Here is a 72,089-nt window from a genome sequence, read left to right as displayed (position 1 = left end):
ATGATTTGATCATTTGGCCACCCTTTTAAATGCCACATTTAAGTTGCGTAGCATTATATGAATATGAAGGTTCATTTTTCGATTTCTTGAATTTATTGATTAAGAATTGGTGATATTTAATAACTATTTTGATCATCAGACTTGGTTTATCTAAAATAATCCTTCAAGTATTTGGTTTTTTTTTTTTTAAAAGGAAACTTCTTTTTTCCATATAAAAATTACAAATTCTACAGTAAATGAATTACTACATCTAAATCTCTATATTTCGAAATCTACTTGCTTAAAAACTAGTAATTCTATTTTTTTCACTTTAACGGAGGACATATGCATATATTTTTTAACTTATTCCAAGATTATTTTAACATTTATTATTATTTCAAACGTTTAAATATATCAAATTCTAGATTTTTTTTATCAAGTTAGTAGAAAATTTTATGTGAAAACATAATATTTTAATACGCATGCATTGCATTGTTAGGTTATAAAAAATTTATATGAACATAGAAAATTTAGTAAACTATTCTCTCTGCAATATCCGAAGAAGCAGGAACAAATTGGCTCTGCTTTATTTCCTTCCTGCCGATCAAAGCTTGAGGTGCCGGTGCAAAATGTCCATCAGCACACTGAAATCTGAATTCCAGTACTTCGTAATGGACTAAGCAACAACCGCCATTAAAGAACCTTCAATTACCAGCTTTCTATCCCCAAGTTCCTTTCGTCACTCGCAGTAAAATACCGCTTGTTTCAACATTCATTTAGCTGTTTTGGAAACTATTCGTAGACTATATACACAGGCTCCGACAAATCTTTAGTAGAATACAGGGGATGGTGACGCCTTGATTCAGAATTCAAGGTGGTGGCAAGCTGAGTTTCATCACTAACAGACGGAATTCACCGCGACGACGCGTGTTTGGGAGGATTGGGCTAAAAATTCAGTGGGTTTTCTTGGTTTATAATGGTGTCCTCGGAGGTCTCCCAGCTCCATAATTTCTACATGGCCAAGTATAATGCTCGGAGCAGGGCCGTTTCGTTTCTTTCCGATACCTTTCTCATGGTTGGCGCTTCTATGGTGGCTTTCTTGACCATCTGGGCATTGTGGTCTTTCTTCAGCCCGAATGCGAAGCAGACTCCGGCTTTCTCTGCTGAGTTAGACGGTTCACACACCTCCACCACTGCCCCTTCAGTGAGCTGCGTCGATTATGTTTCGGGGCCTAACCTCCGCCATGATCCGCCGGATCAGAACTTCTACGATGATTCTACACTAAGCTATACGATAGACTCGCCGCCGGTGAAGAACTGGGACAAGAAGAGAATAGAGTGGCTGAAGCAGCATCCGACGTTTGCCGCCGGAGTGGAGAACCGGATTCTGATGGTGACCGGGTCACAAGCGACTCCGTGTAAGAATCCTATCGGCGATTATTTACTCCTGAAATTCTTCAAGAACAAGGTGGATTACTGCAGGCGCCACGGCATCGACATTTTCTATAACAACGTGCTGCTCCAGCAGAAAATGTTCTCTTTCTGGGCCAAAACCCCCACCATCAAAGCAGTAATGCTCGCCCATCCCCAAGCCGAATGGATCTGGTGGGTCGATTCCGATGCCGCCATAACAGACATGGACTTCAAACTCCCATTAGAAAGATACAAGAACCATAACTTCGTCCTCCACGGCTGGCTCAGTTTAATCTACGAGACGAAGAGCTGGACAAGCATCAACGCTGGCGTGTTCCTCATCAGAAATTGCCAATGGTCGATGGATTTCATGGATGTCTGGGCCAGCATGGGACCACAATCACCTGAATACGATAAATGGGGCGAAACCCTGAGCACCCTTTTCAAAGACAAGATTTTTCGAGAATCCGATGATCAATCCGGCTTAGTTTACTTACTCTTGAAAGAAAAAGAGAAATGGGGTGACAAAATCTACGTCGAGGATGAATATTACTTCGAAGGGTATTGGATGGAGATTATGGGCACATTTGAGAACATCACAGAAAAGTATAAACAAATTGAGAAGGAGACGCCATTGTTGAGGAGGAGACACGCAGAGAGTTAGCAAAAATAAAAGAGACGGTGAAAGAAAGAAAAGCTCAGTATAATTATATTCCAATCTCCCCATTTACAATGACTCAATACAAAAGAATTTATACTTACAATCATTAAGGATAAAAAGGTAAAATAAGAATATAGTTTGTTATATTGTTACAACAGCAAGAAGAAGAATCCAGTGCCTTCTAGATGGTGAGTATGTGATCTACTGCATATGTAACACGTAGCTTATTGTGCACTTGAGTTTGATGACTTCACTTAACATCCCCCCGCAAGGTCAGCATCGATTTTTCCATAATGCTGAGCTTGGATCGAAACCTTTGAAAGTTTGGAGAAGATAACGGTTTTGTGAAGACATCTGCAATTTGATCAGAGGAGGGAACAAATTGAACATCGAGTTTCTTAGCCAGAACTTTCTCTCGAACAAAAAAGAGATCTAACTCAAAGTGCTTAGATTTAGAATGTAAGACAGGATTGGCACTCAACGAGATTGTACTGATATTGTCACACCATAGTATAGGTGAAGTACGGCTGTTAACATGAAGTTCGGTGAGCAGAGACTGAAGCCAAAGTAATTCTGAAGTTGCATTAGCGAGACTACGATATTCTGCTTCAGTACTCGATCGAGAAACAACTGGTTGTTTCTTGGAACACCAAGTGATGGGGGAGTTTCCTAAAAACCAGCAGAATCCAGAGGTGGAACGTCTGTCATCTGGATCATTGGCCCAATCCGCATCACAAAAGCCATGGAGAGAAAGCCGAGAAGCAGCTGTAAGATGAATCCCATGGTTTGAGGTTCCATTGAGATATCGAAGAATTCGTTTATCAGCCTTCCAGTGAGAGAGACAAGGACTTTGCATGAACTGACAAGCTTTATTCACACTATATGCAATATCTGGTCTTGTGATGGTGAGATACTGGAGGGCACCCATGGTGCTACGATACAAGGTTGCATCAGAGAAACATTCTGTATCTTTAGATGAAAGCTTTAACCCAGAAACCATTGGAGTGGGTAGTGGATTTGCTTTGTCCATATTTGTTCGTTTCAGCAGATCATGTATGTATTTGGATTGAGATAGGAATAAACCAGTTGGAGAGGACCTTGATACTTCAATACCGAGAAAGAATGAGAGATTGCCCAAATGTTTCAAGGAGAACTTCGAATGTAGTTGATGGATGAGGTCCTTGACTTGAGCAGCATTATTACCTGTGATAATTATGTCATCGACATAAACTAAGATATAGATAATCAAATGCTTATCATGTTTAACAAATAGAGAAGCATCAGCCTTGGATTGATGGAAGCCGAGATGTATAAGAGCAAATTTCAGCTTATCAAACCAAGCACGGGGTGCTTGTTTGAGCCCGTAGATTGCTTTGTGTAGTTGACACACAAGTTGTTTGCCATGGCATTGTTGTTCGAATCCAGGGGGCTGCTGCATAAAGATAAGCTCGTTAAGAGTACCATTAAGGAAAGCATTGTTGACGTCAAGTTGTTGAATAGACCAGCCATAAGAGAGAGCAATGGTAAGAACAACTCGAATTGTGGTAGGCTTTATAACTGGACTGAATGTCTCGGTGTAATCCAGCCCTGCAGTTTGAGAATACCCTTTTGCAACAAGACGAGCTTTGTATCGAGCCACAGTCCCATCTGGATGTGTTTTGATTTTGAAAACCCACTTGCAGCCAATGATTGGTGTATCAGTTGGTGCTGGAACTAGAACCCAAGTCTTATTTTGGATCAGGGCAGTATATTCAGCCTTCATAGCATCACACCAAGCTGGATGTGCTAGGGCATCATGAGCAGTGGCTGGTTCATGAATGGTCGCAAGTTGAGAAGCAAACACCCTTGGTTTGTAAGTACCTGCTTTGGATCGAGTGACCATAGAGTGAACATTCGTAGGGGGTGGAACAAGCTGCTCATCAGTGGAAGGGATAGAAATATTGGAAGTGTTGCTGGGAGGCACAAGAGTTGGAGAGGGTGAGTGGGACAGTGGTTGGGATGAAGAAGGGACATGAAGGATTGGGAGGAAAAAATTAGAGGACTTTGGGGATGCATGTTGTGAAGTTTCAGAATGAGTATTGGATAAAGGAAATGAACACTCATCAAACTTTACATGCCGAGAAACGTAAATACGACCATCGTGACTTAAGCATTTATACCCTTTGTGTTTGTTGCTGTAGCCAAGAAAAACACATGGTTTAGATCTAAACTCAAGTTTATGTGTATTGTAAACCCGAAGATAGGGAAAGCATAAGCACCCAAAGACACGAAGAAGAGAATAATTGGGATCAAGGTTAGATAATTTTTTGAGGGGAGCAGTACCTTGAATGGCAGAGTTAGGGAGACGATTAATGAGAAAAACGGCAGTGGAAAAGGCATCGTCCCAAAATTTTATTGGCATGTGAGCGTGAGCTAGTAGAGAAAGGCCAACGTCAACGATATGTCGATGCTTCCTTTCTACCACACCATTTTGTTGTGACGTGTGTGGACAAGAGAGACGATGATGAATGCCATATTTTTGAAAGAAAGGAGTCAGTGGTCGATACTCTCCACCCCAGTCAGTTTGAAGAATTTTTGTTTTGGTATCATGTTGTAGTTCGACATGCGTCTTAAATTGATGAAAAATCTGAAACACCTCAGATTTTGCTTTGAGAAAATATATCCAGGTGTATCGACTGTAGGCATCCACAAAACTGAGATAATATTTGAAACCATTAGTTGAAATGGTGTGGGCAGGGCCCCATATATCAGAATATATTAACTGAAGTGGTTTATCATAATATGTTAAGGAGGAAGGAGATGGGAGACGGTGACTCTTGCCTAGTTCACAAGATGAGCAGAAACTAACATTATCATTCTTGGAAAAAGAGATATTACAACCAGATAAAACATGTTTTACAGTGGAAATCATAGGATGGCCTAATCTATAATGCCACTGGTTGAGTGTTGAAGATGCTACGGCAGTTAAGTTGTGACACTGGTTCACTTGATTGAAGGGAGAAACAGCTGGGAGAGTTTGAGTATGCAAGCATGTGGCAGAGTGTGTAGATGAAGGTGCTGGTTTGCCCAAGGAAAATTTATACAGACCTTCATGTAAGGTTCCTTTGAGGAGGGTGTTTCTCGTCGCTAGGTCCTTCACAACACAAAAAGATGGATGAAACTCAAAATAGACATGATTGTCTTGAGCAAACTTGCTAACGCTAAGCAAATTTTTAGAAATATGAGGGACTCGAAGAATATGATTTAGAGATAACGTGCAGTTCGAATCATGAGATAAAAAAGATGAAGAGCCAATATGAGTGATCGGCAAACCTGTTCCATTCCCCATAAGAACATTACCTCCACCGGTATATTCAGTTCCAAGAGTGAGATTAGCAAGATCATTAGTAACATGATGAGAAGCGCCGGAATCTGGGAACCACCAGTCATCATTTAAGCTCTCTGAATTTGCCACAGCGACTGCAGCAGATGGAGGTGCTTCAGGCCGATTCCGATAATTGTTTGAGGAGTGATTGCCTGGAGTTCGTTGGTGTGAAACGAATTCCTTGTCAAAGCGATAATAGCATTTCTCTGCAATGTGGCCAGAGTACCCACAAATCTGGCAAATAGGACGATTGTTGGTGTTTGACCAACTTCGTCGACCACCCCTAGCAAATCGGCCACGACCTCTGCCACGGGATGAAGAGCTCGGAGATGACGATGATGGATAACTTTTGACTGAAGAAAAAGTGGAGATGTTGGCTGTAGGTATAGTGCCGTCCACATTGACAGTATATGATTCGATGCGGCCTTCGTGTGACAGAAGTAGAGCACCAACTTCCGAAGGCGAAATTGATTCAATTCGAGAGGTCACATGGACAACAACCGAGTCGTACTCCATTCCAACGCCACCCAGAATATAGAGGACTTGATCATCATCGGATATATAATGCCCACAAGCAGCAAGAGAATCAACATAGCTCTTCATTTTACCCAGATAATCCTTCATGCTGAGACCACCTTTCTTGAGTGTCTGCAGTTGAAGGCGGTACTGCATCATTCTCGCCTTTGAGCGATTAGCAAATAAAGTGGAAACGCGGATCCAAATTTGAGCAGACGTGGAACACCCAATCATCTGACTTTGAATTCCTTCGGTCATGGAGGCCAGGAGGAACGAAAAAAGGAGTTGATCTTGCCTAGACCAAGCGATGTATAGAGGATTAGGTATATCAGTACCATTTTCATCGGGTATGGAGCTGGGTGGGATGATTGACTGAGGATCAATATAGATGTCAAGACCCAAGCCTCGAATTCCAGCCAATACTTGAAGCTGCCAGAGAAGAAAATTCTCATCGGTAAGTTTGGTTGTGTTGATTTGGTTGGAGGGATTTAGGATCATGAGGTTGGGGGCTGAGATTGGACATTGTGGGTGAGCTTGATTCTCCAGGAGATCTGGCTTCCGCCATACGAGCTCTGATACCAGTTAGCAAAATAAAAGAGACGGTGAAAGAAAGAAAAGCTCAGTATAATTATATTCCAATCTCCCCCATTTACAATGACTCAATACAAAAGAATTTATACTACAATCATTAGGATAAAAAGGTAAAATAAGAATATAGTTTGTTATATTGTTACAACAGCAAGAAGAAGAATCCAGTGCCTTCTAGATGGTGAGTATGTGATCTACTGCATATGTAACACGTAGCTTATTGTGCACTTGAGTTTGATGACTTCACTTAACACAGAGAAAGTGGGCGAAGCCTATGCTACTGTGTGGGAGGAGCATCTAAAGGGAGCTGGATATGGGAGAGGAAGCTGGAGAAGGCCGTTTATCACTCATTTCACAGGGTGTCAGCCGTGCAGTGGGAATCTCAACCAGATGTATTCTGCGCAGACTTGCGTGGATGCAATGCAGAAAGCTATGTTGTTTGCAGATAATCAGGTGCTCAGGAATTATGGGTTCGTGCATGTGGATTTATTGGATCCCTCGGCGGTGAATCCTCTGCCATTTGATTACCCTGCTTGAGCTAGTGTTAATCTGGCTGGAAAATCTACCAGTTCAGAGTGAACTACCGCAAACCTCGCTATGTCCTCTTTATTTAATTTTTTTTCCATACTAAACCTTTCATGATCGGAACCTTTGGTGCTCTACTGTATTAAGTATTGCATGATTGGAAGATACACAAAGTTGAGATGCACCTTTTCATCAGAGTTCCCAACCAAACGTTTGACGGTTTGAGTCAGTGATGGTGTTCCCTATTGTGAATGTTGGGGGTGGGCCACCCGTGGGCCTGGGGGAATAAAAAACTTAAAATATCATCGTCGTTCACGTGAATATCACATTCATATTATCCACTCGCACTTCCGCAGACAAGTTCTATGCTAGCATGGCGCCTTCCAAATCCTTTAAAAGGCCCTTTATTTTGAAACAAAACCCGAATATAAGCGGGAGCAGAATCCACGATCTTTAAACTTTTCTTTCATTGCCTTTCGCTGTGAGCTCAAAACCAAGAATCTCAAGGATACATACAATTTGATACAGTAGAAACAATCACAAAAACCAGAAAATTCAAGAAAAAATCTAGGGACAAGTGGACAACTATCCTGGCACCGAAGTATTCAAATCTTTGAGAACGTTAATTTACAAAACTCAATCACAATGCTTTAATTCAAACTACATTATCATTTCAGAATGGCGACGTGAATGTCCTGAGCCAAATTACGATGTCGGGTTAGAATATACAAGCAATTGTCAGTTCCGCGCCTATTACAGTTACTATGAAATCATAGCATTGGCTTCATTGTCATCTCCCTCTGCTGCTGGCACCTCACTGAACATGTATTGACTTTGATATTCCATTAAGTATTGTGTCGACCTCTTTACATCAAAAAATAGCTCATAAACTCTGCTAATGTCTTCAATATCCACAAGCTTTCCCTTCCGTTTTTGGCAGGCCAAAGCCGCAGACGTGATCAGGTTTATGGCATATCTCAAAGAAGTATTCTCTCCAATTTTCGTCAACAATACCATAGCATCTTCAGACATTTCTACATCTTCCTCTTGGCATCGGATGTCCAAGATTTTTCGAATATCATCTGGTGTATACGGTTGTGTAGAGATGATTAACAGACGATCAAGAAAATCAATTGGAATACCATGTGGGGATCTGTATTTTGTTCCTCGAATAGAAGTAATTCCTCTGTTGGTGGCAACCACTACTATAGGTGCCATATCATTCTCCAATGCACGGTTCAAGAAAGAAAAGCACTCAATGTCAAGCATGTGAACTTCGTCGATAAAAAGTACACCTGGTATGATTTCCGCTTTTCCTTCCTCCCTCCACTCAGCAACCTTTGTATCAATTTGTTCCCTAACTTCAGCACGAATTTCACCGGTATCACCAGTGAACAAAGCTAAAAATCCCTGTGTTCTGAATTACGAGAGGACTGTCAGTACAGATGCAGAGCAAGAGAGGACCATTATTTTTAAAACTAGACAACAAACTTAATTCTAGCAGAAAGTTTTTGAAAATGTATCACTCATAGACTTCACTATGCATACAGATGCCAAAACGTAGATTAATGAAGACTTCACAATCGCAAACGATGTATTCTGCTCGTCCATACGCATATGCCATAAAATAGCACACGAATTGAGCAAAACCAAGCGCAAATTTCTGACCCGATACAGCTTGAATTTCCACTAAATACTAGTAATGATATATTTATTATCTGCTAAAAAGCCATGTATTTTCTATTTGTTCTACTCCATCACATTTGTGCAAAGGATATGGCTAATCTAGTTTGGTGAGTGTACCAAGTAATTTCATACAATTTATTTAACTTAAATTCAGCATTTAGCTCAGATATGAAGTTAGAACACTTGCACTAAGATATTTCTCAGGGTCCAGTGTATTCATTTTACGGCCATACTTTGGTGGCTCGAACACAAAGCCAATTTACACACTAAAACTAGGGCTCTAAACGATTCGAAGCGGTTCACAAGCTTTTCGATCTAGTTTGGTGAGTGTACCAAGTAATTTCATACAATTTATTTAACTTAAATTCAGCATTTAGCTCAGACATGAAGTTAGAACACTTGCACTAAGATATTTCTCAGGGTCCAGTGTATTCATTTTACGGCCATACTTTGGTGGCTCGAACACAAAGCCAATTTACACACTAAAACTAGGGCTCTAAACGATTCGAAGCGGTTCACAAGCTTTTCGATTTGGCTCGATAAATATTTGATTTATATTTGAAATTATCAAACTCCAACCAAAATTATTTTGTTCGACAGTGAACTTGATATTTTATTACATAATGTATAATATATTTACATATTAAATATATATACATTTCGAGTTTTCAAACGTTCATTCTCAGAGTCAATGTTCGAACAATAATTTGAATAGCTAGCGAATAAGTTCGAATATTTTGAACTGGTCTTGAGCAAACAAACTTGATCACGAAAATACTTAATTCGAACGATTAGAGCCTTAGTAAATTTGACTTCTTTTCAGTAAACACCTTAGTAAATTTGACTTCATTCAGTTTGTTTACTCAACTAGAAACAATTTATATAGAGGGAAAACATATAAACCAAGCAAGGCAATTAGCCAGTAACTTCACTAAATTAAACACAAATATTTGTTTTTCAGTACCTGCTGTTGATAACATCTATCTCGTGAAGGGTAACGCAATGCACGACCTCCTTCCTCTTTTGCAGCTCTCCGTCAGGGCACTGCAAGAACTTGGTCTGCGCCCCCATGGCATCATAATCCCGAGACCTCGAGAAAGATCTACCCAGCTTCGTTATTTTCCCAGATGCCTTGTCAATGGCAATCACGTCCCCACTCTGCACTTTCTCCTTCCCCAACGCCTCAATCATCTTCACCCCCAAATCATACACCGTCTCCATCTCTGTGGTCTTTAGAGTCAGCTTCCCGGTCTTCGAAGCGGCCCCCGCCACCGCAGGCCGGTCAATCTGTACCTCCACCACTTCACCTTCAATCACCTCAGTTTCCTCCTTAATTCTAACCCCGATAGCCTTCCTGAAGGCCTGCATCAACGCCTCAGTTTTCGACATCTCGAGGGAAAACAACTCACTTCCAGCAAGCATAGCAAAAGGGGTTTCTTGGCCGAGGGATTTGGCCATGCCCATAGCGATAGCAGTCTTTCCGGTGCCGGGATGACCAGCTAGGAGCACCGCTCGTCCGGCAATTTTTCCTTCTTGCACCATCTTAACGATTACTCCGGCTGCTTTCCGGGCGGAGGTCTGGCCGACTATACCCTCGGAGGAATAGCGTGGTTCAAGGGCGGAGTCGAGGCCCAGGCCCCGGATATGGGAATGAGCTCCGATTCTTTCAATTCGGGTCAAATCTCGCATCTCGGAAAGCTTGATTTCCGCCATGTCGAAAAACCCGAACGTAAATGAGGACAATATACGAACTGGAGGAGCAGAAGATATGAGACTGGGGTTTAGGGTTTTGGGCTTCCACACACCAATATGTAGAAGCCCAACTGGCGCACTACAAAGACCATTAAAAATCTAGTCCAAACCAAACAAGTTAGGATCCACCAAATATAGAAACCTAAATGGCTTATTCAAAGCCCATTAATAATCTGATCCCAAACAGCTTTCGACACACCACGATCTAAGAGCCCAACTGGCCCATTATTTAAAATGTCTGGTTAATTATATTATTATTATTATTATTATTTGTTTAATTCAGATTGTGATGTTTATTTTATAATCCCAAAATAAAAGTAATCATATGCCACATTCTCATATACAATCTCTTCACTTTCATTTCCTTTCAATTTTATATATTTCATCTTTTTAGATTCAACTTTTTTTTTAAATCTATTTTGTTTTAAAAGTTTTGATTTAATTATGATGTCTAAAAAATTAAATACAAAATGAGATTTAATAAATGATTTTTTCAAAGTCTGAAATATAATCATAATATATTATACTAAATTCGAAATTTATTTTGAAAACCCATTCTCGAGTTCTCAAAAACCGCAAGGATTTCTAGGTATTATTAAATAATTACGATTCCCTGTATGTTTTGCTTGCATAATAAGTAGTGAGTATATTTAAACTTACGCACTTTTCATATTTCATAATTTCATTCAACCATTGATTAAAATAAAATAAAAAAAGATACGTACCCTCCTGAATCTGCATGTCAACTTTCAATTGATTCTTGAAATTTATATTGCAATTTTATTTTTGAGTCAAACAACTCTGAATTCTCCGGTTCAGTTCATCCTGTCATGATCTTAGGTTCTAGGTAGTTGTAATAACCCATTATTGTTTCAAATATGTCAAACACGAACCTCACATATTTAGACCGATAATCGTATGATCTCGTTAATACAACTCGAGTTTTCTTTCCATAAGGAGATCTCTCCCAAATATTTGCATACTATAAACCAAAATTCTTAAATAAACCGCAAACGTTTCCATTCTTATTTCATTCATTCATATAATATTGCTGATTAAGCATGCACAGAAAATAACACATTACGCCTCCAGAATGGATCAAAGTCGTCTGTATTTAACATCCATCTCAAAATCATGATCACCACTCGCAATCTTACTTCTTCTAGGAGCCGCACAGCTTCTACTCCTCGAGTACGCCCCCTTCGGTTGCACATCTGTGGCGCCGAATTCACAGCACTTGTTTTCATCAATCCGACTTATCGTGACCGACTGACTGCGAGGCACAGGCGCTCTGCCCCTTGGACTAGGCCTTGTCGAGCACTCGTCTGAACTAGTACTGTAACTCGAATTCGAGGAGGCGAGGCTTACGCTTCTGGGCAAGCTCCCGAGTTGAGGTGTGGGGCAGCTCATGCCGCTGCCATAGAACACATGCATGCCGCTGGTGGACATGTTTTGGACGTACAAATCACGGGCTTTGGCCAGAATCTTGATTGGCCCTTTAATGAATCGAACCAATAAGTTTTGTTTACGAACCTTTACGCCCATAATTCTTTCTTCCTTTGGATTAAGTACTGAGATTAGTTTGAAGTGAATGATCGAAACCAGAGGAGAGGAGATGGTGTTTATATGTGTTATGGGAATTTGTTCGTTGGATTATAATATCCATATTATATTATATAATCAAGTCGCAAATGATATGGAATTAATTTAATCTAAAAAAGGGGCAAAGGGGGGTGTTTTCTTTGGTGGGTGAACCCATTGCATGTGCATATGTTTAGGTACCAGCCAGAGATATATTTGTTTGAACAAAGGAGCAACCCATCGCTAAACGCATGATAGTTGTTGACATTTGAAAATATTGTTTTCTTAAAAACGATATTTGACTTCTTTTTTTAAAAAAAAAATTATATTGAGTTATAAGTCACAGCCATCAATATTGGATATATCCACCTTATGCTATAATTCGAGAGTAAAAATAAATACACACATAACATATGGATGCGTTATTCGTTGTATTTTCCTAAATTTAAATATAGCTTTGATTTCATATATTTTTTCTTACATTTGAAAACGCTGAATTTTGATTTTTTAAAAAATATGATGTTAATATTTCAAATTGTAATGATATATATAATAATAAAGGATTCGATTAATCATATTTATTGTTTCATAGTCAACCCTATTAACTACCCGATTGACTCAACCATCCACTCACATGCATACATATATTTAATAATTATCGATTTCAGAAACTAACCACTGTATGGGGTTCAATACAATAGCACGATGTATTGCTTAAATTGGCTATTAATTGCGATTGTCATTCTTAGAATAGTATATGATAATTAACTATGGTTAATTATATGAGGGATTGTGATTTGCATAAATTGCACGGGATATTTTGTTAATGACACTTAAAATTATGGAGAGTCTCATTAGCAAAGATTTAAGAGAGATCTCATTAAGGGGCATTTAGTTATCTGACTTGGTCAACTTTTTATTTCGGAAAATAAATATCAAAATTGAACCGATCTAATTGATTTTTAAAAAAATTAAAATCAAATTTCTGAATTAACCTAACCGAATTTTCGAATTAGTTCGTTTGGTCAGTTTCGGTTTAAGAGAATTATTGTCCACCCTTAGGTGCAATAATTATCTCTGTTTGATATGTGGTATTTGAGTTTTGGTACGGTTAAAAGATTAGAGTTGCGTTATTACCACCAGATATAACTTTTGGTAAACGTCAATCACTCAATGTTAACAATTGGTACCAGAGCGAGAACATGAGTTCGAATCCTTCAAAACATATTTACATACCTCTCGGAGAGGGATTGTTGGGTTAAGTGTGTAAGGATAAGAGAAATACTCTCATAGGTGATCTCCTAGGAAATGCTCATGTACGACATGCTACTGACGTTGTTTTGTTTGATTTGATTGGTTAAGTGAATCGTAAAAAAAAGGACGCCAAATCTTAAGGGTAAACAATATTTGTCGTGGACATCAATAGAGGCATGGGAGGATAATATCGATATCGAAGGACTAAGATAGTACCAGCAGCGAAGCACGACCCCAATGTCCATCTCGCATTTACGGGCCTAACAACTCAACCCATTGCCACCCATATCAGTGCAGTCTTTTATGTCCAACCGTAATTTAGCATGGAGCTCTATACTATCACAACTATAAGGAAATAATTACGTCTTGACCAACATTTGTAGCTTTTGTCTTATTGATAAGCCATTGATACCAACAAATTTGAATATATTTTATTTAGTTGCCAAAAAACTTACGTGTTGTTTATTCAAACATGTTAAAAACATAATTTAATTAAAAATATAAAATTTAGAAAAACGTAATTATAATGTTTTAATTATAATATAAGATAAATCTATCTTTTTATTTTATGTAAGATTAACAAAATTTTGTGCATCCCAATACTTATATTTTGTAGAGTAGGTATCTTGTTAGATGGTCTCACGAATCTTTATCTCTGAGACGAATCAACTTACCGATATTCACAATAAAAATAATAATCATAACATAAAAAGTAATACTTTTTATTGGATTACCCAAATAAGATATTTCGTCTCACAAAATATTACAAGTTTTTGCTTATTTTATAAAAAAAAATTAACGAAATTTTATGTTCTTTTACTAAACTTTGAGATAATTTTTTTGTTATTTTATATAATAAAAACTATTGAAAATATTAAATCCTATGGTGTGTTATTTATCTGAGCTGTCCTGGAAGTATTCAAATTTTTTGTCCTTTATATATATATATATGTTAATATTTTTTTTTATCAAAATATAAATATTCATATTTTGGATATTAATATTTAGATGATCATATATATGATAATACAATATTAGGTTTGAAATTTGTTTTAAAATTTAAATTAGATTAGAGTTGAAACTAATGATTTATGATTTAATTATATATACATTTATGATTGAGATTTTAATATATGATTTGAAAAATCTAAATTATTTTGTGAGCCGCCCATATATAAGAACATAGCTCCCAATTTACAATCTACGCATTTTGAGATGTGCAAAAACTTGTGTGAGACGGTATCACGGATCATATTTTGTGAGACGTATCTCTTATTTGGGTCATCCATGAAAAAGTATGAGTTTTTATGCTAAAATTATTATTTTTTATTGTGAATATCGATAAGATTGACGCGTCTAACGTATAAAAATTTGTGAGATCATCACACAAAAGACCTACTCTTTGAGATTATTATTGAAAACTTAGATTTGAAAGCACCTCAATTTTCAGAATCTTAAAAGTTAAAATTCATCGTGTCGGCTTCCAAATATAAAATAATCATATTGATTAAAATAATGATTTAAAATATCAAATCCAATTCATGAAACCAAGAATGATAAAGATTAGGTTTCTTGTGAGACGGTTTCAAAATTTTTTATCTGTGAGACGAGTCAACCTTATCAATATTCACAATAAAAGTAATACTCTTAGTATAAAAAATAATATTTTTTATGGATGACCCAAATAAGATATCTGTCTCACAAAATACGACAAATGAGACCGTCTCACACAAATTTTTGTCAAATTTATATTACCTTAATAAACACAATGAACTTGATCTTAGGTTGTGCTTGATCTTGATTTGAAATGATGGATTTTTTTTTAAACCTAATATATAATTTTTTTTAAAAGAAATAAATGGAAAATTGGGAATCTTTTATGTATTACAGTTGCTAGTGTTAACGAAAAACTAAAAAGTATTTAAATATCTTCAAAATTTTATGGCTCTGAAAATGCTTACATTTTCAATGTAAAAAATAATTTGAACTCATTCTTTGGGCCCCTGTACTACTTATAATATAATTCACACTGACGCTACGTTTTTATTTTAAAAAATTTAGCCGTGGAGATTGAATCAAGTTTTCCGTAGGCAATTTTCATGCTTCATTCATTCCAATAAAAAATTATAAAACACAATAAATATAAATATTTCAAAACAGAAAAATATATTTGGGTTGCTTCTATTTATTATTTTTATCTGATAAAATATTGCATTTACCCTCTAATTAAAATTTCCTATATTTCACCATTTCACGTCCTGTATTGATCATTTTAGACATTTTTTTTTGTCTTTTAATGTATGCAAATATACATTCATCAAATGTTTTCATAACAGACCAGTTATCGAACTGGTTTACCTTGAAAAAAGATTCAATCGTTCAGATCGGTTGAACTGACGAACTAAAAACCATTATATTATATAAGATAATAATTTCGGGTTACTTCCATTCCATAGACTTGACCAAGTTGGAACAATGTCTGAACTTGGTCTGTGGTGATGTCTTTGTCATCATATCCGTTGAGATATCTTCGGTAGGAATATTTTGGCCCAGCACTTTCCCCTTGGAGGAACATGGTTCTTGTAGCTCCACATGCTCTACTAGAGTTTTATAATCCTCGTTTCCAGTCTCTAGCAAGTTTGTATGATCTAGGGCCATGATCTACGTACTTGAACTTGATCCTCATAATATGCCTCATATGGTTGGTCTTGACCTCTAACTTCCTGAGAGTCATTGTCTGCAAATTGCTCCACCTCAACTCGCGAGTTAGACTTAAGAGAATCATGATCATTTATGCTAGCTGTTAATTCTCTGTGTGTAGCCCATCTTTGTTTCATCAAAGATGACACCTTGTTACAAAACACCTTGGACATGTTTCTAAATTCCATGCTTAATTTGTAATCCTTTGACACAATTTACACTAACAGGACCAAGCCTTAGGTGCCATAATTTTGATTTATCTATGTTTCCTTGGGCCATGACAGAGCCACCAACTATAGTCGTCCCTGAACGTATATCCATTCAAATCAATAGTGCCAAAATGATATCAAATTCCTATTGAATTCCGGGACATGCATGACAGTGTGTAAAGTTCTTTCCAGACCATCATGCATCTTTAATGTGATGGTTCTAATGCCATTTACCCTACATGATTTATTGTTTCAAAGGAGAACAAGTTCTTGATCAAGTTCTGTGAAAGTTTCGAACCAAGACCTTAGAGAGCACTTGTGGAGTGAACAACCGGAGTAAAAAATCCACTCATTAATCTTCTAGTCTTGATATGATACAACAAGAGCTTCCGCTGAATCATATTCATCGGAATCTACGACAGCCTCACCATAATCCTTTGGTTTTTCACAGGTTTTCTTTTTTTTTTTTTTTATCTGGCGGTCGCGTTTGAAATGCCCTTCCTCATGGCAGTGGAAGCACTTATATCTCGATTGACGTCTTGATCCAGATTTATTATTTTGCCCTTTTTGTGATTTTTTCTCCTCTCCTTCGAACTTTGAGGCTCTCACCGTGAGTTTCACCATTTTGTTGAGATTTCCTTTGAATTTCTTCTGTTATAATAGCTAATTCTACTTCTTCCAATGAAATCATTTGTTCTTTCCGGCCCATATAGCACCGCATCTCTAAAATTTTCGTGCGATATTGGGAGGGCATTTAATAGAATCAATTATTTATCTTCTTCATCGAGTTTTACATTGATGTTCTCTAAATCATCCAGGATTTTCACAAACTCTTCCATTTGATATGTGAGTTTCTTCTCCACGACAATTTTTAATGAATACAATCTATGCCTCATATATAGCTTCTTAGCGGGAGACTTTGTCGTAGAGATGTTCGAGTTTTATCCATATTGCTGTTATCGATTTCTCCATTGAAACTTAAAGGAGGGGCTTGCCTCCAAGGCAAAGAATGATGACACTTGGTGCCTTCTAATGGATGTCTGTTTGAATATTTACGTGGTTCGGCTATAAACCACCATATGTTAACAGCCACTTTTTTTTTTCTATCATTCACTCTATAAAAAGTTTACAGTACAAGCTCTCTGTAACAAGAACAGATCATAATCAAGACTAAATCCCTTGACCTCACAATTTCTCTCTTGTTTCCTTTGTATCCCTTTCTTTCTTCTTTTTATAGTGAATTTTTCTGATGTTAATTGTATATGAATGCCTCGTCTCTTCTCTGATCTATTCCGCATATATATGTGTTATCAAAGTAACAGATCACTCTCTAATCCAGTTAGCTAGTAACTGTCCACTTTTCAGTTCCAATTCAAGTCTTCTTCTATCACTTCATTTGATTCCACAGTAATTAACTAATTTTAACATATCTCGATTATTACCATTAATCGGGAGATCCAATTACTTGCGGCAATCAACATGATAGGTCAACTTTCGAGACATCTTACCAACATGTTGTTTATACGTATAAGGTTACATAAACACTATTAATACAAATGATTAAAATTACCAAATATTAACATATACATGACCAAAACTCACTTTTCATAATACAGAGAACCAAAATTACAAAGAGATCGACAAATATATCGAACGAGAATTGCGATTTTTCCCAACAATATATATCGTGTTACACCAGAGAAAATGCTCGCCATCACGGCAGTAGCGGAACATTGCTATCGCCTATCGATATGGTTTGACTGGCAACAAAAAAGTTGAAACAGTACCCCTTCATCATATCTTTTTGTATTCAACATTCATCGTAAAATCATCGTCAACACTCGCAATCTTTCTTCTTCTCGTTGCCGCGGAGCGTATACCCTTTGGATGAACCACCTCCGGCACGTGGTCTACTCTGAATTCACAGCACTTATATTCGTCAATCCGACCAATCGGATCCGACAGCCTGAGAAGCGCCGGCTTTGCCACGTCTTGTCTACTCATGGGTCGTGACCTTCTGAAGTACACGTCTGAACTCGCGATCGTACTGTAACCCGAATTGCTCGAGCTCACGCCGATGTTTCTTGGTAGGCTTCCAAGCTGAGGAGTCGGGCAGCTTATGGCACTGCCGTAGTACACATGCGCGCCGCTGCTGGACATGTTTCGGACGTACGAATCAAGGGCTCGTGCCAGAATCTTGATTGGCCCCTCCACGAATCGAAGCACTTTGCTTTTTTTGTTGAAGCCCATAATTCTTTTTCTGGATTAAGTTATTGGAATTTAATGAGTGGATTGTGTTTATGATGTGCATGAGAGAAACCGGAGGAGGAGACGCTATTTATATGTGTTGTTGTATGCGTTGGTGCTATGTATTAAAATAATAGTAATATTATCATATATAATTAATATGGTCTTATTTATAATTATATATATAATCATTGTCAAGTGGCAAGTCAGAGTATGAGCCAAAGGGGTGTGTGTTCTTTGGCGGTGTGGACCATTAATTATTTTCTAGTGATATATTTATTGAAAAAGGAGCAAGAACAACCCATCTATAAAGGCATTACAGTTGAGTCGGTCCACCTCTTGGGAGTTGGGAATATTATAGTTGAGTGGTTGACTCTCTTTTTCATATTAATTTAATTTATGGCCTGGATCATGTGGTCAGAGTAAGGAACACATCAATAGTAGATTTTACTCTAATTTTTTATATTAGAAAAGATAAAAAAAAAAAAAAAACACTTGTTATGTATGTGTGTGTTACTACAGCATGCTATTCAGACAACAGCTATAGATATTAATGAAAAAATCAGAATTGTTGAATTTAATGAGCGGAAAGGAAAATGTCAACTTTAGTTTGGGATGGCTTATTTATTGTAAAAATAATTATCAAGCCGCCTCTACTGTGACACCAGCATACATAAATGAATTCATAACTATGAATCATGTGTAAGAAGACTAAGCAAATTGGGTATATATCGAATTAATGCTGACTCTTTAATTTAATTTGGACATATAATCGTCACTGCTTTGATAACTATCGAAGTGACTCATAGCAAACGTAATTAGAGATTTAATGTTATTTATGATTATAATTATAGAAAGACGTATGCGAACTCCAAAACATCAAACTCACGCTTTACTCTGATTTTAATATTTGCTGATCAAACTTTTTAAAAAATCGCACTAACCGACCCAACTTCATCACATCACATCACTATATTTTATTTTAAAAAAGCCAAAAAAAAAACCGTATATAGAATATTAGTTTGAATTTTAGCCAAAAAAAAAAGAAGCCAAACACACCGTGATCATCTCTAGTCATGGCTAGGGTGAACAAAATTTCGGTTAAACTCCCGATGCGATTATGATTTCTAAAATCATCAATGGTTTGGTTTTAGTTATCAAATAATGAACCGATTTATTTCTAAAATTAAATTTATTTTATTGACAGGGTCCTATTTGAATAGTGTTGGGTTGGGCGTTGGGTTTCGTTGTCGGCCCATGTTTTTTTTTTCAAAAAACTTTTACCCAATTTAAGCATACTTCTTTCTCATGAAATGAATAAATTTAGTTCCTTATTTTTTTTTTTTTGAAAAATTGCTTGATTCAAATAGTGACCGAAATAATTGATTTTAAATAGGTTCAAAAAGTTCAGTCGGTTCGATTCAATCGGGAAAATAATTCCATTTATTTAATTTTAGCGGTTCGGTTGATTACTGAACCGATCAGTTGTCGCCGTCGATATTCTTAGTATTGAAATCGTACGTGCAGCTCTTCAGAAAAAATTCTCATGTTCACATAAAATTTAACGTGCGCGTGTAATAATTTTTGGAATATGCTGTTCCAATTCCAATTGCGAATTAAACTATATATTTTGCAACACAAATGAATTCGTGCCATATTTACGAACAAGACTCGTACGTATCACATTAACTCACTGTCACTCAGCACAACTACACAAGAATGCGGTGTGATTCGGAATCGAAACTTCAGGCTAATCGATTCCAGCCTAGATTCATCTTCTTGCTGTGTATTAGTGTATAGATACAATCTTTTGGCAAAATCTTAGAACTTGTTCAAAGTCTCATTTCTGAGTCAACTTTTTTGCGCAATTCATGCAGGTTCATAAGACGGCATATAACTGGGAGTTTTATATTATTACATGAATCATCACTGCACAAATTTTGAACTAAAGTAAGCACAACATGAAAGATTTCAAGGAACTCACACCTTTATGCTATGGGATATCTATAGGTCCAACATGTATTTCTATCAACAAATTCTAATTAACCGGTAGTTGCGCAACTTCTACTTTTCGGATAAACCACCACCGGCTCGTCGTCTACTCCGAAATCACAACTCTTGTCTTCGTCAATCCGACCAATCGGAACCGACTGGCTGCGAGGCATAGGCGCTGCCGTGGCTCGTCTGCTCATCGGACTTGACCTTCTGGAGTACCCATTTGAACTCGTACTATGACTCGAGTTGGACGAGCTCGCGCTAGTGTTTCTTGACAGACTCGCAAGTTGAGGAGTTGGGCAGCTCATGCCGCTGCCGGAGAACACATGCACGCTGCCGCTGGACGTGATGTTCTGAAAGTACATGTCACGGACTCGTGCCAGAATTCTTATTGGCCCTTTGATGATTCGAATCAGCTTGCTCTCTTTCCGACCCTTGATTCCCATAGTTATTCTCTTCGGATTAATCCTACTTAGAATTTAAGGAGTGAATTGTGTAGTTTGAATCGATCGGAATACGGATGAGAGAAGAGGCTATATATATTTATGTGTCATGATCATGGACATTTATTTTTGGATAAAATAATACTCTACTCATATTTATCAAGTTGCATTTTGGCCTAGAACACATAAAACTATAGCAATACGTACGGTCGGCATTTCCTTCTTTTCTTTTCTTTTTTAAATAGCAATTTCAATTTTTTGGTTGGTCCAAAATATCATGATTTAAATCTCCAAACCTTCAAGTGAGAAGAAATTAATTAAAAATAAATAAAAATGATAAATTCATAAAATCAACCTCTAATTAGATTTATGGAACAACATTTGTACCATAGCATACCGCACATACAGATAACAGCGAGTGAAAATGAGAAGTCAGAATGAACATTGAAAGAAGGCCAATGGCATATATAATAATATAAAGTGTTCAATGTAAGCTTTTTTAAAAAAAATTGATTATTTGTCCATCCAATTGCGCCTTAACTTGTACATCCAACTCAATTGTGTCACCTGAATAAAGACCCAACAAATTGGTCAATATTTTCATTTGACAAAATATTTAACTATAATTACTTTATATATATATATATATATATATATATATATATATATATATATATATATATATATACACACACACAATGCATCATATATACTTTATAAATAGTTTGAATTGTGTTACCTTGAACTGTATTATTATAATGTAAAAATATTTACATTATAATCAAGTAATTAATAAACTAATAATGAAATCAATTCTAGTCTTTTTTTATGGTGTGTTGATGTAGTGTCATTGGAAAATGATGTCGTGGAACCAAAAATTATTGATACGGCGTCTGAAATGGACAACCGTATATAATGTCACTTTAACGCTCTAATGAAAAATGAAAAAAAGAAAGTGCAAACTATTGAATAGACTTGATCTATCAATATAGACTACTTGTGACATATGAAGCTGAAGCATTTGGAGACGAAATTTGTGTATCTATATTACTTTTTCCTTCATATGAGTTGCAATATAAACATTTTTTGTTAATGAATCTTGACTTCTTTTAACTTGTCATATTATAATGCATATGATAAATTTGTAGGTAGTAGTAAGTAGTAACACCGATTGGAAATGAACTTAACTAAAAAACTATAATAGTTTTAAAAAGTACGAAGTATGACAAAACGTCATGATCTAACTATTCCTCAGGGCTCAGCATGCATGTACTTCTTTAACAATGATGGATGCTACTCGAACTCGAGAATTTCAAACACCACCATCAAATCTTGAGATATTTAATTAGCATCCATCTTAAAATCGTCAATACGCCATAATGCTTCTTCTGGTAGATGCATAATTTTTACTTTTCGGATAAACCACCTCCGGCTCGTCGTCTGCTCCGAAATGACAACACTTGTCTTCATCAATCCGGCCGATGAGAACAGAATGGCTGCGAGTCGCAGGAACCACCGGTGTTCGTCTGATCATCGGACTTGACCTTCTGTAGTACCCACTTGAGCTCGGACTGCGACTGGAATTCGACGAGCTCACAATGGTTTTTCTTGAGAGGCTCCCGAGTTGAGGAGCTGGGCAGCTCATGGCACCGCCGGAGAACACATGCACGCCGTTGCTGGACATGTTTTGAAAGTACAAGTCACGGGCTCGGACCAGAATTCTGATTGGCCCTTTCATGCATCGAATCAGCATGCTCTGTTTCCGACCCTTGAAGCCCATAATTATTTTCTTCGGATTAAATGTCTAGAATATAAAGAGTGGATTGTGTAATTTGAATTGGATGAGAGAAGCCGAGAGAGGAGACAGTATTTATATGTGTTTCTTCTTTAAATAAAATAATAAGAATAATATTATACTGATCATATTATATCATTATGATCAAGATGCTTGGGTGGACCGACCATGTGCATATGATTTTGACCGTAACTTCATACAAAATTCAAATATATAACATGTTTCCAAAATTTTATATTTGAAGATAAAGTGAAACAAAATTTTTTAATATAGGGTAGCACAAGTGTCATGTGCCAGTTTCTTTCGTGATAAAGATAATCCTTGCACCACAAAAATCTTTCTAAATAATAGCACTCGTTACAATCCATGTAAATTAAACATGCAAAAATTTGTTCTGATATCAATTGTAATATCAAGAACTTATCAATTTATCAAAAAAAAAAATTACTGATAATAATGATTAATGATGTGATCCGGAGCTCCTAGTTAAAATGATTCATTTAATTTGTCCCAAGTTTCCGGTGACGAAGTTAGAAAAATAATAATAAATTCATAAAATCAGCCTTAAAGTATGATATGTGAGAACAATTTTTGTACCACGGCCTTGTGATATCATGCATGATGCCAAAAAGAAGAAGATAAATGGTGGAAATGAAAAGTCATTCAATATATATATATATATATATATAAGGTCGATAATTTATTTTTGTATTTAATGAGTGTTCAATATCAGTTTATTTATTGATTCACTGTCCAATCGTCCAATTGCACATTAAGCTATGTGGCGGATCAACTGCGACACATGCATCAATGTTTGATAAATTATTGGTCGGTCCAGAAGTTGTTTCATTTAGTCAATTGTCAATCCCCGTTATTTGCCGATGTTTGGGGAACAGTGCATCAAAATTCAGTGTTTGAATTAGCTCATTAATTTGAATGGATTATTATGATTAGCGTAAATATAGTTAACTACGGTTAGATAACATTAACCTGAAAGTTGTGAGGAATTCCTTCAACATGTCCATCTGACGAACGCCGACTTATATTTTTAATTCGTTTTTACATATTAATAATGTTTTCTCGTTGAATATTGATCCTCATTCCAAAGATTAAATTTAGGAAAATGCTATTATTATTATTATTATTATTATTATTATTATTATTATTATTATAATATATTTTTTATATCTAACGAAATAATTACACACTTAATATCAAGTAGCCCGATGTAGGATGTTACTTGTTAGATGATTATATGTATAATACCCGGGCTGCAACTTGCGAGACAATCTAATAAGTCCATTGAACTTAATTTAGTAAAATATGAAAAATAAACAAAATTGTGCTGTATAAGTTTTTATATTTGGATTTTGGTCATCCACAGTAGTCGAAATTGAGTTTTGGTCCTGTAACTTAAGTTTTTCCGACTTTGGTCCTATTTCATCATGATGATAATGTGTGAAAATGTAGACGTGACACCAAAAAATCTAACATGAGACTGTAAAATTATAACATGATAGTAGAAAATGGGGACATGTCACATTAGCACTATGGAAAAACGACATCAAAAGTATGTGTCTATATATATATATATATATATATATATATATATATATATATATATTATATATATATATATATATATATATATATATATACTTACATGATTAAGACCTACTTTATTTGTTAGAAGAAAAAAATAAATTTATATATAAACTTACATGATTTTGGTCGAAATCCCAGTTCATGTTGCTGAGCATAAACTAAGCATCATCCCGACTTCCTGATCCATGAGGCAGAAAAAGAGACACTTCGATCCCGAGTAGGACATGGTAATAGATGAAAACGAGCAAGAATAACTGAATCCCAGCCAGATCCAAAAGACCAAATTTATTTGTTAGAAAAAAAAACAAATTTATAGTACTATTTTTTAGATAATCAAAATCGAAAATAGCTTAACTTAGAGCACACAAGATTTTCCCAGTCAAATGTAACGCAACAATCCATATTTATCAATATCTTTAACATCAATCGTTGGGACATGCCGTGTAGTGCATAGAATACGAAGAGGGGTCAATATTTGATCCCCCCTCCATGCATTATATACTTGATTCCGTATGGTGCATGTCACTCCTAACCTCTGGTCCCAAATTAATTTAGTTATCATAAGTTTAGTAATGAATTATGAGAAGGAAATTCGAACTTGTGTGAGTTTTCCTATAAACACGTGTAGGACATTTATGTGATAATTACAATCTTGAAATCTAATTATTTGAGAATATATATGGTCGAGTTTTAAAAACTAATAAATATTGTAGGCTTTGAACATGTTCAACCTTTTTCTTCTAAGTGAATTCAAATGCAAATTATTTTATTCGATAGTTTACGATCACTTGCGAGCATTAATATTTATTAATATAATATTATAATATATTAAATAAACATAATTTAAGCCTTCATTTTTTAGTAACTGGCTAACATGTTTGTTGACGTGTAATAATTGTCTCTGCTAGGTAGATCGGTCGAACCATGTCGCACTTGGGCTGCTATGCAGTTAAAAAAATATGATTTCATTATTACCACCAGCTATAATTTTTGGTAAAGCGACAATAGCTCGATCGTAAAATTTATATCATAATAAGATCATTGTTTCAAGTCACCCAAGAAGCATTTTTCTATAATTCTTAAGGGAAGATGTTGAGTTATGTGTGCATGAGATATAATAGGACTGAAATGAGTGGCCTTCTAGAAAGTTCTTGTGTGTCAAACTGTTGACTTTGTGCTGTTTGATCTGATTGGCTGAGCCGTAAAAAATTACGCCAGATCTTAAAGTATAATATTGTCTCTACTGGAGATATGACCAACAGTAGAGAAATGATAAACTAGTCTCTAAGAGATATGAGACAATACCAACATATAGACACACACATCCCAGACTCATGGGCCTAACAGCCATAATCATAAGCACCCAAATACACTCTGTGCTGTCACAAATATAAGGAAATAGTGTTGTGTTTTGGTTAACAATTATAACTTTGGCCTAGTGGTAAGAGCTTGATCATAACAATTGACTATCAATAGTCAAGGTCACGAGTTCGATTCTCATTGACTGCAAGAAGTGCAATTATATGGAGAGATATTGTTGAACTATAATAATTATTCATGTTGAGTAGAACGATTATACTATGTTGGTAGAACGACAAGTGTTCGTTTGCTAAAATTGTAAACTAATCATAACACGATCAAAAATAGAAACATGTAAAAAAGAGTAGCAAACTCAAATATGAGTCGGTATGAGATGTGTAATGTATATGGTGAAGATAAAATTTATGTTTCTAAAAATCTTGAATATGACATTTAATTTTTCTATTAATGATTGAAGAAATTACCATTGTTTATTCTATGTGTCGGAGCGTTCCTTAATACAATATATCAAAGAACCCTAAAATTCTGGTTTGAATCTTGATGATCATCAATAACCATTGACTCAAACGAATATATAAATAAACAAATAATTTCGACAGTTTTTGACTATTTGATTTGATTTGGAATATTGATCGTCATTGCTTTCATAACTCTAAAAGTTACTCTTAGCTGATTGAGATTAATTTTAAATTCATAATAATTATTAAAAAAATAGATAGTTAAGGATTTAAAAGCAATAGTAAAATAAATTTATCCAACCTAATCGATAAAATTATTCTTATGAATTTGAATTTTTAGCTTCAAATTATCAATTCGAACGTATCAAAAAAATTTAACCAAGACTATTGATTAGTGTATGATAATACGATTAAAAATTAAGGATTTTATTTATTTAAGTATTGAGATTTATTTTCTTCAAAGTAATTAAAAAAAGCAAGAACTATTTCACAAAATTTATGATCAATAAATTAAGGATAATCCCACTTGCAACTTTTCCAAGTCAAATGGATTGCACAGCCGCCACTTAATAATAAAATTTGTACGACCAAAAACAAATGGCATGAAAATTAAACTTTAAATCCTTTTATATTATAGACATATCACAGATAATCACAGCTACGTGCCTACGTCCTTATCAATGAACGAACAAGGTACTGTATATCTAGCAAATATCTGAATTATTAGTGTACGAATGGCAGTTTTATTTTTAAAATATAAAGAAAATAAAGGAAGAAATTAAACAAATAATGAGTTGGAACTTAGGACTAAATTATATTGCAGGTTTAACTGTTGGCGGTTAAGACTTCCCCCAGATGATTATTTAATCAGGTTTGTTTTACTAAAAAATCAGTTGCTGTCAAGGATCCCTCAAATCATGTGATGTTTAGTTAATATATATATATATATATATATATATATATATATATATATATATATATATATATATATATATATATATATTAGTTGCTTATCAAGATATTCCATTTGGTTTAAAAATCTAATTGCAGTGGAATGCCGACTAACGTTAGGATTCAAGAATTGGGGAACATGTGTTGTGGTTATTCGGAACAGTATGTCGTATGGTTCTATCGAGAGACGACGTTAGAGAGGAAATCGTCGTAAATGAAAGAGTAAAAAATATATTCGAGCTCGATAAGATGACTAATTAAACACATGTGAACATCAAATGTGTATAATATAAATCATACAAAGATTTTAAAGATATTCTTTTCACTCTTTTTCCCACTTTTGGAAGAATTATAAAGATAATTTATTACTATTTATTAGGTATTTTTCTTAATAGAGTCTGCAGAAGATTTGATATCATGGTTTGTCTGTATAATTAAATATATTAATAAAGTGTCAAGTTTCTCATCCAAAACACTTGAATCTTATTGGACATAGTATTTGTTTGGACATTTAAGTGATCCCCAGTTCAATCCTAGGTAGCAAAATTGGTTTTCATGTTTTTGTTTTTTTTTTTAATTTATTATTTTAAATTCAGTTTAGTCCATTATTTTTTTTTTTCAAATTATGATATGATCGCCATTTTAAATCTCAATGTATTTTAATATTAATATTCTAGAATTGAAGCAGCTATGCTGAACTACCATAATTGGTGGTTGGCTTTTCTTTTGTCAAAAGCTATAATCTGTTGAAGAAAAATAATTTTTTGTCTACTAACTTTTCTTATTGGGTTTTGATCTACTGAGTTTTTCAAGTTTGGTTTTCATATACCAACTTTAATATTTAGTTATTTTTGGCTAATTACTTACGTGACATGAGATAAATTAGTAATTTCCGATGTCACGTCATTATTTTTTGATGACACATCAGCACTCTAACAAAGTAGGATTGAAAAAAAATGTAGAAATTCATGCACCAAAGCCACACTTGGAAAAATTAATAGACTAAAACTCAAACTAGGAAAAGTTGATGGGGAAAAAAGTTACATTCCCATCCATTTAATTTACATTTTATCATAATCAAAACAAATATACTATCATTTCCAATAATATAATATCTACCATAGATGTTTTTTATTTTAAAATGAACTACAAATATAGTGGAATAAGTGTACATATTATCTATTAGTTATTAAGAACCACTACAAAAAAACGGACCAAATGGCGATGGTTTTCCGAAAACCGTCGCCATTTTAGCGACGGCTTTAACTAAACCGTTGCTATATAACGACGGTTTTTAATAAACCGTTGCTATTTTAATTAAACGACGGTTTAGTTCAAAACTGTCGCTAAAAAAGCGACCGTTAAATTTACACCGTCGCTATTTAGCGACCGTTTTTGATAAACCGTCGCTAATATAACGACTGTTTAAAAAACCCGTCGTTATTTTATGCGACGGGTAAAATACCCGTCGTCATTTAAAAAATGGCGACTGGTTTATAAAACAGTCGCAATAGTATAACGACGGTTTAGGTGTCACGGTCGCTAAAAAATAGGGACGGTTTTTTATAAAACGGTCGCCTATATAGATAAGCAACGGTTTTTAATACACCGTCGCTAATATAACGACGGTTTGTTTATACCCGTCATTATAAAAGCGACGGTTTTAAGATAGCCCGTCGCCGATCGTGGAGCGACGGTTTTTATAGAACCGTCGCCGATCTAGATCGGCGACGGTTCTTATTAAAACCGTCGCTATGTTTCTTTTTATACTGCCCTTCCCGATCATTTTCTTAAACAATTTCGTCTATATCAGGTTAGATGTTAAACTCTTATCCATTTTTTCGAAGTTTCGTTTTTTTTATTTCGTACTAACATTTTTTGGTATTTATCTTGTAGATTTGCTGATCGATCCGATCTTCGAACACTACGTGGGAGCTGCAAATCTTCGCACAAATCAGGTTTCAATTTTTTTTTTACACAGAAATTTTACTACATGATTTTACGTTTTGCGTATAGGTTTTTTCTGATTTTTACGGATAAACATCGTGTTATAAAGATTTCTACGATAAACACCGTCGCTATTAAGTGGCGGTATTTTTAAAAAACCACCGTACCATTTAGCGACGGTTTTTATGAAGAACACCGTCTCTATATTGGCGACGGAGTTTTTATGTCCGTCGCTTAATATAGCGGCGGTTTTTTAAAAAACCGTCGCTTAAAGTAGCGACGGTGTTTATATAAACACCGTCACTATATTTGCGACGGTTTTCAAAACCGTCGCCAATATAGAGACGGTGTTCTTCATAAAAACCGTCGCTATATAATGACGGGAGTTTTAAACCGTGACTTTTTTTGGCGACGGAGCAGCAGGTCACGGGTTGACTGACCGTCGTTACAACCGTCGCCAAACGAGATTAGCGACGGTTTTAGCGACGGTTTTGACCGTCGCTAATCCCGTACTTTTTTTGTAGTGAACATATTATTATGAGAAGATGTCCGGTAGATCAATTTACATCATTTTGTTTAAAGAAAGAAAAATTTGGATCCACTTATCTCACATCGTTACTCATTAATGGTTGTCGAGTTTTTATTTAAAGCTGTGTTTGGATGAAAGTATTTAATTTGAGTTAGCGTTTGAAAAATGGATTTAAAATGACATCCATTTTGAATGTATTTAAGAATTATCATTACATCTATATAAATTAATAGAATGGTGGATTTAAAATTCAATTCACCTAACATAGATTCATCTAAGAAATCAAATAGATTTATAATTACGAATTTTGAAATCTATAGCTTAAACTTCATCAATCCAAACACGCCTCTAAGAGTAGGATTGTGCCCGATGATATATTTGGTATGAGTGATAAGCAAAAGATATATTGTTAAACCCATGTTTGTCTCATTTTTTATGGGTCCAATTAATCAAGAAGCTCATGATAAAAAAAATTTATTTGAGTGAAAATACATCTCATTGTTTTGGGAGGATTGAGAATCCAATTCCTAAAATATAACATAAATTACCATTTTACCCACATGATTTTGAAAACATTGCTACAAATATCATTTTATATTACAAATTGTCATCAATGTTAGTTTAGGGTATTTTTGTCTCAACAACAAAAAATGTAAAATTTATCATTCTCATTAAAATCTTACCAAACAAAACATTTTTCATCACTACACATTATATATCCTTACCTTAAGTTTTGTTTTCAATCCAATTAGTTATCATATCATACACACCAAACATTAAGGCATAGTTTGGTACATGGGATAAGAGAGGGATTGATAAATAATCCTCTTTATCCCATGTTTGGTACATTTTTAAAAAGCTCATGATAATATCATGGGCCCTTGATAAATAATTTTTTAGAAGGATAAAATATCCCTAATAGAAGGTGTGATAATTTTAATTTAATGATAAAATACACTACAAATGACTTAATTACCCTTAATTTTATAAATGATTTTTTATAAATGTATGCTAGTAGGTATAAATTAAAATCAAATAAATATTTTATTTATTTTTATATATTATATATTATGGTAATTATATAAATAATTTTTATAAATCTCAATAAAATTATTAGTATCACTCGATTAACCTTAAAAATTGATATTTGACTTGACTCGCAAAATCAAGGTCTCAATTATCATATTATATAATATATAAAATTAAGTAAAATTAAATAAATCATGAAAGTACTATCGGCACATGAACAGATAAAAATATTAACTCAAGCAACAACTTTGAAATTATAAAATTTATTATGATAAGGTTAATTTTGTCATTACAATCTAATATATAAATTTAATCACTCTTATTAAAATCATACCAAACATTAAATATAATATCCTACATCTTATTTATCCTTAACTTATCCTTATATTATATATCACACATTTATCCTATCATGTGTACCAAACTATGCCTAAGGGTAGGATAGTATCATAATCACGTATCTAAGAGTTGACAGTGTTCATGTGACAAAACATGAATTATTATATTTAAAATTAAGATATTACTCTTAAGTTTGCTTGACTCACCCATAAATTTAGACCTATATATTCTAGATGGTAGCTCGTAATAAATGTTGGAGACCAGTTTAGGAGACTGTCTAATTGTATATAAAAAATTCACTTCAAATCCGCTATTGATGCTACACTAAATTACAAAAGCTTGCCTCTATCCAAAGGCACTATTTTTTTTATTTTTGGACTTTTCTTTGGGAAATAAACACTTGAAGTTGATTAAATTAGATTTTGGTCTTATAATAATCGATGATTGACATTAATACAATAATTTAGTTTTTTTTTTTTCACTTTTAACATTTTTTTATTGTTAATGGCCGAGCGCAGAAATATTCAGTGTCATATCAGAAACGGTCTGCCTGAATATTTAGTATTATATTTATGATTGGTTCAGGGAGAAAAGACCAAAAATTGCAAAAGAAACCAAGTAACTGCATTGAATAGAAAATATAATTTAAGATAAATGTTTAATCGGATCAATTTAGTTTACAAATTTTCTAGAAAACCCATCATACATCTTAATTAATTCCTCAACAATATAGTATTGTGGAAGTGAGAATATCAGCTCTAGAAGCCATATAATTTGGATCTGAAGTATCCATAATTAATATAAGAATTTAATGCACGAGTACTGAAGCATAGAATCAAGAAATTGTCAACAAACCTAATGTCAACCACAGCAATGAATGATACAATAATAGGGGTGAGCCAATTCCTTTACTTGGTCAAATTTTGCCATCCAATCGCCGACGCTTACGACAAATTAATAATAGAATCCGAGCCCATTTTGGATTTATACAATTTCAAGGTGTTTCATTTCTCTTTCCCTATGTATTTGAATGCAAATACTTGAATTTAATTATGTATCCATGCACTATATCTATATATAGCTCTCCGAAATACCTGGAAATTTTCATCAGAAATTATCGATTCTAAGATTTATCATACATACATATATTTTAACTAAGTTATGCTAGTTAGATTACCATTGTTTAATTTGAATAAGAACAATGGACTCGTCGTCTTCTTCTTCGTATGATTCTTATTCATCGAATTCTTCAGTCCAACTTAACCCTCGATATCAAGAACCAGAAAAAAAGACGGGAAAAATCCCGGTGGGTTTCCGTTCGTCGCTTCATTCGGTTCGTAAGCACCCCTCCAAGAATATCATGAAGAAACCCATTGCACCACTGCCACCAACCCCGCCAAAAATCTACAAGGTTGATCCCCTTGCCTTTAAGGATGTTGTTCAGAAGCTGACGAGTGCACAGGAGTTCCAGCCAACGCGGCTGCAAGAGGTGGCGCCACCACCTCTCAACCTCTCTCCGCCACATGCTCATCGTCTGGCCATGAGGCCATTGTATGAAGAAACTCAACGGAGATCATTTGATACTACTTATGGAGATCTTAGCCCGCTTGGGTTTAGCTTGTCACCCGCCTCCCTTGCTTGGTGTTCATCTTTTATTTTCAGCCCAACAACCATTTCTTCTGTGGATCCAAATTCAGTTCTATAATTAGGTTTCTTGATTCCTCTTTATATATATATATATATATATATATATATATATATATATATATATATATATATATATATATATATATATATATATATATATATATATATATATATATACACGCATTTGTTATAACTATTTATTTCATTGCCATGTCCAGATGCGGTGGAAATAGAAGTGATTCAAGTGCGATTGTTACTATGATGTTGGGGAATGCATTTCATGTAACTATCGAGTGTGGTTGTCTTTGAAAAAAATTCCAAAATTGACCCACCTACAAGTTGATGTATATAGATTTTTGGTTTTTCAATTTGTCAAAATCGGATTAAATGTTAAATAAACCAATTTATTATACTAAGATTTGATCTTAATTGATTAGAGGACCAAGACTATCTATATCAACTTATAACACATTTTTTGGAAGATTTGGTGATTTGATATTGTATATTTATACGTGTTTTATGATTTTGGTATTATTGTAGTTAAATTTAAGTATTAACCCAATATCTTTGTTTTTTGTGCCATTTTAATGCTTTTCCGACTTGGTATTGATGTGGTGTCGTGCGGATGGCATACGTTGTTGACGCCTGTCACATAAGTAATCCCGCAAAAAAAATTACAGATTGCCAAAACTGCAACATGTATAAAATAAGATATAAATTCTTATCATCTATGATGTCAATTTTCAGTTTTAATTTTGTATCTTTAATTTTTTTGGCAATTTCAGTCTTTTTCACCATGGATGCTCATGTTACACCGCAAACATCAGCATGTCGGCACCATATCAACTCCACATTGTCGTCATGTCAAAAACAAATGTCTAGAATTGCAACAACAAAAATAGCTGACTAAAAGTGAAATTCGGTAATAGAGAACCACAAAAAGATGAATATATAGGGCCAATTTTTTTCCCGAGATGTAAAATAGAACTTAATATACTGACGTAAACAGTAATAATATGAATCTCATAATGTTTATATTCTAACAAAAAAATTAATTTATGAGCCAAAATTAATTTAATATAATGGAAAATAAAAATTTTAAAACTATGACTTCAAAATAAATAAACTAAAACTAATAGCAACACTGCCAAAATCTCTATCCTATCATCCACAAGGCAAAAATTTGTGTGACACGGTCTCACGGGTTGTATTTGTGAGACGGATCTCTTATTTGGATCATTCATGAAAAAAGTATTATTTTTTATGCTAAAAGTATTACTTTTTATTGTGAATATGGGTAGGGTTGACCCGTTTCACAGAATAATTACAATTCAATTATTATTGTAGAGCTAAGATAAAAATAAGGATTTAATCCAATAAATTTGTCCTTTGAGCTTGTTCTACTTTAAATATTTATTAATTATTGATTTAATCCAATAAATTTCTCACAAATGCTTAAAGCTCCTTTCAAATTCAATGTTGTTCATTTATGCTATGTTGCCCTATTATTGCTTGTAAATACCCAAAATTACAAAAACACATGTTAATTTCTAAACATATAATTACTTTCAATTTACACATTAGCCTAAAATTTTAAACTTTATTAAAAAAAATTGTTGAGAAGGAAACTTTATTTAATATTAACTTTCTATATATGATTCCAAATATCTTACCTTACCCTATGACCAAAAATTGGAACATAATTTGATTTTGACTTTCAATTATTGACCATAATTTTGAAATATAATTTATTTGTCACGCATGTCACACAAGAGCTAAATCACAATAAAAATTGAAAATAAAATACATAAACGACATAATATTTAATATAAAATTTTAAAAATCTTATATTTTGCTCTTAGATAGCTAAATGTATATCCAGAAACAAGTTTAATTGTTTTTTTAGGGAAAAAATTGAAGAAAGATGGGATGATTGAAAAGGAAAAGAAGAACAAAATAAAGATGAAGAGGAGATTAAATAAAAAAAGATGTGAAGTCAAATTGAATGAAAATCGGACTTCTGACTTTTGATAGGGGGCTAGATGACATGAAAAAGAGAATTATCTTAGAATTTCGAGGGATATTAATTTTATTAGTTCATCAAATTTTGTAAGTTTTTTAATATATTTTTTTTCATTCGATAAATCATTAAATTTTATTCTAACTCCAATAAAGTAATTTCATTATAACTTTTATTCATTTTTCTAGCTGTGGCAATGGTATCTTTTAACATATTATAAGATATCCGCTATATCATTAATGTCTTTGTTATAAGATCATCAATGTTCTATATCATGTTATTCCATCCGAGGAAAAAAATTATAAAAGTAGGGAAAAAATAACTATAATTTGTTGGATCAAGACGAAATTTTTAAAAATTACAAACCAAAACTAAAATCGACCAATTTACCAGAAGAATTTTTTAAAATGTCTTGCCTATGAACAAATTAAGGCTTGTCAATTAACTTTCCATTATCAAAATTTACACCACAAGAAATCACCAAACTAAATAACTTCATCAGCAATTCGACCGAATTCAGTAGCAGGATTAGTGGCTGAGGTCTATTTCATGTCATACCAAGCCAATTACCAACTTTGTACTTTATTAAATGACAAAAGATGTTTTAAAATGACAAATAATGCGGATCGCTTATTTTTAAAAATAAATACAGTATATTGCGATTTGAGAACAAATTAAGACTTGATTCTGGTACAAAAATTGTCCTCAGAAATAAACCTTGGACTGTCCATTTTTGCATGGCAACTGCCGATCATTAACTGGTGAATGCTCACCTTTTATGGGTCTAAAGTTGCTTGAAAGCCGCTCCAGCTGTTCCCGCAGAAAGTTTCCGAGCGAAAATTGTTGTGTTCTTCCGGTATTGATTCTACTCGTTTCTGGGGATGTGGCTTCGGGGGATGATTCAGAAGATGTATTAGAAACTACAATGGAGCCCCCGATTTCTTGAGTCACCATTTCCAGGGTTTCTGCATTTACTTTTTGCCCCGATATGTCTTTCACGTAGAACGTTCCGACCGCGTTTTCACCACGAGTGCCAATCTCGGCTCTAGTTATTGATAATCCACTCTCCCGGAAAACTCGAGTGACGTCCGATAGCCATCCCTTTCTGTTTCTTACGCAAATATCCAGTCTTAATCCCTGAACAGTTATATCGAGCAAAATAATTGTTAGCATATAGAAAATGATTGAACATAGGTTCGGCTAGCACTTAAGATATGTCAGTAAACATCTAAAGAATGTACGTGGTAGAAAATGCGATATCAAAAGATTTTTTGGACGACATACATGGGAATTTCTCCTTTCTGTGGCAGCAACCAAACACTGAGTAACCCTTAGCCTCTCAGCTTCAGAATCTAAAGTACTTCCATTCTCATGTCTTATATAGTACTCCTGCAAGAACTTCAAATTTTATCCCCTGATGATTCCCTATTAAAACCAATAAGGTATAAAATCTTACACGTTTTTACCTGGAAAGCAATAGCTTCGTTGGAACTCATCGTTGCATGGAAGACTACATAGTGCAGATCTGTCAAAGTACAAAGTGTGTCGTATAACAATTTAGGCCGATCTCTGCACCTTATCGTCACGGCGGAATATCCATTTTCTTTACACTTGTCAATTTTCACATGCGTGCCTTCACATTCTTTCTTCGTCTTTCCTTCATACTGGTAGACTTGATCAACATCATCATCATCATTACCAGTACGACAACATGAACAACATTCCTCGTAGTCTCTATCAGCAGCCATCAGCTGGTGAAGCCGTCTCTCTGTGTGGGTTTGACACATAGCCGGGACAGTCAATCTCACGCTACGTCTCTCGTTATTGTAGTGATGGGCTTCGACGACATTCTCAAGTTGCGCCTGCACTTGGGCCACTCGACTAGGGTCCGTGATAGGCCCACCTTTATCGTCTACATAAATAATGCACGCTGCTCGGTTGTTGTGAGTCCATGCCATGGCTGAGGAGACGTCGCATCCTAGCTCGGCCAGCGCAGCTGACATCTCGGACATCAAACCTGGCCTATCTATCCCAGTCATCTCAAGCGCTGTTTGTCCTATCCATAGTTGCTGGGGCCTGGAAACTCTCCTACTAGCGCAGATGCCCTATAAAATCATCATTCTTTGGTTCTGCCCTATCTACTAATATTGAGCTGATGTATAGTAATCGAAAACCAACCTCATGGATGCGATCTATGACACTTTGGTCCATGATTTTCCCCCCCTTCTGGTCGGTTACGTGGAAGACTGGAAAGGCACAACATCAATGCAAACAAAAATTTATGCTTCCCTGATTCACAACCATTTAGATTTTCACAAAAGAAAACATTAATGAGTGGATCAATCTAACTTACCATCCATGAGCCAGCCACCATCAGACGAGATGTACGATTTCGAAATAACAAGATCAAGATCCGTCAAAACTTGGACGATCTCCAGCAGCATCCCGTGCTTATTAGTACTATCAACCTGTGACAATAAAGAAGGAACAGATCAACTAAATATAGCCTGGTAACCAGGTCTCAAGTTACTAGCAATACTAACCTTCACAAGAGTTAAGCCTGGAAAAGTGTCATTGTCAATACAAACCCTGAAAAGCACAAAGCCAGAACATTGTACAAACAAATCTTGTAATATCGTCCCACAAGCAAATACATTCAGAATATAATGCAAGCTACAATTATAACCTCGGTGGATGTATTCTTTCCATGAGTTCTTCGAATTCAGGATGAATGCTTGGTTTGTAAGTAATGTCCATCTTCACAATATAACTTTTTGGGCAATAAAACACTGTAGAAACTTGTCAAATTGATGAAAGTTAGAAGTGTCAAACGTTGTTCTAGCCAAATATATAGATGGAGAAACGTGATATCTTTTTCTTTTTTTTTTTGAGCTAGAGAAACCTAAAATATCGAGATAAGGATTCGATGTATTTCTTGTTTTTCACGTCTTTTTTTCCTAGAAAACAACAGCAATATCCGACTCAATCCTTGTACAATCGCATAGAATTGCGACAAGATTTCTTGAATTGAAAGGAACCCGTCCTCTGAATTTTTTCCAAAATTGACTTGGATTTACAAAATCCAAATAATAAAAGATGGTATTATCCGTAGAGAAGAAACATATAATTACGAAACATTTATACTTCTTAAAATGTAAGCAATATAGGCAGAGATTGGAAACAATATACACTAAGTTGGCCAAAAACAGTAAAATACATTTGAAGAAAAAACGATTTAGCTACTCAACATGAGAAATTTAAAAAAAATAAAAGAAAAAGAAAGAAAGAAAAATCAACGAATTAGAAAGGATTTGATTAGTATAATCTAGAAACAAACGTATTTCCACCTAAAATCCCTGTCAGAAATTTTCAGAGAAATTCATTAGAGAAACAAACCAAGAAACGACTTTAACATAAATCAATCACGAATTACCTCTGAATAAAACTAGGCTGCTCTCGTGGGTGTCACGAAACCAATACATTTATTGAACACGTGAAATTGAATCCTAAAATCCCTAAAATCAGTTCGCATGAGAAGTACCCATTCGCGTTTGTTTCGATTCGTCAATGGAAAATAGGGTGACGGGGGAATTCACAACTCGAATTTGACACGTCGTAAAACATGGAGGTAAGATGGGGAAAGAATGCGGCGGCTCGGGTGTATTATTAAGGGTGTATTCAATCAATGTAGGAAATTTAATAATTTTTAATGACTTTTCATATATTTTAAAAGTTTAGAATTAGAATTATTCCATCATACTCTATAAAAGTTTAATGTTATTCGAAAAAGACTTTGATAAATTTTAAAAGACAGTGTTATTCCACGTTGACTTTAAAAATTATATAAAACTTTTTAAATGTATTCAAATTTTCAATAGATTTTTAACAACTCTGTGAAGTTCATTAACATACAAACATAAAAACGTAAGGTATAACTATAAATTATCAAAAATTGTCTTTGATTCAACCCAAAGATTTGGATAGAATGTTAAAACTTCTAACTCACACATAAGTTCTTTCTTTCTATCTCTCCGCTCATCACTTCTCTTCTCATCTTCTCTCCTCTCATCTATATCTATTCACTTTCTTTAATTTTAAAAAGAGTGAGTCTCATGTGAGACCGTCTCACGGATCTTAATCCGTGAGACGGGTCAACCCTACCCATATTCACAATAAAAAGTAATACTCTTAGCATAAAAAGTAATACTTTTGTATGGGTGACCCAAATAAGAGATCCGTCTCACAAATATGACCCGTGAGACCGTCTCACACAAGTTTTTGCCTTTTAAAAATGTATCTCTATATACATTTTCTTTTTTCCTTTTCAGATTTTTCATTTTTTTTAGCTGATTGCACATTTAATAATTTTTTGTTTTAATATCATAGCAAATTTTGAATTCTAGAATTGATTTTGTGACTTTTAATTTATGATTTATAAAATGAATATAATATTCAATAATAATAAAAGATGATCCAAAAAAATAACATAGCTTGATTCTTAATAGTTGAATAATCTCGCAATAAACATGATAAAAAAATATATGGGCGTAATATAACCCTATAACCTCTCTCATAACATAATTATTAATTGCTGATATCATTCATATTAAAAACAATTGATTGTACCACTTTATATACAATACTAATTAATATTATGATTATTTAATAATCGCTTACAAAATTGTAATAAAACAAATGTTTTCTAAGATTATACAAGGATGATTTATGATTATTTTCTCCTTTCATTTTGTACAAGTGAGCAAATTTCAAACTCTTTTAACATTATAAATTGAGGCAAAAACTTATGTGAAACGGTCTCACGAGTCGTATTTGTGAAACGGATATTTTATCTGGGTCATCAATGAAAAAGTATTACTTTTTATGCTAAGAGTATTACTTTTTATTGTGAATATCGGTAGAGTTGACTCGTCTCACAATTTAAAATCCGTGAGACGGTCTCACATGATATTCACTCATAAATTGAAGGAAACAAATATCCAATATTATCTCAATATAATAATTTACAAAATCAATAAAGGCTAGCTGATCTATCCAAATCAATCATTATGATATATCATATTTATCCATACATCCATCTAGCCATAAAAATTTTTTCTAATACTGCAAGACTGTAATTTAATTAAGTAGCATAGTCTGGGAAAAGTGCCACAAAAATCGCCTCACGGATGGTCCTTGTTGCTTGGATCGTGGGAGACTGATGTCTTTGCTACTATTGGTTGTAAATCTGCATCTTGCATTTTTTCCCTAATTACCACCATTAATATTACTGGTTATGCTCACTTTTTATGGCCTATAACATTCAAATAATTAAGAGAGGAAATCTACCTTGAGATGGAATGAAATATTGGAGGTATTCTCATCCCATCTTCAAAACCACTCTCTAAAACACAAAAACGTAAGTATCAAACATCATAGAACACGCAAAAAACAGACAAAAGAGGTCATATGCATAGCAGGGACAGGGTCTCCGAGCAGAAAAGAAGCCATATTTCTCACCAATCAGACATGATTGAACTTTTTATAATCATCTAGCAGATCAGAGTACCGGCAAATCAGACGATCCAAAGTCTTGCGAACAATTTTCTGCAAGATCATTATAACGTTGTGTCAACCTTAAATTCTGTTTATGCGAGCTAGCTAGACTGTAAATAAAGAAATAAAGATGAACGTTGAATTGGTACGTTAGAGTATGTCTTGGCGGATTGGATAACAGAGTAGCCATAAGGATCTACTAGGACACTCAAGAAATTAGGACTCCTGATAATACGGTTGGCGATTTGAGATGAGTATTTTCCTTCAGATGCCTCCATCAATTGCTTTACTACAATGCTAGCATATTTGTCTTTCGCCAGGAAACTGAACCACCCTTCCAGTTCATCTACTATACGGCTTACCACAAAAGGCATCTCCAATCCTATTACATGCTGCAGTACACGATTCCTGAAACCAGGAAAATGTTGGATTTTGTATGGAAAATTGCAAGTGGACGTGAAAAGGAAATGTGCGTGTATGTGTACCCGAACTGGTCCATAGACAGTTTGACTGCTCCTAACGTTATTGCTGAGAGAATTCGCTGTCGGCCGTGGCTATTTGGTATAGAGACTTTTGATACGATGACTTGCAGAAGGCAGGATCCATTTTTGTCTTTAGCTATTTCCAAACAATTATCAGCTATCACATCGACTATTGGCTGCGAAAAACGAAAGTATTGTTATAGATATGGCGAATTCAAAATCTGGGATGAAATTTAGTAGCAAATACTTCAGTTTCGTCTGCCGGAGCAGGGAAGATATTGAAGCAACGGCCAATAACGCGAGAACCAAACTGGTGGTTTACGAGCGGAACCATGAAGTAAGTGAAGAAGGATATCATGTGAACTTGGAATATGATTATAAATTCTAAAATATGAAAGAAAATTTGCACAACAAAATATCCTAGACGAAGCCTTTTAGAACAATGATTTTTATCTACTAAGGAGGTACCAATTTTGTGATTTAAAAGGCGAGATTTGCACCGCACCCACTGGGTCATGACAATTAACCCACAAACACCAACATGAGTTATTTAGTTATGTTTCTATCTATATCCATGTATTCTGTTTATTAATGTGTGCAAGTGGGTATGTTTGAGTGAACTTCCCAAAATTGAATTCTGCCCTCTCCAAACACGATAAGGAAACACCAAGCAACAGTAGAATTTGATTAATAATCTCCGAATGAGAATTTGTTTTAGATTGTAAACATCTATGTTCCATATGCATATCCTGAGATCCAGATGAGCATTAACAACTCACACATTTTTACTGAGAAATTTAATCGGGCAATTCCAGTATTAGTTAACTAATGGCCAGAACCGGGCAAAAAAGGAACAAGGACGTTACCTTGATTAATACTGTCTAGATCACGGGGACAACAGCAAATTGACACAAACTGTATATCAAGATTAAATAAATCATCAGCAGTGGACCAAAACTTTGAGTTAAGTAGATGCTTAAGATGACATTGGGGAAGGGAAAATTGACTTCAAATTGGTCTCTGAAATCTATTGAATGCAGGGGGGAAAAAATTATGCACACCAAGAACTAGAGTCGATGGTGTGATAGCGTGATTCTGTGAATGGGAAGCTAGGATAACTGATTGCGAAAACTACAGCACAACCCTCTGCTTTATGAACTTATTTATGATTGAAATCAGGTGCTTGGGTTTTCAGTTAATTGAGATTGGGGTGTTTATAGAATTCCAAAATGTTACACAACTTCACTCTTCAGTTACCAAAATTGGTTCAGTATTTCCCCACAGAATTTCTTTAAAAATTAATATATTATCATTATTGAGAAGCACTTTAAGATTATTAATTAGGTGCACCTCAGAAATTCAATCCATATGAAGGAAATAAAATAAAAAAAATTCAAAACATCAAGAGAGGAAATCCATCTTGAGATGGGATGGAACTACAATGACAGAAGTAAACATATGTCCCGATAAAATCATTCATTCAATCTTCAAAACCGCACCCAAAAACACAAATATCAAACATCATAGAACGCACAAAAACAAACAAATAAATGATAAATATCAGGGACAGAGCTATATTTCTCGATAATCAGACACGATCCCTCCTTCTCTTTCTAGGCAGAACATTCTTTCCATTGTGATGGCTCTGCTGGTGATCAGAGTCTCGGACATCCAGAGAATTCAAAGCATCCGAAAGGGTTACCTGCAAGATTGTGACGTCGTACCAACCTTAAATTTTGTTTGATTCGAGTTAGCTAGCTAGATTGTAAACAAAGAAATAAAGGTGAGCATTGTTATTGGTACCATAGCATATTCCTCAACGCATCGGGGAACAAAATTGACAAAAGGCTCTAGATGGGATCTCCATAAATAAGGATTGATAATTAGATCATCCATGATTTGATGTGCGTATTTTTCTTGGCATTTCACCATCAATTCTATTACTACATTCCTTGCATATTTGTCCATTGACAGGGCAGCGAAATCCCTTCTCAGTTTAGCCACTATATCTCTTATCACATCCTGAGTCCCGAGGTGTATTACATGCTCCACAACCTCAAACCTGGAACTTGAAAAATGTTGGGATTTGGATTTTATATGCAAATTTGCAAGTGGTATATGAAAAGGATACGCACATGTGTGTGTGCACGCGTCTATGTATACGTACCCGATTGGATCTTGGGACAGCTGATATACATTTACTATTATTTCTGAGAGAATAGTCGGTAAGCTTTCCAGTAGAAAGACTTCTGACACGAGGATTTGCCTGAGAAGGCAGATTCCGCTCGGGTTGGTGGCGATTTCCAAAAAATTATCAGTTATCACATCGAGTATAGGCCTGCGAAAAAAACAAGGACCGTCATCGACATGGGAAATTCAAAAAACTACGATGAAATCCAGTGATAAATACTTTAGTTTCTTCTGCAGGGATAGGGAAGACATCGAAGCAATGGGCAATAACGACATAACCAATGTGGTGGTTTACGAGCGGAAGGGTGAGTTGTTGGAAGACGGACATCATATCAGATATTTGCTTTGGTGTCGTGAGACACTCGAGAAACTTCTTCATGGACTCAGATCTGCAAAGAAACACGAGAATCCAAATATCGATTTTTTTCATTCAAGGAGCTGTTTTAAGCTCACAGTGCATATTATCGTTTGTAGGAGCAGTTGTAAACATACCCTTGAGAGTTGAGACAAACAACCTTGAGAAAAGGGATATCGGAAGTGACCGAAGAAACCAGCTGTGTCCTCTGTTCTTCGTCGCAGACTTCGAAAAGCTTTTGAATAACATAGCTACCTAACCGGTCGAACATCAACAAACATATCTGATCTTTCACCTCCGAAAAGATCATCTGGATGTCTTCCGGTTTCCTTGCCTGGAGTTTCTGATGCAAGAGCTGGCAACCATATGGATCCATTGCTTGCCAAAACACCTTGCCCTTCAAACCTAGTGAAAAACAAACAGGCGGCAGCGGCGGCAGACGATTGGTTGGCGGCCTTTGTCCGGCGGGAACAGGCGCTGACGTGTTATTGCCACCCATCGTAAATATATGAACACCGGCGTACGAGGGATCACTTTCTTGCATCGCCACCTAGGGTTCAGCAGGAGAAAATGAGGAAACAGGGGGGTATATTTTACTTTTTTTTTATCATTAATTTAAAACCAATTAGAATCTAGAAACATACTAATTTCCACCTATCAGAAATTTTCAGAGCCATTCATTACAGAAACAAACCAAGAAACGAATTTAACATCAACCAATCACGAATTACCTCTGAATAAAACTAAGCTGTGTCTTGAAACCAATACTTTTATTGAACACGTGAAATTGAATCCTAAAACCAGTTCGTGCCCATTCATGTTTGTTTCAATTAGTCAATGGAAAATAGGGTGACGGGGGAATTCACAACTCGGAATTTGACATGTCGTACAAGAGGGTGGTGAGAGTGCGAAAGAATGCGGCGGCTCGGGTGTATTGATTTAGAGGTGTATTCACGAAATTTAACAACTTTTAATGATTTTTTTATATTTTAAAATTAAAATTTTAGAAATATTCAATCAATAATTTTGAATATATTTTATAAAATTATAGTGTTATTCAAAATAGACTTTCATAAAGTTTTAAAAAATCAATGTGTTATTCAACATTGACTTTTAAAACTTTATAAAAATTTATATTATTCAAATTTTTGATAGCTTTTATAATAACTTCATGCAATTCATTAACATACAAATAATAAAACCTAAATTACAACTATAAATTGTCAAAAATTATCTTTGGTTCAACCCAAAGATTTGGATGAATTGTTAAAACTTCTAACTCACACATAAGCTCTTTCTGTCTCCCTCTTTCATCTCATCACTTCTCTTCTCTTCTCTTCTCTTCTCTTATCTTCTCTTCTCATCTCCTCTCATCAATCTTCATCACTCTCTGTAATTTTCAAAGTGTATCTCTATATACATTTTTTTTTCCTGTTTAGATTTTCATTTTTTTGGTTGATTACTCGTTTAAAAATTTTTGTTTTAATATCATATGAGATTTTAAATTCTAAAATTGATTTTGTGATTTTTACTTTATTATTTATAAAAATGAATATGATATTCAATAATAAAAAGAGATAATCCAAAAAATAACGTCACTTGATTGTTAATAGTTAAATAATATTGCAACAAACATAATAAAAAAATAAAATAAAAATTTAAGATTTTAAGTTATAATTAATAAATAAAATTTATGATATGATTGATAAAATAATTTGTTTCTTTTGTTGTTTAAAAATTACATTTTATTTCTTTATTTTACGACTTCTAATATTGAAATTCAACAAGGTTTATAAAATTAGAATTATCAATTTTTTAATAAAATTATTACACTATATATAAGAAAATCATAAAATTTTATTGGCTCATTTAAATTGAAAGTAATAGTAATTTTTTAATAGTTCTATAGATTAATACAATGAAACATTTTTAAAAATTTACAAATATATACAAATCCACACACATATATACATATAAGGATTAAATGATTTAACTTTTAAATAACTAAATTTATTTACTAATATAAAATTTTAAAAAATGTTTTAAACTGAATATGTTATCTATGTCAATTAATTATTAGTTCAAAAAAATTAATAAAAAATAATATGTTATAATTATATGCAAAATCTATAGAACTTTATAAAAAGTTTACAAAAGTCTATAAAAATCTTGTAAAAAATCTACAAAAATTCACATAAATTTGTTTGTAATTTGTGAGATTCTAAAAAGTCATTAAAACTTTATTAAATCCACAAAAATTTATCATTTGAAAACGTCATTAAAAATCTTGATTGAATACACCCGACTTAATGATTTTTGTAGATTTTAAAAGTTTAAAGGTATTCAAATAAGACTTTCGCATTCTATAAAAGTCAAATGATATTTAAAATATACTTTCATAGAATTTTTAAAAGTAAAGTGATATTCAACATTAACTTTCAAAATTTCAGTAGAATTTTAATAACTCAAAGTAATTCATTAGCATACAAATATTAAAGCATGAGGTAAGACTAAAAATTGTATTTGGTTTAACCCAAAAATTTAGATGAATTTTTTATACTTCTAACTCATACACTAGATCTTTCCTTTTCTCTTTCTCATCTCACACAACATATCTTCTTTTATCATCTTCCCTCCTCTCATATATCTTTATCGTTATCTCTTATTTTCAAAATATATCTCCATATACATTTTCATTTTTCTTTTCATTTTTAATTTTTTTTTTCCTGATTATTCATTTAATAATTTTTTATTTTAATATCATAGAAAATTTTGAGTTCTATAATTGATTTTCTAATTTTTAATGTGTGATTTATACAAATTAATGTATTATTCACCAATAATAAAAGATTATCTAAAAAAATAATGCGCCTTAATTCTTAATAGTTAAATAGTATCGCAACAAGTATGATAAAAAATAAAATAAAAATCAAGATTTTAAGCTATAATTTATAAAGAAATTTTATAATGTAATTGATAAAATAATTTGTTTTTTTTTTGTTTAAAAATTACATTTTATTTTTTTATTTTATGACTTTTAATCTTAAAATTCTACAAGGTTTATAATTATAATTATGATTTTTTAATAAAATTATTACACTAAATTTTCTTGTTTATCTCCAAATTTTTCCAATAATTTATCTATAGATTCTAAATTCTAACTCAGAATCAATGGCATATTTTTTTTTTATTTCGAAACAAATTGATTGAAAAATATGATAAACAATTTTTAAAAAAAATTAAAAAATTCTATATATTACGTTAAACGACCGCCAAAAATCGAGACGATAGGTGACCACTCAGCGCCTAAACGTCTCTTAGGCCGTCCTAGGGTGTGCCTTTTAGAACAATTATATATAAACATATATTTGTAATTATTAAATGATTTAACTTTTAGATAAGTAAATTTATTAACTAATATAAATTTTAAAAAAATATTTCAAACTAAAAATGTTATATATGTCAATTAATTATTTGTTCAAACAAACTAATATAAAATAATATGTAATAATTAGGTACAAAATATATTGAATTTTATATATTAAAAAAAGTTTACATAAGTTTAAAAAAATATTGCAAAAAAATCTATAAGAATCCAAATAAATTTGTTTGAAATTATGCGAGATTCTATAAAAGTCAATAATAATATGTCAAATTCAAAGAAGAGGTTTTGTCATTGAAAGAAAGAGGTTTTCGGATGTGCAAGATTAGGCCATATATGCGGGTTGTTCATGCCATTTTTGTTCTTGAAGGTAAGCCTGTAATTTTATTAAGGATAATCGTTCATTACAACCTCAACCAACCAAAATGGAAATTCGCCATTCATCCAGACAAAAGATGAAGGGGAAGAAGAAGCAAAATTAGCAACTTTATGAGCTACTTTATTCATCAACCTAGGCTCATAAACAATGTCAGAAATAACAGGGGCATGAGCCAGTAGGCTAATCTCTGCTGCACACATGTCGATATATCCCAGGTCATCCTGTACGGCTTTGACTGCTTGCACTGCCACTACAGAATCTGATGTAACTTGAACATCTTGAAACCTCTTTTCATAAATTAATTTTACGCCTTCCCTAATAGCCAATAATTCTCCATGAACAACAAATAGTGGTTCAGTAATTTGTTTTCCAAATGCCAGAAGTAATCGGCCTTGGCAATCTCGAAGGACTCCACCAATGCTGTAGCGGTTTGAATTTTCTTTAATACAAGCATCAACATTAAGTTTGAAAGTGCATGTATCTGGTTGTTTCCACCTCTGCTCTGCATGGTATCAAGAGCTTTAGCCTTCTGGAAATCTATGAGAAAGGATAAGCTCCAGTAGACCTCATCGGCCATCTTTCGTTTACTGTCATCATGAATCAGGATTTGTCTCTCTTTCCATATGGCCCACGCTTGGATAGCAAATTTCTCAAACTCACCCCTCGAGAGCTTATTTTGCATCCACCCACAGAAGTCGCTTGTACTACTCCCTTTTGCCAACCTCATAATGTGATAGAAATCAGTACTCTTCCATATGTTCTTAGATGGCTCACAAAAAAATAGTGAATGGCATGTTGTCTCTTGATTATTATGGCATAGCACGCAAGATCCATGAGTCGGTACGTGGTGCCTTAGCAGATTAAGATTTGTAGGTATAATATCGTGAGACACATGCCACCAGAAAATACGCACCTTCGGCGGAAGATTGAGACCCCACCCCAAAGAAATAGCCACCATGATTGCGAAGTGAGTACCGAACAGTTTTCTGGTTGTGTAAATAATCCTTGTTGCAGGCGATAGTCGCGTACCGAGTATTTCTTTTTTTTGTCATATCGCCAGATTCTCGTATCGCAGTAATTTCTTGATGACAGCGGAATCTTAAGAATCTCTCCAGCAAATCCATGTATTAAAGTAATTCTTAATAAAATTATCATCCCATGAAAACGATATAATAATGAAAACGAAATTTTCGATACGGTAATGATATGAAATTTGAAAATTTCGGTAAATTAAAAAATATATAATATTTTTAAATAATAAAGTAATAATAAATTAAAAAATATATAAAGTATTTTCGTTATAAAACAGTGTATACAACATCGAAATCTCGGTATACCGCAGAATTTCGATATAATCGGTATACTATTATGACAAAAACTTGTGAGAGACGGTCTCACGGGTCGTATTTTGTGAGACGGATCTTTATTTGGGTCATCCATGAAAAATATTACTTTTTATGCTAAGAGTATTACTTTTTATTGTTAATATCAGTAGAGTTGACCCGTCTCACATATTAAGATCCGTGAGACGGTCTCACATGAGATACACTATACTATTCTACACGGTACCAATCCTTTTTTCGATATATGGCCATGCAGCAATAACATAACGGGCCTTTAAACAACCCGATTTAAGCAATTGAGTTGAGAAAAAAATTTGTGTAAGACGGTCTCATGAGTCGTATTTTGTGAGACGAGTATCTTATTTGGGTCATCCATTAAAAAGTATTACTTTTTATTCTAAGAATATTATTTTTTAATGTGAATATCGGTAAGGTTGATCCGTCTCACAGATAAAGATTCGTAAGACCGTCTCACAAGAGACGTACTCTTGAGTTAAAGACATCAATTAAGCACATCAAGCCATTAAATTACATGATTTATCATAATGGCATACTACATCATTCCAAATTTCCGAAAGTGCATCATTTTAAACTTTTGATTGTCAAATTTAAAATCTGACAAACTATCCTTCCTGATTGCTTCTTCGCACTACCCATGTTTGTCTAACAGGTTCTGGTGCTGGCACGACCAAAATAGACTGAGGCAGATCTCCAGACAATAAACTCTTCAATTCCCATATGATATCATAAGGAGGATCTCTCATTGAATTAGGCATTTGGTGTGCCAACATAATGTTGTAACTCAAATATTTCAGTTCTTTCAGGGTATGCCAAAAATCAACATCTCCAGATATTAGTAATATATTAGCTGGAGATTGTTTTTCAGAAGCCCATAACAACATTTGGAAAATCATTTTTCTATTGGCTGCATCATTCCTATCTAATAAATAAAAAAAAATATTAAAACATACTACATACATAAATTTATCATCCAATCGAACTAAAAAATATATAGACCACCACTAGGAACATGATTAATTGTCAACCAGCTCGATTTTACTGCGCTTCCACTGCACAGTTGATTTGAAAGGAGTCTCCAAATATAAATATGAAAATTTCTCCCATGAAATCTGATCGTCGCAATGCCTGCATTATGTTATTTATAACACAGTGAGGAATGCACGTTCTCGGGACCGAGCATTTCTCAATATCCCACCAGATGGATATTTTTGCATGCGTCTCTTCCTCACTTGCCACTGGGTGGTAGTTTCTATACTGGCGAATTTTTTGATTCATTTTCACCTGAATTTTCAGGATCAAAAAAGTCTAGACATAAAACAAGGTTCATGATAAACTTAGGCAAGACACGAAGATAATCCCCTCAAAATACATGGAACTAATAATTTGATTTTAAATTATACATTTGTCGAAACATACTGACTTGACTTCCAATTATCGAAACTACAACAGTTTATAATTAACAACGGTGCGATATAATCGACGAAAACAAATAAATCGAAGTGGGTAAAACTTCCATTTCCGGCAGCCTATTATGGACAATGAAAAGGCTGGAAGTCAAATCTGAAAAGAGCTGAAACGGGCTTAAAACTCCTCCGAAACCTGGAAGAAGTCAAATCTGGAAGTCCGAACATATTCATTAATCATTTTTCTTCCCTTAACATCCTCACCTATAATATGTCAGAATTTTTGATAAAAGAGCGCAGACATTCCATCTAGACCTGGTGCTTTGTCGGGGTGCAAATGAACTAAGGCTCTCCGGACTTCCAAATTCCGTAAATAGAGCACAAAGAACTGAATTAATTTGTTCATCCACGACTGGTGCTACAGTGTCTAAGACAGGCAGCATATCGGCATCACTAGGATTACCAGAAGTGAACAAGTTGTTGAAATACTCAAGAACAATATCTGCCATTCCATTGTTATTTGTGCACCAATAACCATGTGATGAGACTAGTCCATTGATAGTATTCTGCACCCGACGTCGAGATGCAGAATGATGAAAGAAATGGGAGTTACGATCCCGATCTTTCAACCATGATATTCGACTCCGTTGTCTCCAGTATAACTCATCCTGGGCTACAAATTTCTCAACCTCATCCTCAAGATTCTGTACTTGCGTACTAGATGACCTCCAGTTCCAATTTGTTCGTAGGTTATTTAATTGCTTGCGCAATTCCTTAAGCTGTTTGGGTATGCCCTGAAGCTATTTGACCATTCCCAGAGCGCATTTTTGCAGCTTAAGAGAAGAAAAACAATTTTATTTAATCGTGCACTATTGGACGGTGCACTATCTAATCTAACATATTCATCTCCCTACCTCGTAACCTATCTTTCTAGAGAAAAACGATTCTTCCATTCGCAAATCCAGTAAGTGCAGTATGGTATCTGCTGCACAAACCAGTGGAGAATAATCCTGCGGGGATTTCGAATGTGGATAAGCCAACAAAATGTTGTTGCGCAATTTGACTTCAAACAAAGCATCAGCATAATCATCGTTCTGAGCGATCAAGAGATGAGTATCTAGTTCTCTATTTTTCAATCTCCAAATTAACATGTCGGTAATAATATTCTTAACAGTAGTACTGCCTATCACAAAAAAAAATCAAAATTAAAGTAAACATATTGAATATGAATATCCAGTTTAAGTATATCCAACTCACCACTAGGAATTTCTACAAATTTTATGTTTTGGCAAATCAAGCTTCTATGGACTCAATCTGGAATATGTAATCCGTAAGCAACAATGGAAATCGGCCCATTGTAGTCCAACCTTCGCAGCACCGATGTCATGTTGTCTTTTATGGGGTGTACATCGAACGATTTGAGGGGTGTAAGTGAGCAATACACAATGTCCCAGCAGATACAAATTTGTTTTCCTTGAAACTCATTGAGCGCGTTTCTCTGAAAACTCGGAATAACATTCATGGTCGACCTTAGCTAAATGTAGGGGTGAGCAATTGGTTAAGATCGAACCGAAATTAGCAACACAATGTTCAATAAGTTTAATAAACTCAGATTACAAAAACACAGATCACAGCATTTCGAAAAACAGAAAGCAACTCTGTTGTCTCGCAGAAAAACAAGGAACAATGTTCATATTGCTTTCAAATTCGACAAAACAGCGAAGTTTAACTCAAAATAAAATAATAACATCAAAATCACTTCATTACCTAGGTTATGAATAAGAGCTAGGACCGACCTCTACAAGCTCTCAGGAACAAGGAAAATGACGAGAGAAGAAGTTGGAAGTGAAGGCTGAACTCGGGCAGTTTCTAGTTCAGAAAGTTTACATAACCTCATATTATAAAAACACAGATCACAGCATCTCGAAAAACAGAAGGCAACTCTGCTGTCTCGCAGAAAAAAAGGAACACTGTTCATATTGCTTTCAAATTCAACCAAACAGCAAAGTTTAACTCAAAATAAAAATAATAACATCAAAATAACTTCATTACCTAGGTTATGAATAAGAGCTAGGACCGACCTCTACAAGCTGTCAGAAACAAGAAAAATGAGGAAAGAAGAAGCTGGTAGTGGAGGCTGAACTCGGGCAGTGTAAATGATTATTTACACAACCAGAAAACTGTTCGGTACTCACTTATTGAATATAGCATGCCCAAACCATCAAAATGCGTTGGACTAGATCTAGGTTATTTTATCGAATTAAAAGGAGAACGAAAAGAAGAAGAAACTCAACTCCATCTGCCACCTTTCTGAACCAGACACTGTCCGAGTTCAGCCTCCACTTCCAGCTTCTTCTTTCCTCATTTTCCTTGTTCCTGACAGCTTGTAGAGGCAAGTCCTAGCTCTTATTCATAACCTAGGTAAAGAAGTGATTTTGATGTTAGTATTTTTATTTTGAGTTAAACTTTGCTGTTTGGTCGAATTTGAAAGCAATATGAACAGTGTTCTTTGTTTTTCTGCGAGACAGCAGAGTTGCCTTCTGTTTTTCGAGATGTTGTGATCTGTGTTTTTGTAATCTGAGGTTATGTAAACTTTCTGAACCAGAAACTGCCCGAGTTCAGCCTCCACTTCCAACTTCTTCTCTCGTCATTTTCCTCGTTCCTGAGAGCTTGTAGAGGCCGGTCCTAACTCTTATTCATAACCTAGGTAATGAAGTGATTTAGAAATTATTTTTATTTTGAGTTAAACTTTGCTGTTTGGTCGAATTTGAAAGCAATATGAACATTGTTCCTTGTTTTTCTGCGAGACATCATAGTTGCTTTTTGTTTTTCGAGATGTTGTGATCTGTGTTTTTGTAATATGAGGTTATTAAACTTATTGAACACTGTGTTGCTGATTTTGGTTCGATCTTAACCAATTGCTCACCCTACATTTAGCTAAGGTCGACCATGAATGTTATTCCGAGTTTTCAGAGAAACGCGCCCAATGAGTTTCAAGGAAAACAAATTTGTATCTGGTGGGACATTGTAGATTGCCCACTTACACCCCTAAAATCGTTCGATGTACACCACATAAAAGACAACATGACATCGGTGCTGCGAAGGTTGGACTACAATGGGCCGATTTCCATTGTTGCTTACGGATTACATATTCCAGATTGGGTCCATAGAAGCTTGATTTGCCAAAACATAAAATTTGTAGAAATTCCTAGTGGTGAGTTGGATATACTTAAACTGGATATTCATATTCTATATGTTTACTTTAATTTTGATTTCTTTTGTGATATGCAGTACTACTGTTAAGAATATTATTGCCGACATGTTAATTTGGAGATTGAAAAATAGAGAACCAGCTACTCATCTCTTGATCGCTCAGAACGATGATTATGCTGATGCTTTATTTGAAGTCAAATTGCGCAACAACAACATTTTGTTGGCTTATCCACATTCGAAACCCCCGCAGGATTGTTCTCCATTGGTTTGTGCAGTAGATACCATACTGCACTTTACTAGATTTGCGAATGGAAGAATCGTTTTTCTCTAGAAAGATAGGTTACGAGGTAGGGAGATGAATATGTTAGATTAGATAGTTCACCGTCCAAAATTGCACGATTAAATAAGAACCGTTTTTCTTCTCATAAGCTGCAAAAATGCGCTCTGGGAATGGTCAAATATCTGCTTCAGGGCATACCCAAACAGCTTAAGGAATTGCGCAATCAATTAAATAACCTACAAACAAGTTGGAACTGGAGGTCATCTAGTGCACAAGTACATAATCTTGAGGATGAGGTTGAGAAACTTGCAGCCCAGGATGAGTTATACTGGAGACAACGGAGTCGAATATCATGGTTGAAAGATGGGGATCGTAACTCCCATTTCTTTCATCATTCTGCATCTCGACGTCGGGTGCAGAATACTATCAATGGACTAGTCTCATCACATGGTGATTGGTGCACAAATAACAATTGAATGGCATATATTGTTCTTGAGTATTTCAACAACTTGTTTACTTCTGGTAATCCTAGTGATGCCGATATGCTGCGTGTCTTAGACACTGTAGCACCAGTCGTGGATGAACAAATTAATTCAGTTCTTTGTGCTCTATTTACGGAATTTGGAAGTCCGGAGAGCCTTAGTTCATTTGCACCCCGACAAAGCACCAGGTCTAGATGGAATGTCTGCGCTCTTTTATCAAAAATTCTGACATATTGTAGGTGAGGATGTTAAGGGAAGAAAAATGATTAATGAATATGTTGGGACATACTCAAAATGGAGGACTTTAATCGTGCACTCTTGGCGAAGCAACTCTGGCGATTGATTATATATCCAGACTCTCTTGCTTCTCAAGTTCTAAAAAGGCGATACTTTAAGCATGGAAATGTGATGGAGGCGAGTCTTAGGAGTAATCCATCCTATATTTGACGATCTATTTCATGGAGTAGAGGAATCATCGAAAAGGGACTTCTCTGGAGGGTAGGTGATGGCAATTCAATTAAAATCTTTGTTGATAAATGGATACCAAGTATGGATTCGAACATAGGAGCATTAGAGGATCCGTGTCGTAGTGAATCAACGGCGGATTCTTTGTTAAAGGATGGAACATGGGATGATGATCTTATTAAGAATTACTTTAATTCATGGATTGCCGGGGAGATTCTTAAGATTCCGCTGTCACCAAGAAATTACTGCGATACGAGATTCTGGCGATATGACAAAAAAGGGAAATACTCGATCGGTACGCGACGGCTACAGCATGCAACAAGGATTATTTACACAACCAGAAAAATGTTCGGTACTCACTTCGTAATTTTTGATAAAAGAACGCATATATTTATGCCATCACCCATTTCCACTCGTCTGAATCCCGATTTCTCTTTCCCTCTTTCCCCCAAAATCCCGACAGCCACCTTTAGCCATCAAAACGCCGCCACTGTCACCAGAAAAAATGAAGTGAGGTTAGTTTTGGATAGCTCTCGTCGCAAGCTACGTGTTGATACCCTTATTTCAAGGAAAAAAGTACGACATGAAGCTCCCTATCGCGGCCCTCTTCTGCGTCCAGCTGTCTCCGGTCGAATTCTTGGTTGTTTCGGTTTGTTCCGACTGAGGAAAGGTAGTAGTCGAGTTTAGGAACAAATTTCGCTAAAAACCAGACCTTTTATTTAAATTTTTTGGACATTTCAGCTGCTGCTGCCGCCGCCGCCGCATCTCTGACGCGAGCAGCTGCTCTTCGGACATGCTAAATTTTTTATTTGGTTTCGGAGGAGTTTTAAGCTCGTTTCAACTCTTTTCAGATTTGACTTCCAGCCTTTTCATTGTCCATAATAGGCTGCCGGAAATGGAAGTTTTACCCACTTCGATTTATTTGTTTTCGTCGATTATATCGCACCGTTGTTAATTATAAATTGTTGTGGTTTCGATAATTCGAAGTCAAGTCAGTATGTTTCGACAAGCGTATAATTTAAAATCAAATTATTAATTCCATGTATTTTGAGGGGATTATCTTCGTGTCTTGCCTAAGTTTATCATGAACCTTGTTTTATGTCTAGACTTTTACTCTTACATTTGAACTTAGTAACTATGGACGTTACTTTGGTTTTATTAGCTACCGAATGTGTTTTCATGTCTTTTAAATCCCTTCATATTGTAGGCATTTTTAGTCAAGAATTTGATCCTGAAAATTCAGGTGAAAATGATTAAAAAAATTCGCCAGTATAGAAACTACCACCCGGTGGCAAGTGAGGAAGAGACGCATGCAAAAATATCCATCTGGTGGGATATTGAGAAATGCTCAGTCCCGAGAACTTGCATTCCTTACTGTGTTATAGATAACATAATGCAGGTATTGCGACGATCAGATTTCATGGGAGAAATTTTCATATTGATATTTGGAGACTCCTTTCAAATCAACTGTGCAGTGGAAGCGCAGTAAAATCGAGCTGGTTGACAATTAATCATGTTCCTAGTGGTGGTATATATCTTTTTTAGTTCGATTTGATGATAAATTTATGTATGTAGTATGTTTTAATATATTTTTTTATTCATTAGATAGGAATGATGCAGCCAATAGAAAAATGATTTTCCAAATGTTGTTATGGGCTTCTGAAAATCCATCTCCAGCTAATATATTACTAATATCTGGAGATGTTGATTTTTGGCATACCCTGAAAGAACTGAAATATTTGAGTTACAACATTATGTTGGGACACCAAAGGCCTAATCCTATGAGGGATCATCCTTATGATATCATATGGGAATGGAAGAGTTTATTGTCTGGAGATCTGCCTCAGCCTATTTTGGTTGTGCCAGCACCAGAACCTGTTAGACAAACATGGGTAGTGCGAAGAAGCAATCAGGGAGGATAGTCTATCCAATTTTAAATTTGACAATCAAAAGTTTAAAATGTTGCACTTTCGGAAATTTGGAATGGTGTAGTATGCCATTATGATAAATCATGTAATTCAATGGCTTGATGTGCTTATTTGATGTATTTAACTCAAGAGTATGTCTCTTGTGAGACGGTCTCACGAATCTTTATCTGTGAGACGGATCAACCTTACCGATATTCACAATAAAAAGTAATATTCTTGGAATAAAAAATAATACTTTTTCATGGATGACCCAAATAATATATCCGTCTCACAAAATACGACTCATGAGACTGTCTCACACAAATTTTTTCCTCAACTCAATTGCTTAAATCGGGTTGTTTAAAGGCCACTTATGTTATTGTCGCAAGGCCATATATCGAAAATTATGGTATAATAAAATATATATAAATATCATATCAAAATTTTTGGTACCGTGTACAATAGTATAGTGTATCTAATGTGAGACCGTCTCACGGATCCTAATATGTGAGACGGGTCAACTCTACTGATATTAACAATAAAAAGTAATACTCTTAGCATAAAAAGTAATACTTTTTCATGGATGGCCCAAATAAATATCCGTCTCACAAAATACGACCCGTGAGACCGTCTCTCACAAGTTTTTGTCATAATAGTATACCGATTATATCGAAATTCTGCGGTATACCGAGATTTCGATGTTGTATACACTGTTTTATAACGAAAATACTTTATATATTTTTTAATTTATTATTACTTTATTATTTAAAATATTATATATTTTTTAATTTACCGAAATTTTCAAATTTCATATCGTTACCGTATCGAAAATTTCGTTTTCATTATTATATCGTGCCGAAAATTTTGATAAATTCGATATCTTTCGGTATATTAATTTTGATATACCGAAAATTTTGATATTTTATCTCATCCTTACTTTTGATAGAAAAAATATTAATTAGTTTTTTATATACTATATTAGCTAAATTTTAGTAGTTAAGAAGTTTAACTATCTTTTCTTAATCAACATATAGCCAATCAATTCAAATATTTGGCAAAAAGTTTGCCCAGAGTGATAGTGACCAAAGATTTTGGTTCTGATAAAACTAGTAAGCGCTCTGCGTTTATATTATTATTTGATTACAAAGACATTAATTATTTAATTTAATTTAAGATAAATCTATGAAATGATAATTCTCATTGTTTAATATTTTAGAACACAGCGCGCAACCGCGAGGGTTTGAGGTGCAACCGCTCGCACACGATGTAGTAGCACATCACGGGAAGAGCCGCGCACCAGCCAGCCATAATCGCAGTCGTGCGTTTGATGAAGAAATGCAAGCAGCAAAACAGAATCAGGCGTGCAACTGTGCGTTCTCCATGCGCACCTGCGTGCGACGCAGACATGCAAAACCAATGTTGGAATATTTTAGTTTGGGTGATTGGAGTCAAACTGAATTCTAGAGGTAAACTGAACTCGGAAATCTAACTGGTTAATAACCTAACTGATAAATCCATATGAAGGATACCGTGAGCCAAACTGATTATGGGCCGACTGATTTAGATCTTCCAAATGTATTTATCAATCGGGATAAAATCTTTTCACTTTCAAGAAAATCAGTCCGATCGGTGTTTAAGGATCAGAGTCAACTGTTTAAACTTTCCGTCTTTCACCAATAAGTGATTAAGGTTCAGAACTGCAGTCAGAATTCCGAACATATCAGAAGGGACGACGGCCTGGCAACAAGTATATCCACAGTCATGAACGGATATATTTGGAACATGTTACCGTTGTCTATTGAAGGTATAAATAGATCAGTTGTCTATTTACCATGTATATGATAAATAAATCAAAATTTTAAACAAATAAATAAATAACATTCAATTAACTTAAATTTCCATTACATCATCTTAAAGCGGAGTACCCAGTCCCACAAACCCGACACGGTTCAACCCGAAAAAAATCAGGTTTGGGTTTGGGATTTTCGGGTTCGGGTTGGACCCGAAAAAACCGATCGGTTTGGGTTGGGTTCTGGTTGACCCAAAAATTTTAATTTTTTTTAAAAAAAATATAATTAATAAATATTTTCTACATTTTTATATATTGTATTAATGAAAAAATATTTATTGTATATTTTATATCATAAATTTTCATAATTTAATATTTATTTAGAATATTTTTTATTTTTAAAATAATTGTTTATTTGATTTAGTAAATATACTTTATTTTTATACGATTAGACTTAAAATTTAAATCATATATACGAGAGATATTTTGTAATTATATGCTTAAATTAAAATATTATTATAATTATTTTTGAATTTTATTTAATTTTCTTAAAAAATTTAAAAAAATTCAAAATCGGATTATATGTGTTGAGCGGGTTGATTCGGGTTCAGGTTCGGGTTGAGAGTTTTCGGGTTGGCTCGGATTCGAGGTTAGTTCAAATTGCGCAATTTTTGAATAGTACTATTGCTCAACCAAACTCAACACATCCGACCCATCCGAATTGACATTCTTAGTTAAGGGTGCCTTATCAGATATCTCAATGTCATGGAAAAGATATGATCATATACATTAAGATGGGCCGTTAAGACAGATGATAACGGCCCAGCAATGTCGAACCTTCTCTTTTTGGACCACTCAAACAAAGGTAACGAATCCCATCAACAGTGATGGCAATCACAAGTAACACTGAATGTACTCAAATAAGGTTTACACACAAAATCTACAAAAAGTAACCATGCCTCACTACCACATTTACCCTGTGAGCCTATTCCGAATTTTTTTAAAAAAAAATCTCAGACTACCATCCCATTCATTTATAACTAGTGCCTCTCACTTTACTCACCTGCGACTTGTTTACTTATTTATTTACGGAATTTAAGAAAATAATTTATCAGAGGGGTCTAGGATTGTTATAAAGCTCACAAGTCTATGTCTACTATCATTGCTTGTGAAGAATGCGGATATATTCTATACATCAGGAATTCCTTGCACGTGATAGAATAAGAAGAGAGCTAGTAACGTTTCCCATTTTTGAGAAGTTAATGTAGCTTTATGGCCATGACACTTCATTCCATGTTTAAAACGATCGCATCATTAATTTTTTTTCTAAAATCCTTGCAGCATAAATCCATCCATGGCTTAAAATGACATTCAAATCACTGCACGCTAAAAACTCATTCTAAAATCCTTGCAGCGTAATTTCATGGCTTAAAAAGAGATTTAAATCACTGCAGTTCCTTTAATGTGAATGACAAGAATATGCAGCTATAAGCCTCCGAAGTAAACTAGATTACCACTTACCTCGTTCGCCACTGGAGACGTCTGATCGTCTTGGTCATAAATGAAGGCCAAAAGCACATGCTTAAAATCCTCGTATGCTTCCTTTCATTAGAATCGACAATGTATCAGTGATTCACGCAAATACAGTGAATATTCAAAATACACTAGCACCCCAATTATAAGGAACGAAAATGTATCAAAAAAGTAAAGCACGATGAATACGTCCAATAGCATTTTTTTAAACCAGGAAAAAGTTTATTTCTGCTTCCCTCAATGTCAAAATGATATTACTGATGCAATTCCTAATTAGATCAAAAAACTCAAATTGAAACACAAGTCACAACAATATCTTGCCAATCACACAGCAACTCCGTTGGCACTTGTCTCTCTTCGCCAGAGCTTATTAGGTCGATTCCCACCCGATCAATGCATAAAAATATACGTATGTAGAATCTTACCGGGTAGGCATCCAGGGCACACGGAGCAAGGGACGTCCGTATGCACTTAATGGCAGAATCGTGATCTTCAGCAGTTCCTCTCCTTAATAACTCGATAAATCTCTGCAGGCCAACAATATTCAATAACGAAGCAGAAATTGGGAGAGCAATTTCTTAGAGTACGTAATGTAGTAAATTATAGATATTTGGGCCGTCGTAGTGGATATATATGTTAGAATTTGAGGTGTATGAAATATTCACGGGTGGGTATTAGGAGTTCATTGATCACCTCAATCATTCATCCGTATTTTGGCCCCATCATATACGTACGTCTTCTTGTGGTGTGGTGTGGTGTGGGTAGTAGGGGTTCATTGATCACCTCCATCATTCATCCGTATTTTGGCCCCATCATATACGTACGTCTTCTTGTGGTGTGGTGTGGTGTATGAATTCACGCGACTCCGGCCGATATCAATGCAACCAGTACCAGTAAAACTATCGTACAATGTATCCACCCGTGACCATCAAAAGCATATTTTCTTAACAATTAATACACGTTAATGATCAGATCTGTTTTTTTCAAAATCAAAATAATGTAAATGTCTAAAATGCTTCAAATATTAATATATATTGTCAAGCCATTGTCAACTTCACTTGGTGGTAGATTCTTTTTTCTAGACTTGAAACCCTCTTACTGAAGCACGATGTCTTACTGAAGCACGGTGAGTGAGACTGCAGAAGATCGATGGCGGAGTCGACATCTCCGGATTCTAACAAATGTCAGATCTGGCGAATCATCACCCCCCACCTGTACGACGAAGAAGATGGCGTGAGCGGCGACGGAGGCGAGGAGTCCTCAATCAATTGCTCGGATTTGGCGAAGTCAGTAAGGAGAGCGTCCAAAGCTTCCCATTTCACAGGAATCGAATCCATGGATGTTCGAATCTTGTCTGATTGCTAGCACAGAATCTTCTGGAAGTTAAATAATGAATGCTATCGTTATTCTTTGTTGCATAATAATTTGAGATCTTTAATGGAGTGGTGGATGCTGGAGAGGGCGGTTAACCATAGTTACCGGTGGAATCTAAAGGTCGTAGGAAGCGGCTCATCTCATTACCTTAGCAATCTCATGTGGTGACAGCAAAAATCAACAATGATGCTCCTGATACCTCTGTAAATAACAGAAAAGCAGTGGAAAGGCGAAAGACATGTGCGTGGCAATAGCTGTAATCCAACATCAGCAACACCAAAGTGCAAGCAAGAATATTGTAGTAGACCTAATGGCATGAATTAATCTCAAAGTAAAATAATCCCATTTTTTGGGTGCATATTTGAAGAAATGCCGATCCACACAACTTTATGGACTTTGGTCTACAAAGCAAGGGAAAAAACTAAAAAATGCAGGCACCAAACAAATTATAAAACTCAATTTTTCATCAAGACTAAAAGATTTTGTACAGCCATCAAGAAATGGAAGAAGCAATGCACGGGATAGAGAGAGCATGCCTCTTCTTTCAGAAGATTATCCAACTCATATTTGCAATCGTTCAGCCTTTTGATATCTGAACTATCGACCACCCAAATCAACCCATCAGTTTGCTCAAAATAGTTCTTCCAACAGGACCTTATGGTTTTCTGCCCACCAACATCCCGTGTATGGTACACATGATAGGATAAACATGTGATATATAATATAAGGACAAGTTAAGGATAAGTAAGATGTATGATATTATAATTAATGTTTAGTATAATTTTAATAAAAGTGATTAAATTAATATATTAGATTGTAATGAAAAAAATTAACATTATCATAATAAATTTTATAATTTCAATGTTGTTGCTTGAGTTCATAATTATCTGTTTATAATAAATTTTATAATTTCAAAATAGGCGTTACAATTTAAATAGAATTTTAAAAAAATTATTTGGCAATTTAAATATCATTTTATTTTTATAAATTTATGGAAAAAAGAAAGAAAAATCAAAAAATAATTATGTAATTTATTAAATTTAGAACTACATGTGACACTTATAAAACAAACAAAGTACTCAAAAAATTTGAAAAACAATAAACTAATATTGGTTATTTTCTAAAAAACAAAAATTATTACAATTAACAAATTAAAATCCAACGTGATCCAAACCGGGTTTCCATATCAAACGATAGGGTTTAGAATTTTTATATATTGAAAACAATTAAGTCATTTATGGTGTTTTTTATCATTAAATTAAAATTATCACATCTCATAAAAAGAATATTTTATCCTTGTATAAAATTATTCATCACGTACACATGATATTATCACGAGCTTTCTAAAAAGGTACCAAACGCGAGATAAATATGATTATTTATCAATATCTCTCTTATCCAGTGTACCAAACTATATATACCTAAGTAAATACTATCTAGTCGATCCAGGCTTTCGTAACACGTCAGATTACCTTGCTCCATACAAAGGGCAAAAATATCATATGCCGACTTCCTACGTGCCTTTGATGATTATGAAGCATTCAATCATCTACATTCATCGTTGCGTTTTGCACTATTGAATGATCTTTGAGTATGGAAGAAAAAATTTGTCATGCTAACTGATATGCATGTCAATATTATGTGGCCAAATAAAATAAAATTGCTCATGTATCGGCCACAATGGCGATTCACAATTTTTTTAATTTTTAATAAAGACTTGGAGGATGATGATTTTATTGAGTATGAAAATAATGCAGACTGCTACAAGATGATACGACTGAAGTTAGTAGTCATGGTGGTGAAATTTTATCTCCACGAAGTGAAGAGACAATGAATAAAATAAGAGATCGAAGGGTTGATATCCTTGAACTTATCAACTTAGGACCTCATTTTAATTTATGGATGTTTACTTCCAAATATTATTGTTAAAATTTATATAACAGTGGAAGGATTTGTATGTAGTCATTTTTTGAAAAAGTGTGCATATAATTCATATGTTTAAACAAATAATAGTTTTTTTTTGTTAGATTTAATCTATAGAATTTAAATAAAATTTAATCTATTAAATTTATTTAAATTCTATATAACATGAGAATAAAATGTTTAAAATAAAAAAATTAGATGAGCAACCAATATGTTTTTTATTATATAAGACGACTTTATAAATTTAATATTTTTAATTAAAATTTAGAAATATCATATAAATAAATAAATAAATAAAATTTTGATTTTTTTCTTTAATGGAGTGTAATGTTAAGCAAAATATATATATATATATATATATATATATATATATATATATATATATATATATATATAAATTTAATTAATAATTATAAATATTTTTGGAACATATATTATGAATTATTTTTGTTAAATTACAAGTAACTAAATCTTTTTCATACAAATCATTCTTAATTTCTTTTTGTCATCGATATATTGGCAAAAACTTGTGTGAGACGGTCTCACAGATCATATTTGTGAGACGGATATCTTATTTGGGTTATCCATGAAAAAATATTATTTTTTATGCTAAGAGTATTACTTTTTATTGTTAATATGGGTAGGGTTGACCCGTCTCACAGATTAAGATCCTTGAGACGGTCTCACATTAGACACACTCCGATATATTTGATTAGAAATAGGAGATTTGGTTCCTAATTCAAGGAAAAAAAATCAAAAAAAAATCACACTTATATATGAACCACTTGAATAAAGCGAAAAACGGTTCTCGGTTGACTGACTTGTTAACAAGAAATAGTTTGAAATGTAAATACTCGCGGAAAGTAAAGACACGGGATTTTTATGGATGTTTGGAGATAAAACTCTTACGTCACATCTCCTTCCTCTTTAGGAAGTATTCCACTAAAAGACTTTGGCTTTACAAACTTATTGCAACAGTCCACTCCAACCAGGACTTATCACACTGTATGTTTTGGAACTTTTAGTGATCACTTTAGACTTCTAGAGATTTTAAGAACCATCGGTTTACCAGACAATACAATCAATCAAATAACCAAATGTTACTGATGTAAAGAAAACAATATGCTTTTAGTAGCATGATGAGGTTCCTTGAATGATCAGATATCTTTTTGTTGAGTGCGTGCTTGATGAGTGATGAAGTATGTGAACTTTAGGTGCGCTCAAAATCTTCAAGTATGCAAGATTAATGATATATAAATTTGTGTGGTTGAAAAGCTTAGTTGATCGATATATATCTTCAGTAATCTTCACTTCTTCTTTTATAGGCTTTCATCCCAATGATCGGAAAGGATGTAACGTAAACCTGTAATGTTGAAATGATGTGTCACTATCGGTTGCAACAACATTAAATGTTCTTCAGGAGATATTTAATGTTCTCTTTGCTTCTGCAGCTTTGAATCCCGCTCCTTTGGTGGTTGCTTCTGAGTATCTTTTTGTAATAACTGTTAGTTTCATCATACCTTGTAGGATGTCAAAGCAATCTTTCTATTCTATTATAGTGACATAAATGAAAATTTTTCTCGGGACTTAAGCCAAATAAATTTAATAGAAAATAAATTTCATAGATTAAAATTTCATTTAGATTTAATGATTGAGTTTGAATTTTTTTTTTGAATAAATTATAGTTTGAATTAATATTTGAAAATTAATAATTTTCATCCGCTCAAATTTGAATTCATCTATGTATCAAGAGATGTTTGATTATTTTTTTCTTTTATTTTAATATACTATTGGAACTTTTTTGTTTTAAATTATATATATATATATGGAAATTTTTTGGCTGTCCCGCCTCTTTCAGGAGCGAGGCAGCGTGAAAATTTATACATTTTGAAAAAGCACAAAATTTAGTACAAATTTTTTGAAAAAGGAAAAAGGGCAATTTGGAAAAAAATACATCTGCACATGATTTACTTAAGATTCAGTACCTATCGGTTTTTTTTCTATTTTAATACCTGACAAAAGACAAACTTAGTTTTTAGTAAATGTTTCATGCATTTTTACCTTTTTACCCTTATAATTAATAAAAAAAATATATAAATACATATTTTTGTTTGTTATCTTCTCTTTCCACTCATGATCGATGCATTTGGATGATATGTATATTTAATTTAAAAATTTTTTATTTAAAAAAAATAAATTCACAACTAAGAATTGAACTTTTTGAAATACTTAGTTTTACTTACGAAATACTTAATTTAAATTTTAAAATACTTAGTTTAGTAAATTAAATACTCAGAATGTGTATTAAAATACTGGATATTTGAATATACAATGCAAGTTAACCAAATGCTCTCATTTCCATCCAAGATGCATTTGGATGACACGTTCATTTCATTTAATTATTTTTTTACTGTTAAAAAACAAATTGCAACTAAGCATTGAAGTTTTTCAAGTACTTAGTTTTACTTGTGAAATACCTAATTTCAGTTTTAAAATACTTGATTTGGTAAATGAGATACTCAGAATGTGTATTAAAATACTAGATATTCAAATATGCAACGTGAGTTCACCAAATGCTCGCATTTTCATCCAATATGTATTTGGATGACATGTTCATTTCATTTAATTATTTTCTTTATTTAAAAAACAAAAACAAATTCGCAACTAAGCATTGAATATTTAGAAGTATTTACTTTTATTCGCGAAAAACATAATTTCAATTTTAAAATACTTGATTTGATAATTGAGATACCCATATAAAAGTTAATAAAATACTGGATATTTTAGTAGGCAATGTAAGTTCATAAAATGCTGGCATGTCCATTCAAGATGCATTTGGATGACATTTACATTTCATTTAAATATTTTTTTATTTAAAAAACAAATTTGCAACTAAGCATTAAACTTTTTCAAGTACTTAGTTTTACTTGCGAAATACTTAATTTCAATGTTAAAATACTTGATTTGGTAAATGAAATACTCAGAATAAGTATTAAAATACTGGATATTAAAATATACAATGTAAGTTCACCAAATGCTCGCATTTTCATCCAAGATGCATTTGGATGATATGTTCATTTCATTTAATTATTTTTTTATTGTTAAAAAACAAATTTGTAACTAATCATTGAACTTTTTCAAGTACTTAGTTTTACTTGCGAAATACCTAATTTCAATTTTAAAATACTTGATTTGACAAATGAGATACTCAGAATATGTATTAAAATACTGGATATTCGAATATGCAACGTAAGTTCACCAAGTGTTCGCATTTTCATCCAAGATGCATTTGGATGACATGTTCATTTCATTTAATTATTTTCTTTATTTAAAAAAATCGCAACTAAGTATAGAACATTTTAAAGTACTTTCATTTAATTATTTTCTTTATTTAAAAAAATCGCAACTAAGTATAGAACATTTTAAAGTACTTACTTTTATTTGCGAAATAACTATTTTCAGTTTTAAAATACTTGATTTGGTAAATGAGATACTCAGAATGCATATTAAAATACTGAATATTCGAATATGCAATGTAAGTTTAACAAGTGCTCTCATTTCTATCTAAGCTATATTTGGATGACATATTCATTTAATTTAATTGTTTTTTTATTGTAAAAAAACAAATTTGCAACTAAGCATTGAACTTTTTCAAGTACTTAGTTTTACTTGTGAAATACCTAATTTCAGTTTTAAAATACTTGATTTGGTAAATGAGATACTCATAATGAGTTTTAAAACACTGGATATTCGAATATGCAATGTAAGTTCACCAAGTGCTCGAATTTCCTTCTAAAATGCATTTGGATGACATGTTCAAGGACTTTTCAGCAGCTACAAAGCTTTGAAAGAGAAAAATAGGCTTGAAGCGAATGTTTGAAGATTCCAGGCAATGTTCTTCGAGAGAATAGCCTCTGATAGGAACGAGTAGCATAATCCGTGGATTTACAATTTACATAGAAATATGAAGTCAGATACCCGTCGATAGTCATAGTCCAGTAGGTCGAAATAAAACGACATGCAATTCATCCTTGATAAATAATTAAAGAGATTTAGTTACTTCATTAAGTTGAATTAGTTTGACATAGCTTGAAAGGGCATGTTCAATTGGATAGGAAATCTCTTCGAAAGAATAGATCATTGTCGAACGAATTAAGTAGATTAGCGAGGGGTAGGTGAACCGAGATTCTCAACAAATTCATTTCTCATTGAACTTTAATCAATCATTCTAGCTTATTTATTTCATCATTTAATCCTTGAACCATTTCATTGAGTTTTTATTTAATAATTGTAGTAGTAAACAATCATCTGAAGTATCGCTGCTAAAAATTGAATACATGAGAATAATAATTGAGAAATACAGTCCTTAAAGGAACGATAATCATACTCTTGTACACTATATTATTACTTGATATCGTGCACTTGCGATTATTTCGAGCTTGAATATTAACTTTTACTAAGAATTTTACAATGAAAGATTTGCTCGATCACTAAGCATTGAAAATTTTGAAGTACTTACATTTACTTGTGAAATACCTAATTTTAATTTTAAAATACTTGATTTGGTAAATGAGATACTCATAATATGTGATATAATACTGGATATTTGAATATGCAACTTAAATTCAGTCATGGTTGGTTTTTCCAACTAAGATTTATTAAAATACTTATTCATGTCATTTAAAGAAATGAACACAGTTCATTACTAATCGTGGAGTAAGAGTAAGTTGTTTGTAGATTAAAATAAGCACTTACTTTTAACAAAAATATAGTAGCATACTTGTCCCGGAGTAAAAGTAAGTTCTTTCTTTGTATATCGAAATAAATTGTTATTTTTATTTAATGAGGAGTGATGAACAATGTATTTGTTAAAATTTCAATTGCATTGAAATTTCATCATGATGAATATTAGAAATATCCAGTATTTTATTACCTATTCTGAGTATCTCATTTATGAAATCAAGTATTTTAAAACTGAAATTAGGTACTTATCAAGTAAACTAAGTACTTTAAAAGTTTCATGCTTAGTTGGGAATTTGATATTTTTTTTTTTACAAAATAGACATCACATGAGAATGATATGTCGTCCAAATACATCTTTCGAGGAAAGACCAATAATTGGTGAATTTACGTTGCATATTCGAATATCCAGTATTTTAATACTCATTATGAGTATCTCATTTATCAAATTAAGTATTTTAAAATTGAAATCAGGTATCTCGCAAATAAAAGTAAGTATTTGAAAAGATTCAATGCTTAGTTACGAATTTGTTTTTTTTTTTTTTTTTACAAAATAGATATCACATGAGAAGGATATGTCGTCCAAATGCATCTTTCGAGGAAAGACCAACACTTGGTGAACTTACGTTGCATATTCGAATATCCATTATTTTAATACCTATTATGAGTATCTCATTTATCAAATCAAGTATTTTAAAATTGAAATTAGATATTTCGCAAGTAAAAGTAAGTATTTGAAAAAATTCAATGCTTAGTTACGAATTTGTTTTTTTTACAATAAAAAAATACTTAAATGAAATGAACATGTCATCCAAATACATCTTCAATGGAAATGCGAGCATTTGGTGAACTAACATTGCATATTCGAATATTCAGTATTTTAATATTCATTCTGAGTATTTCATTTACTAAATCAAGTATTTTAAAATTTAAATTAGGTATTTCGCAAGTAAAAATAAGTATTTCAAAAAGTTCAATGCTTAGTTGTGGATTTGTTTTTCTTTTAAAAATAAAAAAATATTTAAATGAAATGTACATGTCATCCAAATGCATCTTGGATGGAAATGAGAGCATTTGGTGAACTTACATTGCCTACTAGAATATCTAGTATTTTATTAACTTTTATGAGTATCTCAATTACCAAATCAAGTATTTTAAAACTAAAATTAGATATTTCGCAAATAAAACTAAGTACTTGAAAAAGTTCAATGCGTAATTGCGAAATTGTTTTTTTAAAAATAAAAAATAATTAAATGAAATGAACATGTCATCCAAATGGATCTTGGATGGAAATACGAGCACTTGGTGAACTTGAATTGCATATTCGAATATCCAGTATTTTAATACCTATTCGGAGTATCTCATTTACCAAATCAAGTATTTTAAAACTGAAATTAGGTATTTCGCAAGTAAAACTAAGTACTTGAAAATGTTCAATGCTTAGTTGGGAATTTATTTTTTAAAAATAAAAAAAATAATTAAATGAAATGAACATGTCATCCAAATAGATCTTAGATGGAAATACAAGCACTTGGTGAACTTGCATTACATTTTCGAATATTCAGTATTTTAATACCAATTCTGAGTATGTCATTTACTAAATCAAGTATTTTAAAATTGAAATATAGTATTTCCAAGTAAAACAAAGTATTTCAAAAAGTTCAATGCTTAGTTGTGATTGTTTTTTAAATAAAAAAATATTTTAATTCAATGTACATGTCATCCAAATATATTTGTGAATTATGAGTGGAAAGAGAAGGACTAACAAAAATAAGAATTTAAATAGTTTTTTATTAGTTAAAAAGGGTAAAAAGGTAAAAATACTTGAAACAAGTAGTAAAAACTAAGTTGATCTTGTGTCAGGTACTAAAATACAAAAAAAAACTTGTGGGTACTGATTCTTAAATAAATCATTGGCAGATGCATTTTTCTCAAAATTACCGAAGGAAAAACATCTTTTATGCACATCTTGTCACTTTCGGTATGAGAAAGTGGAGTTTAACTTTGGGCTAAATCAAGAAATTTATTTGAAATGAAAGAAATGGATAGAGGAATTGCAAAGAATTAATAGAATTACTAGAAATAAAAGAAAAAGGTTCTGTAAAGTTCTCAATTATTCTCTACGTTGAAGAAACAGAGATATGTTTTCCTATAGGGTTTTTTTTTTTTGCCATTTTATTAAAGAGCTAATATGAGAATCATTTTTTAGGTCCAAAAACCTGCCGATGAAGGATTATAAATATCTTGCTAATTAAAATGACACACATTTATTATTAGGCAAAAACTTGTGTGAGACGGTCTCACGGGTCGTATTTGTGAGACGGATCTCTTATTTGGGTCACTCATGAAAAAGTATTATTTTTTATGCTAAGAGTATTACTTTTTATTGTGAATATGGGTAGGGTTGACCCGTCTCACAGATTATGATCCGTGAGACGGTCTCACATGAGACCCACTCTTATTATTAATAGTATATGAGCCATAATAATAATAATAATTACTATTTTCTTATTATTAATATTATTTTGAAACTAAAAATAATATAAAAGTCGAAAGAAAAAATAAAACATGTACATGCTGCATGCATGAATGAAAAGTTGCTCCAAAATCTATACCTGCTACGCCCATACCTCCATGTTCGTAAAAGCTCTATGTTGGTAAAAGGTCATTTGAATATAATTTCCCATGTTTATGCTGCATGAATTTATGAAAATGTTGCTCCAAAATTCATCTCTGCCATGCTCTTGCTTTATATTTGTACTGCATAATTATAGGCATGCATTAATGAAAAGGAATCACTTCTCATTTTCTCGTGGCCTTCCATGATGCGACATTGAAGGAAATAAATATATGTTTTTCATGTGGAAAAATATTAGGGGATGGAATTGAAGTAGTCTAGTCTTTTTGGTTTTTTCTTTCCGAAAGTTGTTCTGTTTCCAAAATAGTTTTTTACTTTTAATTTTTAAATTCATAAATCTATTTTATATTTTAAAAAATTAATGTTTTTGGAGAAAAAATATTTAATTTTATTTTTAATGTAGATAAATAAAATTTTGATTAAAAATTGTAATTAATAATTTATTTAATAAAATAATAATATTTTTGTTTTCTATATTTTAATAAAAGGATTGAACAAAATCGTATTTTAAATTTGAAAAAAAAAATAAAGTGATAAAGTGAGAATTTAAGAAATGAAGATAAAATGAATATTTAAGAAAATATATGAGGATATTTGGAAATTTGAAATATAAAAATAAGATTTCTTTAAAAAAAAAGAGAGATATCTCAATTTTTTTAAAAAATGTTTAAGCTTACAAACGATTTTGCGATTTTTTTTCCAAACAAATTATGAGAGCTAAACAAATTCTCAAAAAAGCTATGCCCACAAAAAAACATTGTAATAACAAGTAATTATAGTAAAACATATATTTTAATAACTAAAAAGAAATTTTATTAACATCACAAGAAGTTGGATTTGGTGCATAAGTGGGTTAAAAAGCCTTGTGTGAAGTAATATCTGGAGCCCCGTTGGATTCTTGGCTGTCCTAAAGTATTTTACATTTTCTTTTGAATCTAACAAAGGGCCTGGGAAATTGTAATTATATTCCCCGGCCCTCCAGAAAGATTATGAATGTTTTCAAAGTTTGGCAAATTTTATTTGTACACATTTCATTTTTGTTGTTTAAGACCTTTGACCTGCTTCAGTCCTAGTTGGAGAGAATTTATTGGGCTTGTTGTACTTGTACCAATTTAAAATCTTCCCAAGAAGATTATGTTTTAGAAGCTTAAGAGATAATCAGCTAGAAGATTAGCTTTGCACATAGAAATTGTTTTGTTTGCATACACCTATCCTACTCCATGCCTCAATGGCCTATATAAAGCTGCAAAAGGTGTGTTGTAGCTCATTGTCTGGAAAATGTTTCTCTTTTACAGTTAACAGTTTAATCCTCCCTTCAAATTCAGTCGAAACATTTTAAATACAGATTCTTAATCTGTTTCAGCATTTTTTATGGGTTTTGAAAATTTTTGGATTAGCAATATTTAGCATCATATCGTTTACTCCTTTTCTGGTTTTGGTTGAATGCAAAACACTTTAAAACTTCAAAAGGGCCGGCTGGGAGAGAAACAGTTGGCTTTTGCAATGAAAATGTGCCTCAGATGAGTGATTCTGTTCATAATCCGAAAAACTTCTTTGATCAAATGGCATCCGACACTCGTGAGGGATTTCAAAAGGGTTCTTTTGTGGAAAGCTTGGAGCGCTCGTTCTCTCGAAAGAGAAGGAAAACAGTGGCTCGTGGTGAATCTGAACTATCAGACTCCAAGGTCAGAAAATTCAAATGAAATACGACTCTTTTTCTTTCCTGTACACCTTTTTTGTCAAGTATTTGTTTTGTTCGATGAATTGAAATGTGTCGTTAAGATGATTAATCAAAATATTAATAGAATCTGGTACAAATCGTGATCAGGATGCTGGAAAATCTCAAAAGAAAAATGAAAAACAAATCATGGAGAAAAAAGAACAGCTTGATCACAAATCTGATGCTCCGAATGGACTTATAAATCCAAAAGCTAATACAGAAACTCCAGAGGAGGATCACATCTAAACCAGATTAAAACGAGACCAGTCGGTCAACAGACACAACCTTGCCAAAAGAGTATGCTTCAATCAATGTCTACTTAATCTATTTCTTGAATTCTCGGTATCCAACATCGATTAATGTG

At 33.6% G+C, this 72,089-nt stretch overlaps 6 protein-coding genes and 3 long non-coding RNA genes across 14 annotated transcripts in view; 5 read left to right on the top strand and 4 right to left on the bottom strand.

The window, feature by feature from the left end:
- Nucleotides 1-539: 539 nt before the first annotated feature.
- LOC140806115 (galactomannan galactosyltransferase 1-like) lies at nt 540-7,375 on the top strand. Its single transcript, XM_073162595.1, has 3 exons — nt 540-2,051; nt 2,678-2,689; nt 6,793-7,375. Exons 1-3 carry the CDS (start codon nt 956-958, stop codon nt 7,056-7,058), a joined length of 1,374 nt encoding a protein of 457 aa, XP_073018696.1. The 5' UTR covers nt 540-955; the 3' UTR covers nt 7,059-7,375.
- Nucleotides 7,376-7,496: 121 nt separating this feature from the next.
- Nucleotides 7,497-10,511, bottom strand: LOC140806114 (uncharacterized). Its single transcript, XM_073162594.1, has 2 exons — nt 9,697-10,511; nt 7,497-8,463 (listed from the first exon to the last, which is right to left on the bottom strand). The coding sequence occupies exons 1-2, from the start codon at nt 10,443-10,445 to the stop codon at nt 7,809-7,811; spliced, it is 1,404 nt and encodes a 467-aa protein (XP_073018695.1). The 5' UTR covers nt 10,446-10,511; the 3' UTR covers nt 7,497-7,808.
- A 21,576-nt stretch (nt 10,512-32,087) lies between these two features.
- On the top strand, nt 32,088-32,591 carry LOC140805633 (uncharacterized). Its single transcript, XM_073161892.1, has one exon. The coding sequence runs from the start codon at nt 32,088-32,090 to the stop codon at nt 32,589-32,591; it is 504 nt and encodes a 167-aa protein (XP_073017993.1).
- A 2,530-nt stretch (nt 32,592-35,121) lies between these two features.
- LOC140806139 (ACT domain-containing protein ACR1-like) lies at nt 35,122-38,212 on the bottom strand. 2 transcript variants are annotated; one of them, XM_073162632.1, is made up of 8 exons: nt 37,456-38,212; nt 37,240-37,342; nt 37,097-37,142; nt 36,907-37,021; nt 36,732-36,799; nt 36,020-36,658; nt 35,838-35,942; nt 35,122-35,690 (listed from the first exon to the last, which is right to left on the bottom strand). In XM_073162632.1, exons 2-8 carry the CDS (start codon nt 37,308-37,310, stop codon nt 35,259-35,261), a joined length of 1,476 nt encoding a protein of 491 aa, XP_073018733.1. In that variant the 5' UTR covers nt 37,311-37,342; nt 37,456-38,212; the 3' UTR covers nt 35,122-35,258. The 2 variants fall into 2 exon arrangements, with proteins under 2 accessions (XP_073018733.1, XP_073018732.1); XM_073162631.1 differs by having other exon boundaries at nt 37,987-38,212.
- Nucleotides 38,213-39,898: 1,686 nt separating this feature from the next.
- On the bottom strand, nt 39,899-40,970 carry LOC140806110 (putative pumilio homolog 13). The gene is made up of 4 exons (XM_073162591.1): nt 40,836-40,970; nt 40,592-40,764; nt 40,256-40,514; nt 39,899-40,157 (listed from the first exon to the last, which is right to left on the bottom strand). The coding sequence occupies exons 1-4, from the start codon at nt 40,944-40,946 to the stop codon at nt 40,074-40,076; spliced, it is 627 nt and encodes a 208-aa protein (XP_073018692.1). The 5' UTR covers nt 40,947-40,970; the 3' UTR covers nt 39,899-40,073.
- A 1,049-nt stretch (nt 40,971-42,019) lies between these two features.
- LOC140806109 (putative pumilio homolog 7, chloroplastic) lies at nt 42,020-60,847 on the bottom strand. Of its 3 annotated transcripts, XM_073162589.1 has the most exons (10): nt 60,448-60,847; nt 60,180-60,273; nt 60,024-60,084; nt 59,756-59,857; nt 59,319-59,399; nt 43,271-43,683; nt 42,999-43,167; nt 42,756-42,925; nt 42,392-42,650; nt 42,020-42,290 (listed from the first exon to the last, which is right to left on the bottom strand). In XM_073162589.1, the coding sequence occupies exons 3-10, from the start codon at nt 60,030-60,032 to the stop codon at nt 42,177-42,179; spliced, it is 1,317 nt and encodes a 438-aa protein (XP_073018690.1). In that variant the 5' UTR covers nt 60,033-60,084; nt 60,180-60,273; nt 60,448-60,847; the 3' UTR covers nt 42,020-42,176. The 3 variants fall into 3 exon arrangements, with proteins under 3 accessions (XP_073018690.1, XP_073018689.1, XP_073018691.1); XM_073162588.1 differs by lacking the exon at nt 60,448-60,847 and having other exon boundaries at nt 60,180-60,376; XM_073162590.1 differs by lacking the exons at nt 59,319-59,399; nt 59,756-59,857; nt 60,024-60,084; nt 60,180-60,273; nt 60,448-60,847 and adding an exon at nt 43,865-44,071.
- On the top strand, nt 51,974-53,074 carry LOC140804881 (uncharacterized). Of its 3 annotated transcripts, none has more exons than XR_012112226.1 (3): nt 51,974-52,368; nt 52,599-52,879; nt 52,953-53,074. It is a non-coding gene; the product is annotated as an uncharacterized lncRNA (long non-coding RNA). The 3 variants fall into 3 exon arrangements; XR_012112227.1 differs by lacking the exon at nt 51,974-52,368 and adding an exon at nt 52,399-52,526; XR_012112225.1 differs by lacking the exon at nt 51,974-52,368 and having other exon boundaries at nt 52,537-52,879.
- Nucleotides 53,936-56,144, top strand: LOC140806108 (uncharacterized). The gene is made up of 2 exons (XR_012112449.1): nt 53,936-55,629; nt 55,707-56,144. It is a non-coding gene; the product is annotated as an uncharacterized lncRNA (long non-coding RNA).
- A 10,603-nt stretch (nt 60,848-71,450) lies between the features above and the next one.
- The window catches only part of LOC140806107 (uncharacterized), a 1,771-nt gene continuing 1,132 nt past the window's right edge, over nt 71,451-72,089 (top strand). The window contains exons 1-2 of the long non-coding RNA XR_012112448.1: nt 71,451-71,690; nt 71,834-72,022. This is a non-coding gene — a long non-coding RNA (uncharacterized lncRNA). The remainder of the gene's footprint in view (nt 71,691-71,833; nt 72,023-72,089) is intronic.

This window comes from Primulina eburnea, chromosome 11, assembly GCF_022965805.1.
Source record: "Primulina eburnea isolate SZY01 chromosome 11, ASM2296580v1, whole genome shotgun sequence".
In the NCBI taxonomy this organism is placed as follows: domain Eukaryota; kingdom Viridiplantae; phylum Streptophyta; class Magnoliopsida; order Lamiales; family Gesneriaceae; genus Primulina; species Primulina eburnea.
This window is presented reverse-complemented; position numbering and strand designations above follow the sequence as displayed.

Bases quoted from the DNA above. Each gene is read 5' to 3' on its own strand.
- LOC140806115 (XM_073162595.1), top strand. From the start codon at position 956: ATGGTGTCCTCGGAGGTCTCCCAGCTCCATAATTTCTACATGGCCAAG.
- LOC140806110 (XM_073162591.1), bottom strand. From the start codon at position 40,946: ATGATATCCTTCTTCACTTACTTCATGGTTCCGCTCGTAAACCACCAG. The intron at 40,515-40,591 runs GTACACATACAC...TCCTGGTTTCAG, and splicing joins CTGTCTATGGACCAGTTCGG to GAATCGTGTACTGCAGCATG. The intron at 40,158-40,255 runs GTACCAATTCAA...ATGATCTTGCAG, and splicing joins CCGCCAAGACATACTCTAAC to AAAATTGTTCGCAAGACTTT.
- LOC140806114 (XM_073162594.1), bottom strand. From the start codon at position 10,445: ATGGCGGAAATCAAGCTTTCCGAGATGCGAGATTTGACCCGAATTGAA. The intron at 8,464-9,696 runs GTACTGAAAAAC...CTCGTAATTCAG, and splicing joins ATAGATGTTATCAACAGCAG to AACACAGGGATTTTTAGCTT.
- LOC140806139 (XM_073162631.1), bottom strand. From the start codon at position 38,035: ATGTATTGGTTTCGTGACACCCACGAGAGCAGCCTAGTTTTATTCAGA. The intron at 37,143-37,239 runs GTTATAATTGTA...TGTGCTTTTCAG, and splicing joins GAAAGAATACATCCACCGAG to GGTTTGTATTGACAATGACA. The intron at 37,022-37,096 runs GTTAGTATTGCT...TTATTGTCACAG, and splicing joins CAGGCTTAACTCTTGTGAAG to GTTGATAGTACTAATAAGCA.
- LOC140805633 (XM_073161892.1), top strand. From the start codon at position 32,088: ATGGACTCGTCGTCTTCTTCTTCGTATGATTCTTATTCATCGAATTCT.
- LOC140806109 (XM_073162589.1), bottom strand. The intron at 43,168-43,270 runs GTATGTTTACAA...GTTTCTTTGCAG, and splicing joins GTTTGTCTCAACTCTCAAGG to ATCTGAGTCCATGAAGAAGT. The intron at 42,291-42,391 runs GTACCAATAACA...ACAATCTTGCAG, and splicing joins GCGTTGAGGAATATGCTATG to GTAACCCTTTCGGATGCTTT.